Source organism: Impatiens glandulifera, chromosome 7 (genome assembly GCF_907164915.1).
Source record: "Impatiens glandulifera chromosome 7, dImpGla2.1, whole genome shotgun sequence".
NCBI lineage: Eukaryota > Viridiplantae > Streptophyta > Magnoliopsida > Ericales > Balsaminaceae > Impatiens > Impatiens glandulifera.
The window spans coordinates 28377448-28444501 of record NC_061868.1 but is presented as its reverse complement, the minus strand read 5'-3'; the positions used below and the strand labels follow the sequence as shown (position 1 = coordinate 28444501).

Genomic DNA, 67054 nt, shown 5'->3' with positions numbered 1-67054 from the left:
ACGGAGTTCGGCCAAAATGTTGCCTACGTCTCCGAGCACTAAGGCTATCAATTAATAAGGAAGAAGAGATACAAATATTGGGTGCAATAAACCAAAGAGTGGAGAGTTTCTTTTATACACTAAGAAACTTCCCCAACTCCCATCATCTTTCGATGTGGGATTTATGCTAATTGTGAATATAGTTTCTTTTATATACTAAGAAACTTCTTTCACTCCCATCACCTTCCAATGTAGGATTCTATTTGTGCCAAAAACAACAAATCTCCACCTTGGCACAATATCCAAATACTAATCTGCAATATTAAAAAATAAACCTTCAGTGCTTCCAATTGGCGCTCTTCAGCGCCGACTCAAACGCGGAAGGTGTTTACCAAATCTAAACAATTAGATTTGCTTTTCCCCATGTCTTTCATCTCGAACTCTCTACCCAATTGAGCCTTCAATTTATCAACTTCATATTGGCTCTTTGATGCTATCAACATATCATCAACGTATAAGAGTAGATAAATGTAAGACTCATCTTGCAATTTGCGCAAATACACACATGAACTGAATTTGCTTCTTGTGTACTTGTGCTCCATCATAAACTTGTCAAGTCGCTTGTACCATTGTCTCGACGATTGCTTCAACCTGTACAATGATCTGTTCAACTTGCAAACCCAATTTTCTTTATCAGCAACTTTGAATCCATCTGGTTGATAAATGTAGATTTCCTCATTCAAATGACCGTGTATGCCTGCGGTCTTCACATCTGGTTGAGCTAGCTCCAAATTCATCTGCGCTACCAAGGCCAACAAAATTTCAATGGAAGAGTGTTTAACAATAGGAGAAAGTACCTCATTATAATCACCTCCTTCCTTTTGAGCGTAGTTTTTAGCTACCAATTTTACCTTGTAACGAACGTCAAATTTTTCGGAAAATCCTTCTTTCTTAGCAAAGATCCAATTACCACCAATAGCCTTCTTCCCTTTTCGTAGATGCGTCAACTTGCATGTCTCGTTCTTCTGAATAGATTGCATCTCATCTTCCATAACACCTCTTCTTTTTCCATTTTCAGTACTTCGACTAACATCTGAAAAAGTGGATGGAACATCATCTACGACTAGAAGTGCATAGGCCGCCATGTCAACAAACCGACTTGGTTTTTGAGTAACTCGTCTTGGCTTGTTTACAGCAATTGATTCACATTGTTCTGAAGGTTCTTGAGTTATAACCTCTTCCTCATTTAACTCTTCGTCTGTCGTCGGAGAGTCACTTATAGTTGGACTTATCTTTATCTGCTCAAACTCCACCTGTTGTAGAGTACAATCAATCTTGTCTGGTGTTACCTTATTTAACATTAAATAATCCTCAAAAGTAACATCTCTACTAATAATGGTTTTCTTTGCATCCAAACACCAGAGGCGATATTCTTTAACTCCAATAGTAAATCCCATAAAAAGAGTCTTCTTTCCTCGTGGATCCAAATTTGATTCAACTCCATGATAATATACAGTAGAACCAAAAATATGCAAAGAATCATAATCAGTTGCAGGTTTTTCAGACCATACCTCTAATGGAGTCTTGCCACCAAGTGCAGATGATGGTAGGCGATTTACCAAATGTTGAGTGTATGACACAACTTCTGCCCAAAATTTCCTGTCTAACCCAGCATTAGACAACATACATCGAACTTTCTCCACCAATGTCCTGTTCATACGTTCCGATACTCCATTCTGATGTGGTATTTTTCTGACTGTGAGGTGTCGAAATATGCCACACTCTTGGCATAACTTCTGGAATGGATCATTCTTGTATTCTCCACCGTTATCAGTCTGGAGAATTTTGATCTTTCTTCCTGTCTCGTCTTCAACTTGAGTTTTCCATTTAAGAAAAATCTCAAACACTTCACCTTTATTCTTCATAGTAAACACTCATACTCTTCTGGAAAAATCATCAATAAAAGTAACAAAATAATGTCTACCTCCAAGAGAAGGAGTCTTGGCAAGTCCCCAGACATCTGAGTGCACATAATCCAAAATACCCTTGGTGTTATGGATAGCAGTATCAAATTTTACTCGCCTTTGTTTTTCCAGAATACAATGTTCACAAAAATCTAACTTACAAATTTTTGTACCTTTCAATAATCCTTGCTTGACAAGAGTTTGCAATGATTTCTCAGCAGCATGCCCCAATCGCATATGCCATAACTTTGTTGCCTCTAACTCCTTACTGCTCCCGGAAGTTGATACATCTGTTGTCCCATTAATTGTACTACCTTGATAATAATACAAATTATTACTTTTCCTGATAGCTTTCAACATCACTAGCGCTCCAGAGATTACCTTAAGAATTCCATTTTCCAATTTCACCTGTAGGCCTTTTGACTCCAAGGCCCCCAAAGAAATGAGATTCTTTTTCATATTCGGTATGTACCGAACCTCTCTGATAATTCTGGTGGATCCGTCCTCATTTCTCAGCTTGATTGAACCTATCCCCTTTATTTTACATGTATTAGCATCTCTCATGTAAACAACTCCACCATTCAGCTCCTTAAAGTCAAAAAACTACTTTCGAACTAGTGTCATATGATAAGTGCAGGCTGAGTCCAATATCCACGCATCAGGATGTGATGTTGTGCGTGACATCGATAAAGAGTATTCTAAATCTGCATCACCTTTGTTTTCTGCAACATTCGCATCTTCAGAATCTTTCTCTTTCTTCTTCAACTTTGGGAAGTTAATCTTCCAATGTCCTTTCTCACGACAAAAAACACATTCATCTTTGGCAACTCTACTTTCAGATCTTCTTCCTTTCCCTTTTGATTTGCTTTGCTGACGGCCCTTGACCATCAATGCTTCATCTTCTGTACTTACTTTGCTTTTCCTTTTATCCTGCTTTCTCAATTCATGACTATATAAAGCATAATTTACAGCATCAAGAGAAACATTTCCCTTTCCATGAAATAACGTTGTTTCTAAGTGTTCAAATTCATCAGGAAGGGATGATAGCAACATCAACGCAAGATCTTTATCCTCAAACTTAACGTCAATGTTTAACAGATCTGCTACTAATTCATTAAACTTAGTAATATGTTCATTCATAGAAGTACCTGATTGGTAATCAAACCGAAACAATAGCTTCTTCATAAGGAGCTTATTCTGACCACTCTTCTTCAGAAATTTATCCTCCAATGCTTGCCACAGTTTCTGTGTAGAAGTTTCATTCTTCATAGCATACTTCTGCTCTCTGGACATGCACGATCGAATTGTTCCGCACGCCAACCGATTCATGATACTCCACTCTTTTTCTTCTATACCATCTGGCTTTCCGACCTCAACAGCAACATCTAGACCCTACTGAAAAAGACAATCTAGAACCTCACCTTGCCACATGCCGAAATGCCCAGTTTCATCAAAGATTTCCACCGCAAACTTCAAATTCGACATCGGTGTCCTCATCCAGGATAACGAAGGAGTTGACGCCCCTTTTGAAGACTCCACCATGTCAAGGACGAACCTTCGGCTTTGATACCACTTGTTGGGAAAAAACCCTAACAGAAACACAAAAGAAGAAAACAAACTGAAAGAACACTAACAAAATTTGATAACGGAGTTCGGCCAAAATGTTGTCTACGTCTTTGAGCACTAAGGCTATCAATTAATAAGGAAGAAGAGATACAAATATTGGGTGCAATAAACCAAACTGGGGAGAGTTTCTTTTATACACTAAGAAACTTCCCCAACTCCCATTCTCTTTTGATGTGGGATTTATGCTAATTGTGAATATAGTTTCTTTTATATACTAAGAAACTTCTTTCACTCCCATCACCTTCCGATGTGGGATTCTAATTATGCCAAAAACAACAGTTTGCAAATTAAAAAATTCATTTGTGGACTTAAAGAAGCGTCTCGTAAGTGATAGCATGAATTTCACAAAATAACAATTCACTCTTTTGATTTTAAGGTGAATTTAATTGATTATTTATGTATCACAAGTTTAGTGGGATTAAACGTCTATTTATGGTTTTATATGTAGGTGGCATTTTGTTTGTCACAAACTTTTCTTGACATTAAGTAGTCAATTTTATGAGATATTTGAAAAGAACTAAGAATTAAATGTTCATTTATAGGAGGTCAGATAGTCTTGAGATCGTTAGGTATTCTAACTCCGATCTTAAGGGATGCCAAAATAGTATGAAATCCACTTCAGGTTATATTTCTCGCTAGCGGGTTTTTTCGTTTCTTGAAAAAGTGTCAGACAAACACTTACAACGTCATCCACTATTGCGGCGGAATTTGTGACATGTTACTAGGCATAAAATTATGTGATATTGAAATCAAGTTTCTTTTTTGTGAAAGAAATGATACAAAGTTGATAGATTTATATAAAATATTTAGGTACAAACTATGTGGTTATAAACCCATTGACAATGAGTTTATCATCTAATGTATTTTATGAGAATATTGCTCGTATGAGTGTCGCAGAAATCGACGATCTCTAACTTTAGTGGGAGTTTATAATTTGGTTGTCTTTTAGTTTAGTTATTTTATAGATATTTATGAAGTTTTTATTCTGATAAAATATTAAGTATTATTCAGTTCATTACATTTTGTATAATTATTTTTAAAATATGATCTCACTAAAGTCAAGTATGACCAGTTGAAAATTGATATTAAAAGATCACCGTATATGGAATTTTCATTCCTCACGTTCATGATATGATTTGTCAATTAATTGTATTGATTTATGTAATCAATATTGGGTCTAGTTGTGCTTAATACAATGACGAACTCTTTGGTCATATATTGAAACGATTAATTAATAAAATTGTTTATACAACATATGATTGAGATGACATAAAACTTCATGCGCATTATAGTTGATAAATTTATTTTTATACATACGTGATCCAGTGGGAGATTGTTGGAATTTATAGGGTCACTAATATAATAAATAATTTTGTAAATGTCATATTTAATATAAGTCCAAATAATTTAATCTAATGTGAAATTAAGTTTATGGTTTATGGGTGTATTTGTCATGAATATAAAGTGATGATACAAAATTGACATTTCTTATTAGGAGGTCGGATAGTCTTGAAATAATTTGGTATTCTGAATTCGATCTTACGGGATGCCAAAAAAGTATGAAATTCACTTTAGGTTATATTTTTGTTGTTAGTTTTGTCGTTTCTTGAAGAAGTGTTAGACAAACACTTACAACGTCATCACTATTGCTGCAGAATTTGTGACATGTTACTAGGCATCAAATTAGGTGATATTGAAATCAAGTTTCTTGTTGTGAAAGAAATGATACAAATTTAATAGATTTCTATAAAATATTTATGTACAAACTCTGTGGTTATAAACCCCTTGACAATGAATTTATCATAAATGTCTTTCAAGAGAATATTACTCGTATGAGTGTTGTAGAGATCGACGATCTCTAACTTCAGTGAGAGTTTATAATTTGATTGTCTTTCAGTTTAGTTATTTTATAGATATTTATGAAGTTTTTATTTTGATAAAAAAAAATGAAGTATTATTTAGTTAATTACACTTTGTATAATTATGTTCAAAATATGATCTCACTAAGTCAGGTAGGACATGTTAAAAATTGACATTAAAAAATCAATGTGCATGAAATTTACATTACTCACATTCATGATATGATTTGTCAATTAATTGTATTGATTTATGTGATCACTATTGGATATAGTTGTGCTTAAATACAACGATCTTTGGTCCTATATTGATATGATTAATTGATAAAATTATTTATACAACATATGATTGAGATGACATAAAACTTCGGGCGCATTATGGTTAATACATTTATTTTGTATATAATGACTTAGTGGGAAATTGTTAAAATTTATAGGGTTACTAGTATAATAAATAACTGTGCAAATGTCATATTTAATATAAGTCAAAATGTGATCTAATGTAAAATTAAATTTATGTTATAGAGTGTATTTGTCATGAATATAAAGTAAGGATACCCAAGTGACATTTTTAATTTTATGAAGGGAATAAATTAAAAATAACCAAACTATAATAACTAACGTAATGTTGGTTATTTGTTAACATATTCTAATAAATATTAATAAATCGTTAAGTCTTAAAATTGATTCAATCATTTACTATTTTAAAATAAAAAAATATGTTAGAAGGAGGTTAAATACAAAGTCTGCAAACACACTTAACCATAATTTATGGTTTGACGAGCTCAAACCCAGAACTTTGAGAGGTCGAAGATATTTACCTATTATTGCCTATTATTGCCTAGAAGAGAATAAGAAAATCTGATCATTTAAGTATAAAACAATCATACATTTCTTAGGTTTGTTTGGATTTGGATTAATTGTATAACATGAGCTAATTTAAATAATCATATTTAGCTGGATTGTTATGAAAAATTGAGTTATTGGTGAATTTTTTTTAAAGTTATTTAATATTTAATGAAAATATATTTATTTTAAAAAATAAATAATATTTTGATATTTTAGTTTATAAATTAATTAATTTAATGAATAAAAAGCTAAAGGAATATAATAGTTATTTAATAAACGATTATTTAAATAATTCTTATAGAAAAAGATCCTAAAACACATTTTCTTAGATGTAGATAATGAAAGGGTGCATGAAAATGTTATAGTTTAAATGAATTGTAGTGATAAGATCAATGTTGAACATTAGTATTGGTTAAAGAAACGACAATGTACATATATCGATACTCTTGGATAAGATATCGATGGTCGAACTTAGGGATTTTAAATCGGGCTTAGATTGGGAATGAGAATAAGGTGAAGAAGAGAAGGTTATCTGATTAGGTTTGAAATCAAGATAAAAAAGTGCGAAACACAAATCAATAATATATTCTTTTTTGTTAAGACATTCAACGACTTTTCACATCCCACATCATTACAATAAAAAAAATATTATTTATTTATTTTACCCACACTTACATCAACATCAATCTTCTAATTAAAAAAAATATTTATGTCTTGAATTTTCATCTTCATTTTTTAATAACAAAATATTATTTTCATCTTCAACCTTACTTTTTAAGCTTTTTTTTCTTCAATCTTTATTCTTTCAAACTTTTTTTCCAACTCTAATAATAATAAAAATAAATAATGTTTTTATTTGTATTTTTAAAATTTTAAAATAAAAACAACCCAAAAGTAAACAAAGGGAGTCATTTAAATTTCATCAATTTTTTTAAATTTCCATATTAACCTAAATTGCTAAATTAATTTAAAGTGATAAAAGAGTAGAAAAAAAAGATGATCAATTTCATGTAAAGACTCTTGCTTGCGGAAACATCCGGTCAAGAAATCTATTCTATTTGTCAGTGGAACAGCTGTGAGCTTCTTTTCAGCAAAATCAAGCTAATTTATCATGCTTGCTTCTAAAAGTCGTATCTTTCTCTCTATAAGCATACGTACATATATGAAATTGTGAGTTGCGAGAGAGATCGATGATGAGAGAAATTGAAGAAAACAGAATGACCCAAAATCAGCATAACCCACATCACACCAAGTCCCTTCCTAAGAGGATAATCCTTGTACGCCATGGTCTGAGCCAAGGAAATCAGAACGGAGCAGCTTATACGACTACGCCGGACAACAAAATCCAATTAACCCAGGAAGGAATAGAACAGGCGAGAGTCGCCGGCGCTGAGATACGCAAGGTGGTTTCGAACGATGGGCAGTCCAAGAACTGGAAGATCTATTCCTACGTTTCCCCTTACTCTCGGACCCGCTCCACGTTGCTCGAGATCGGGCGTTCCTTCCCTAGAAAGAGAGTCATTGGGGTGAGAGAAGAATGTCGCCTGAGGGAGCAGGATTTTGGAAATTTTCAGGTGGAAGAAAGGATGAAGGTGATTAAGGAGACTAGAGAGCGATTTGGAAGGTTTTTTTACAGATTTCCTGAAGGAGAATCTGCTGCTGACGTCTATGATCGTGTTTCAAGTAAGTCTTTTCTTTCTTTCTAGCTTCTTCAAGATGAAGTGTTTGTGTTTGTTCATGGTAGATGGTTGTCACATCTTATATACTTGGGTAGGAGATCAATTCTTCAAACAACCTTTGTAGCTGTAGTCAGTTAGTTCTTCACATATGCAAGAGTTATGGCTCTTGAATTCATGACTTACTTTTTGCTTTTCCGAGTTACATCAGTTTTGAACATGTCAAGTTGTTGACAATACCTATTCAATGGATGAAATAATTGCATTGTTAACTTGGACCATTTCAGATTGTTGGTTCCATGTACTTTGTAACTTAGTGATTGTGTGATGCAGCAACCAGAATGGTTCTGTATTATGATAGGAAGTTGAGTGAGTCTTACTAATTGTTTGATAATCTGAAATGCAGATTTTCTTGAATCTCTATGGAGAGACATATACATGCGCAGACTTCCCCACGAACCAACTGATGAGATAAATCTCATTATTGTGTCTCACGGGCTCACTTCACGCGTGTTCCTCATGAAATGGTTCAAATGGACGGTTGAGCAATTCGAGCAACTTAACAATTTGGGGAATTGTGAGTATAGGGTGATGCAACTAGGCAAAGGAGGGGAGTACAGCTTGGCAGTCCATCACTCGGAGGAAGAAATGCTTGAATGGGGACTTTCTCCAGAAATGATAGCAGACCAGAAATGGCGCGCAGAAGTGAAAAAGGGGGCATGGAATGAGAATTGTAGCTGGTACCTTGATGCTTTCTTTGACAAGTTTGCAGACTCGAGCTCGGATGATGATGCTGATCGTGATGATGACCGAGATGATGATGATGGTGATGATGACCGAGATGATGATGATGATGGTGTTGATGAAAGATTGTGATAAGTGTATTTCTAGAATCAATGTCCTCTGGCTGATATTTAACAGAGGTACATCCTCATCAGGTTGGCGTGTTTACATGTAACACAACATTCTCTTGTGTTTTGTTTTTAGTATTTTCTCTAAATGTAACTTGAAACACTTGTGAAATGTGTTCCCAATTCAGTTGTTGTGTAAACTATGATCAATTTGGTGACATTTGTTGTTCATTTGGTATGGTATAAATCTCCAATTTTTTGCACTCTGACCAAATTATCAAAACCTGACAGGAATTTATACATAGGTTTGTTCAACCGGGTTAAGTCCGATTTTACTTCTTATTTTACAAGTCGATCTTCCGTGAACCCATAACTCAATTTTTTAATTAAATGATTTTTTTTTCAAATCTTTGTTTGCGCTGTCTTTTTATGGTATTTTCTATCTTTTTTTTCTATGTTATAATATATTATATTATTAATATTATTATAACAATAATATAATATATTATAATAATATTTAGATTTTAAAAGTCTCTATTTTAAATTAATAGTTATATAAATTAATTCTTTTAAAAAATAATTTTATATAAATTATAATTTTAAATTTTAAAAATAACTAATATATATATATATATATATATATATATATATATTATTAAATATTATTTATAATATATTTAATATTTATAAAATAACTAATATAAATTATAAAATATAAATATATAATTAAACCGCTAAAATAATAATTCAACCAAAATCTTTCTATGTAATCCATCAAATTATGATGATGGAGCCATTGTTTGTTAGACTGCAATACACACTGCCGTATCAAGTAAGAGTTTATTTTTAAAAAATATTATTATTATTATTATATATATATATATATATATATATATAAAATAATAATAATAAGCAAATGACAGTAAAAAGATAATATACTCATTCCCTTTAGAATAATCATTAGAATTCCATCTAACTCAAGTAACAGACAATGAAGTCTCAAAATAATTGTCCAATCCATAACTAATTATGCAAAATTTAGTCACCTTGATGATAAAATCATTCAACATAACTGTTACTCAGCAACAATGATAGAAAACCCAAGTTAATAAAAGTCTATTATTATTATTTTAGAATTTCCATCCATCCAGCAGAAGCTCTACCTGATGAGGAGTTGTTGAATAATAAAATACAGTAACAAGCAACTACAGTTTAATGCGACCGCAGAGACGCCAATATGCTCCCTTCTGAAAAAGAGACTTCTCAAAGACCCATATGTCTCGTACATTCACCTATAAAACAAATTAAAAGTCGTCAAACTATTTCTTGTCAATAAAACTATGCACCCTCTTATGACTATTATTCAAATGATGGTAAGGTAAAAAAGTTTACTAAGAAGAAGTATTACCTCTTTGGTCTTGTCTCCTGCCACAGCAACACCCTTTAGATTATATGCCTCAAACTTCTGCATAACATATACATTATGCAATATATAAGTTTTAGAAATCCAAGTCATATTCCATCATCACAAGTCACAACTATCACTAATTAACCATTCTACTTGTGTTCACCCTTCAACTTTGAAAATTTTGTCAACTGAGGATTTCTTTATACAAAAAACCAGTATTTTTCCGTAATGTTTTAGAAAATGTTAAATCGTCAACTCCATCCTTCATAACTACTACTTTGAACCCCAGACTTATCTAAATATGATTAAGAGTGCTCTCAAACTACAACTATTTTTTTTCCAACAATGTTAAACGTGTATTATCAAAGCAATGTTTATCTCAAAGTTAAAACTACTACTAGTTAAGGTCTCAGACTTGCAAAATTGATTTAGTTAGATTGTTTTTTACAAGTTTAGCAAGTAATCTTTTTACTTCCAATTATCAAAAAAACTCAATTAAGGGTCTGTCTTCAGAGTTCAGAACTAAGCTATCTCAAACTTGTATAAAAAAATTATAATTAAAGGCATGTGTTTCAATTTAACCTATTTTGAGTGTTGAACTTGTCTTAGAAGACAAGTGTCAACCTAACATCAGACATTTCTATAATATGAATTAAGACTATGTATGATGTACATAATCAATGTAAATTAGTTAAAGGCTGTCCTTGATTTGTATTACAATATAAACTTAGTAATACTGTATGAATTTAGGCATATTTAAAATATTTTATATGGATATCTTTAACCAGAAGTAAAACAAGGTATAGAATTAGACACTTGACTTTGACACAAATTCATGATCTAAAATAGTATTAAATCTAGGTATAGACTCCAAGTTTATGTTTGAGTGTAAAATCAAGGACCAAAATAGGAATTTGGCCAAACCAGTATATAAATAAGAAAAAGAATGGTATTATTTTTTCTGAAACAAAATGGATCAAATTAAATATTTTTGCAATTTCAATATCATAAGTAAGACTGATCAAAGTAGATGCCAAGAGGGCCAAGACTAATCTAACTGTGGTCACATTAGCTTTGCTGATTTTCCAAACTCAAATATCAGAAATAGAAAGAAGAAGTCCACCTCAATCATGAGATGAATTACATGTATATGGAAATTTCTAATACATTACCTGCTTACTCTGAAACTCAAGAGTCAGCTGTATAAACACCTTGTTGTGGTCATTTCTATCAACACCAATCTGAAAAGGAGCATATGAACACTCAATTATCAGATAAAAACAGTCAACCACATTTTAAAGATGGAGTTAGTGATTGTAACAATAGTACAACCATAAATTTGTTTGGGCAGCCTAAAAATTAGCATTAGTTTACTTGTAATTTGGGAACGCACTTCGTGATCACTCCTTTTTATGCTATAAAATTGACATTTTAAAATAATTATCATTATCAATAGTGTCATTGGCTCCAAACAATATAGGAAAGAAAACCTCAAGTCATATAAAAGTAACAATCTTCTTGTCCTTCTAACAGAGTCCTACTCTTCCTATTCAACTTTGGCTAATCCACTTATATTTGTACTAGCATTTGAGCACACAAATGCATATGCCAAATACTGAAGAAAAATGTCTTAAATAAACAATGAATTCGGCTTGCATTACGATTTAAACGGGAAATTCGGGTGGCATCAAGGACAGAAGTAATAAGAGTGGACAATTTCATCCAATATGACAAGCTGAGGCAATTAGGTTTGAAAAAAAAATGATACAGTGGAGGGATAGGATGGGTAACCTATCCTAAGGAACCGCCGCTGAGCTGGACAATAAAGAGGCGGTTAATAGGGCTCTTAGTAGCTGTTAGCTGATAAAATAAGCCTCCAGAAGTTAGTAGAAGGCATGCAAGATTAAAAGGAATTCTGTATTCCTATATTCTCTTTATTCTTAGTTCATCACTAAGAATTATATATTCTCTTCTCATCTAGGTCTCATCCCACAGTATCCTCTCCTCTCTCTATCATAGCCCTAGCTCATCCCCTACTTCCAGGTACACATTGGAAGAATGATGGGTTTATTAGTTACTAGCCCATAGTATGTTTTAGTCATAATATTCAATTATTTCGTTATATAAAAATGTTTTAAAATTGTGAAAAATGGTACAATATGAAAATAAAAAAGTGACTCCTGCTACTATTTTAGAAACAAAAGCTTCACTCCATTTATTAGTATACAGATAAAAACACACACCATCCGAGCTCTTAGTGTACGGATTTTAACAGATGTTTCTATTAGTTCCCAGTGAACCTTGCTCCATATAGTCTCACGTTGCTTTATTTCATTCTTAAGAGCCTGTTTCAAGAGAAATAAGGGAAGAGATATAAGATCAATTCATATATATTACACATCATAAAGGAAGTTAAGCGTCAAAAAAAGAAAAAAAATTAAACATCAGAAAGGGAGAAAGAAGCCTACGGAATACATGTTCTCAGTTACTGCCTTTCTCAAGGATGTTTTATCGCCTTCTGCAATATGAGTATTTATCTGCAGTGGAGGAAAGGATTAACTTATGTTGATAAATGCATTCATCATGTTTTCAAGATCTATTCTAGATCCACACCTAGATGAGAAATATGATAGAAATGATGTTTATAAATGAAGCCAATTGTTTTCCTCTTTTTATTGCATAATTATACATATATATCAGTACATATTGCCCCAATATGTATGGAAATTAGTTTTGCATTACATACTATAGTCAAGAAAGATCAGCATTCACCTCTTTGTATAATTGCACTGCTTCTGCATAGAATTTCTGCTTTGAGTAGCCAGTTTTCCGTAATTTAGCAATAGCATAAGCACTTTTCAGCTGCAAATGAGCAAACTAAAACATAACCATAGGATAATGAAGAGGCTAATGTTTGCCAAGCTGCAAACAAGGTGCAACACATGAATCTGCAGGCAATCACATCTCTATTTGACTTCACATGCTCTCTAGTTATTCTGTGACATTTTGTTTTTGTAATTTTCTTAACCACATTGTCAAACAGTACAGAGCCAGTCCAAAGATCTGATCTGATCAGATTGCCAGAACTCTTCATATCATTGTTTGACTGTACAGTAAACACATGCTGAATAATGAAAAGAATTAACATCCAGAGGCATGTTATTCATTTTTTTTAAAACTAGTTTAATTTCACAAGAAGCTAGAATGGCATAAACATCTGTCATTTGAGTTGCACAATATAGCTGCAGGACATGGTTATAATTTTAATTAATTATTCTTTCAATTACATGAATTTAACATGAGTTAAATACAATGAGCAAATAGTTTCTCAATATTGTCCAAACAAAGAGCCCAGGATACCCCCTTCACTCAGTAACAAAATTTGGGAAACCTGTTTAAAGAGTAAATGGATCATCAGTTTAACATTTTACCTCCAACATAATATCTTCTTTTGTTCTTTTCCAACCACCCCTCGTGAACCATCTGTTACATGAAAACCCATAGATTACCACTATCATTGTTTCATTCATTATCAAGGTGCAGTAACACAGTTCGATATAACTTCAAACAAACAATTTCAGGACGGAGCAAGACATTAACCATATAATTATCAACATAAGACATGTGTCTGCATAGTAAGGCTAAAACAAAAGTAGATAAATCCTTGAGAAAAACAGTCCAAAGTTTAGAGAAAAAAAAACAAAATAATAGGCATATGCCATCATAAATCAATTTATACCTCATTTTGACTTACAGCAAAGGGGTGTACTATTTCTACCATTGGTTTCTTAGGGATATGGAAATAGAACTCATTCTAAATCTTGAATCGTGCATGATATGCATTACAAAGGATGGAACTTCCTGTGCTGGCCCTTGAGAAATTTAGGGACATATTGCTACATTACACATCATGGACATGTACATCTGGTACCAGAACATCATTTGTTATCATTCCCAAACTGTGTTTGAATTGATTGTGATGAAATTACAACTTTCATTATTATATTTTAATAAGACAGCAAGATTTTTGTTTCCATGTTCGATTCACCATCTGCAATTGGGTCAACTTCAACAAATGACTCAAAAGATTGCATGTTGATTATTAGGATGGTTATAAGCCTCCATAGCACTCAATTAGGTCTTAAATAGGCACATAAAGAATTAATTAGGAAAGTCTAATTAGGCACATTGCAAGTGCCTCTTTGAGTGCAAACTAACCTCCGGAAAAAGGAAACCGGCTCCCGGGGTGCATAAGCCTCGTATATAAGTCCTGGACTTGACGTTGCAAGTTGGAATGATCCCTGAATGTACGAAATTCAGTGTGTAAGAGACACCTAAATAACAAACCCTAGGCTATCTAGCTAATAATATTCTTCATCTAATGGGCTTAGGTCAGGCCCATCTAAACCTAGTATGTGACATAACCTCCATAAAATCATAAACTCATTCTCTTCCATATCATCTAGAATCGGTCATTTAGACATGTATCAAGACATTGAGAGTTCTATTCCATGTAAAACTAAGAACATTTTTGTTTTGTTAGAGCCTTATACAATTATATTGGTGTTAGATTTTTCCAAAGGTGCTTTCACTTGTTGAGTAGATTTTACATTTTAATGTCCCCCCTTCCAACAACAGTGATTTAGTCATTTACTAACATTAGTAAACACATCATACCATTTGTCGCGCTTGACTAGGGGATTTTGCTTGTGTTGCTAGGAATCTAATGTTGCTCAAACCCTGAAAGGAAGACAACATAAGGTGCTTGTGGTGAAAGCTAGACAACATTAAATAATGTTAAGAAACACCAAGTTGGCATTAACAACATAATGCAATTACCGCCATACAGCTTTGAGAATTTGTGGTTTTAGATGCCCAAGACTGATTGTCATTGCATTTTCTTAGACAAGAAGAAATGCTTCGGTGATATATTTGGAAAACTGCATCAAGAAAAAAACCCATCATTTTCATGTAGATGCTTCATTCATCACGAAGCTGCGTAACCAGTCTGTTGCAACTAAAACATGATAGGGGAGTGAATAAACAATTATTGTACCTTCTTTGTTCCATGAAGAGTCATTCTGTCCATGCATCAGGAAAGAAGAAGATTTACATAATTTATTGTCTGGGTACAAAAGAGTTGGACAGTTTCAGTAATTTAGACAATTATAAACAAAAAACTATCCTACCATCAGTGTTGATTTATTCTTTTGAAAAAGGTTAATTTTTATATTAAAGAAGTACGCAAGATGCCTAGGTTACACAAGAAAAAATAAAATGAGGAATAAATTACTGAAAGGACACAAATAGAAGAGGCCATAAACGCTAATTAGCTCCAAAACTTGACAATATTTGGCACCAGCTCAAAAATCAGTTCATTGCAACAAATATTTTCATTTTACCTCTTAGTAGTTAGGGTTTGTAAAGTTGTGAGCTAATATGATTCTTATTCAAATGAATTAGGATTGATTTTCTAACATCTCATGATCTTTATCCATTTGAAACATTCCCAAATCATTCAGCTCTTAGAAGCAGAAATATGTTCTTTCTCTAGATGACAAACAATCTTCTCCTTAGGATTTGAAAATGTAAACTTTGTTAGATAATCATAGATGGGATCTGGACTCTAGACTAGGGTGCAAACTCAATTGACCAATCGTGCTGCCTCCTGGTGGCAATATAAGAGTGCATATTCTGACACCTATATATGATCTCATTTCCATTAAACTGGAATAAACAAATACGTGTACAAAATAAAGGCTTATTAGAACATACTCCCTACTACACAGTCTACTGGTGATTAACTATCTGAAGAACATCGGGTTTAAGTCTAACTATTATAAAAAACGAGCCAGTTGACAAACAAGAACATTTATACATTAGGCATTGGTGGGGTAACTTACCAGTGATTGAAGCATAGGAGTAGTTTTTCACACTTCGAATCCTGAAAGGAGGAAAAATCGAAGTAAATATGCCGTAAAACATCCACAATCATACTCACATATTGAAAAATAATTTGAAGATTTAACTCACAAATAAGAAAATTCTCCAACTTCTGCTGTTCGACATAGACTACGAATATACAGCAATCGCCGGGAAGACATTGCTTGATTGATTGATTTGATTGATGCCTTGATTTAGAGTCGGAGAAAGGAAGTGTGGCCGAAAGATATAATAAGAACAACCTCGGGGTCAGTTGTTAGCAACTCTCAAACCGTGCGGCTTTTTCTTCTTTCTTTTTTTTGGCAATGGATGAATGTAATAACCTAATTTGTTTGTTTATGTTGTTTGAATGGTTAAAATTAGGATGAAAAGGGCTCATAATACATTTATCATCTTCCCATTCATAATTATCATTCTACCATATTCACTCTGAAAAAACAAATTATTTGATAAAATTATATTAATTAAATTTTTTAATATTATATATATTAAAATTTTATATTATTATAAATAAATAAACTTAAAAATACTGGTCGGTGTTCTTAGGAGCTATGGAAGAAAAAGTAGAAGTATTCTTGCATTCATATTGGTCATAGTTTGAGATTTCTTCTCCTATTTGTTTTGCTTGGAAAATCATAGTCATTCTTAATGACATTTAAAGTTATATTGGTATTTTAATTTTTATAAAATTTTATGACTTAATGTTGAATAATCATATTGTTTTGTTTGTATTTTTTTCCTATGTTTTTGTATTTTTTTTTTGTTAGTGTGTGAAATTTATTTGACACAATGGTTAAAAAAAAGTATTGGTGGGCTAACATTAAAATAGTATGATTGAATTTTCATTAAAAAATAATTTGATTTAAAATTATGTTATAATCAATCACAGTCCTACAAAATAATAATAATACAATTAATTGCATTGTGCGGTTGCTAGGGTACTTCATGAATGTATCAACTTCCATTTGTTACTTCTTTTTCATAATATATTCTTTATTTAAGTTTATTTTATATTTTTAATATATTAAAATAATGTGATACAAAAATTATAATTAGTATTTAAAATTATGAGAAAATAAAGAAATTTAAAAAATGTTTCTTTTTTAACTTATTTTAAATAAAGATAAATGAAATTTAGATATTCGAGATCTTATTTTTTTAATAAAATTATTTTATCAAAATGGTGTAGTAAATTTGAAATAGAATCGAATAGTCTTTAGGTATCGATAATCAAATGTAAGTATGATAATGATTGGTCTAGTTGGTAAATATCTAATTTTCCAGCGAGGTGTGGGATTTGAAGTATAATTTATTCTATGTGAAAAATATTTCGTGAGTAGATTAGAGTCATTGTGAAGGATGATTATTCGATTAAATTTTGGGACAACATTTGATGTAGTGTCAAAAGTCTAGTTACGACGTAACATAAGTTTTCTTTCATTGTTATGTGTATAAATGACATAGTTAAGGACATGTTTGATCTTCGGTCTAGAGCTTTCGCTAGCCGAACGCAAACAAATGTCATCGTATGAATAAAACGTTATGCGTTGACAAAATATTGATAGTTTTTATGTGGAGCATTGCTACAAGTTGTTTGGTAAGACGATTCCATGTGATTTTTGTTGGGAAAAAATTTGGGAGTCAAAAAATTCACTAAGATCTCGTTCTTTGGATGAAGCGTCATTTATGGTGGAATTCTAACTGATGATATATGAATGAAAAATGTTGTATTATGGTTAGTCGTATGTGTCACAAAGATATTGAATTAACAACTCACTTACTCTTGCATTGTCGAGGGGTGACTAGTATTTGAAGTCTTTTGTGGAGTATTACTATGATTAATTGGGTGATAACCGAGTCTTTGGGTAGTTGTTGTAAAATTTGGATTGATGCGACTGATATGACAAACCTACATATTTGGGTTAACATTTCAAGTATTTTTTGGTGTATTATCTGATTGGAAAAAATCGTCAAACTTTTAATGATCGTAGTCGTCTGATGCGTATAATTCATAATACTATTATTATGATTTTTTCTAAAACTAGTTCAGGAAAGTCAGTAGAGTTTGTCGGGGAGTTAATCGTTCTTCTCGAAAATTTATAAGTTCGATAATGAAAAATGATTAAGGGAAAGAATTTTGAGAGGAATGACGTAGCAGAATCTAATTGTCTGAAAAAATAACAAATTTTCTCTCTCTTCAATTTTTATCAATTTTTTAACTAGTGATATGGTGACATGTCATTCCCTCCCTCATTCACTCTCCATAATTAAGTACCGTTTTTTCTTATTTTTTCTTTTAATGTCATGTTTTGTTTTTCATTTTTAATATACAATTATTTTAAACATAATAAAATAACTAAAACTAAAATAAAAATAAAGGGATTTAATTATTTACTAGTATGAATTCCATGCATTTGTACTAATAAGAATATATATAATATTATTTATCTATAAATATTTTAGATAAAATTAATATTATTCAATTCTAATTAATTTAAAATTAATATTAATTTGTAAAAATTAAGTTTAATATTAAATATTAACATATATTTTATCCCATCGACATCCACTTCACCCCTCAATTGACCATTATCTTGTGACTCACATTTTTGTATATGCATTTTTATCCCGTCGGCAAACTATCCACCAATCTTAGTCGACATCAATTGATGACACACTTTTTATATCTCATCAAACTTCAACCACTAACCTTTAATTGACCATCATTTTGTGACTCACACTTTTTCATATGTCTCTTTATCCCCTCGACAAATCATCCATGAATCCGATGCATTTGTACTAATAAGAATATATATAATATTATTTATCTATAAATATTTTAGATAAAATTAATATTATTCAATTCTAATTAATTTAAAATTAATATTAATTTGTAAAAATTAAGTTTAATCTTAAATATTAACATATATTTTATCCTATCGACATCCACTTAACCCCTCAATTGACCATTATCTCGTGACTCACATTTTTGTATATGCATTTTTTATCCCGTGTCGGCAAACTATCCACCAATCTTAGTCGACCTCAATTGATGACACACTTTTTATATCTCATCAAACTTCAACCACTAACCTCCAATTGACCATTATTTTGTGACTCACACTTTTTCATATGTCTCTTTATCCCCTCGACAAATCATTCACTGACCATAATATTGTGACTCACACTTTTTCATGTCTCTATCGACAAACCACTCACTAATCTTAGTCAACCTCTCTTTTACTCACACAAACCTCTTATCCAACGTCAAACCAACCACTAACCATCACCCAACATTCATCACGTGACCTCACACTTTCAAATGCTCGTCAAACCAACCATTAATTTCAACATCACACTCGATAAACCACCCACCACCCGACCTCCATCTCGTGACCTAACACTTTCAAATGCTCGTCAAACCAATCACTAATTACGTCCGTACTCACACTCGACAAACCACCCACCACTGACCTCTATCTCGTGATTTCACACTTTCAAATGCTCGTCATACCAACCACTAATTTCGACCTCACACTCAACAAACCACCCATCACCCGACCTTCATCTCGTGACCTCACACTTTCAAATGCTCATCAAACCAACCATTAATTCTAACATCACACTCGATAAACCACCCACCACCCGACCTCCATCTCGTGACCTAACATTTTCAAATGCTCGTCAAACCAACCACTAATTCTGTCCGGTCCTCACACTCGACAAACCACCCATTACTGACCTCCATCTCGTGACTTCACACTTTCAAATGCTCGTCATACCAACCACTAATTTTGACCTCACACTCAACAAACAACTCTCATCACCCGACCTCTGTTTGTTAAATCAACCACTATTTTTGACCTCACACTCGACAAACCACCCACCACTGACCTCCATCTCGTGACTTCACACTTTCAAATGCTCGTCATACCAACCACTAATTTTGACCTCACACTCAACAAACAACCCCCATCACCCGACATCTGTTTGTTAAATCAACCACTAATTTTGACCTCACACTTTCATATGCCGACCTCCATCTCGTGACTTCACACTTTCAAATGCTCGTCATACCAACCACTAATTTTGACCTCACACTCAACAAACAACCCCCATCACCCGACATCTGTTTGTTAAATCAACCACTAATTTTGACCTCACACTTTCATATGCCTATCATTTGTTTAAAAGTTGCACCACCATATATTTTAGTCAAGAATACATTGTTAAAGATATAAATTTGCATGTTTAAGGGATTCGAATCCTAGTCTTAAGCATGAAATGTAAATACTTAAACCACTACACCACTTATGATTGTTGTAATAATTTTATTATTTTGTCTATGTATATATATTTTGTATTTAATATTTATTACCAATTAGTTAGTTTTTATATTAACATAAAAATTATTTATACTCATAAAGAAAATAATATATATATATATATATATATATATGAGAGAAAAAAATGTACGATAAAAGATAAATGTATTTATATAAATTTAATGATAAAAAATAATATAACATATATATAAGGTAACAAATAAATATAAAATTATGAAGATAGATTCATTTATAATTTTTTTTTTGTTTATATATATATATATAAATACAATAAATATAAAAATTATGAAGGTAAGTGCATTTATATAAAAAAATTGTTTATATCTTGAGTTAATATTAATATAAATAATTTTTTTAAATGATATGTATTAAGGATATATATATATATATATATATATATTAATGGAAACAAAATTTAATCAAAAAAGAGAGAGTATTAGAGATGAGAGAATATTTGATGAAGTGGATTATGTACATGGTGTTAGTTGAATTTAAACATTATTATTATTATATATATATATATATATTTAAATATAAAGAATAAATAAATATATTTGTGAAATTATATATCTAATTTGTTTATTAGTGTTCGGACAAAATTTGAGTGAGCAGGAATACAAATACAATCCCGAATAGAATCTGATTGAGTCTGAGCGGGAATACAAATACTATCCCCGCCCGATCAATCAATTATTTGTATCGTATTCATCGGTTTGGTTTAGGGTTATTTGAGTTACTCAATTCAGGTTCTTAAAATTTTTATTTTTTAAAACAAATTAAAAAATTAAATATTAAAATTCAAATTCGGTCGAATATTCGGTTCAGACCAAATATTAAACACATACACAATTATACTCTTTTATTACAAAAATTAAGCTTGCACTCTTTTTTTTAACTTTCACTAAAAGCAAATTTTAAAAGATAAAATCTTATAGATTTAAAATATATAACTATTTAATTATATTTAATAAAATATATAATAAAAATGAATTCGATTTTCAATTGAAAAAAAAAATATTCTAATTAAAATAGTTTAAAATCGATACACACATATTATATATTGTCTCCACCCAAAAAAAACTCCACTTCAATTTAAATTTGAAGCCGCGGGACGGACTGTAATTGTAATGATCGGTTAAAATGTTTCTCTCTTCTTATCTTCAGGGACCGATTTGTAAATTTTACCTTACCTGGAAGCTACACTTGTGGTTGAGACTTCCAGAGACCGCCGTCGTTACTTGATACATCTCCGTCAATCTTCTCCAATCGATTCTACCGCTGGACAAGGAATCAGGTATTAGATATCTACCAATGCAAATATTCATATCGTCATAGATGCTGTTTCTTATGTAATTGAGGTTTAAATGCACCACTCTCCATGATTGTGTATGTTCTATATGTTAATTGGATTAAACAATTGAAACTTTCCATGATTGCTTTTAAATATTGCCTTTAATCTTGTGGTCATGAGTTCTTGTGATTTGCAATGAGCTTTTAGTCTCTTATTAAATAAGACAGTTAAACTATTTAGTTCATATTTGAACTTAGATTGTTAGTTTTAGAAATTAGAATTTAGGGATTAGGTTAAATGTCAATATGGGCTTGCTAAATTGCTAATTCTAAGAAAATAAGGATCATAACCACATTCAAATTTCATTTTTTCTAACAGTAACTGTAATTTCAAATGATGTTAGAATTATGGAACATTGATATACCAACCTAGTAGTTATGGCATGATTTGTCATTGTTTATGATTTGATGTAAAGTGGATCAATTTTTTATGTTAGCTTGTAGACCCCTAATGCCCCTGTTTATGTCATTTTCTCTTGTTTGTTTCATATAACATCATTTCTTTGGTGGTGCAATGAGTGTCTTCACACAACACAAACTCTTCTGAACTCAGTTGGAGTCTCCAGTGCAACTCCTGAGGTTGTTGCAATAAATTGGATTCTCAAGGTATCTAATTACACTTTCTTTATTAAACTACTTGATTGTTGACTTTCTTGATTCTTTGCATAGTCATACTTTAAGTTGAACTAAAAGATTGCTTTTATAGAACATCACTTACAACTTAAATGAAGGACTATACAGTGATTGTTTTTTTGTACCCACTTACAATTCTTCCAAATTACAAGGCACATTAGAACCACCCACCAATTAGGATTAGTTGTTTGATCTTGAATGGTTTTAGTTTTTTTTTTATATAATTTCTCTATCTGTTACTTTATTTTGCTTCATATGCAAATGATTTTTTGATTCGGTATTGATATCTCAGCAGCTCAGTTCCCACCTCTTAACTCCTGTTCCAGTAGTCAATCACTATATTTGCTCAACCAGGTGGGTGGTCTAATCAAGCAATAAATTGTATTAGCCGATTTTCAAAATGGTAAAGAAAACTTATTTAAGTTTGTAGAAATTCTTCTTTGATCAACAATTTAATATTTGGTTTACCTCTAGTTTAATAGTAGTTGAATTAATCTTTTCACTTTGATGGATGAAAGGCTTTCTCGTAGGAGCTTGCTTGTTGATGGGGATGCAAAGACGTGTCAATTTTCCGTGCAGTGATTTCGAATCCATATTTTCCCGCTAGCCACTTACAACTGAGATAAATTGTTTCATCAATCCATGGCGTCGTCCTTAGCCATTTTCTCCTCCACACTCCACCACTTTCGCTCTTCCTCTTCTACCACTACTACTAGTACTCCAAGTCATAAGAATCCTCCTCATTCGAGAAGCAGTGAGTCCTCTTTAATCAACGATCTTATCCATAATTTCAACTCTCCTTACGAGCTCAGACAACTCCATGCTCATGTTATCAAGACCAACACTTGTCTCTCTTCTACCCTTTCCATTTCCAGGGTTGCCTCTGTTTGTGCTCTCACTCCTAGCTTCTCTTATGCACATAAAATCTTCCAACAAGAAGGGAAATCTGATTCAATTGTGGAGTGGAATTCATGCTTAAGGGCATTTGCGGAAAGCGATTGTCCAAGGGATGCCATTGCGCTGTTGTATCAACTGAGACATCACAATGTATTCCCTGACGCTTTCACTTGTTCTTTTGTTCTCAAGGCCTGCACCCAGCTCCTGGATCTTTCACACGGCAAGATCGTTCACGCGATTATCGAGAAATTGGGGCTTCGGTCTAACATCTTCTTGCAGAACACGCTTGTCCTTTTGTATGCTCTTTGTGGGGCAATGGATGACGCATCTCTTCTATTTGAGAAAATGCCCAAGAAAGATATTGTGACTTGGAATATAATGATAACTCAATTGGCTAAACAAAAAGATGTAGATCTGGCGTATGAAGTGTTTCTCAAGATGCCGGAGAGAAGTGTGAGATCATGGACTGCTATGATTGCGGGTTTTGTTCAATGTGGAAAGCCGAAGGATGCAATTAGTCTTTTTACAGAGATGGAAAAGGTAGGCATGGAACCAAATGAGGTGACACTAGTTGCAGTTCTTGCTGCATGTGCGGACTTGGGTGCTCTGGACCTTGGGATGAGGATTCACGAACAATCCGATCGCAATGGTTATAGGAAAAATGTTAAAATATGCAACACCTTAATCGATATGTACATTAAATGTGGATGCTTGGAGGCTGCCATGAGAGTTTTTGATGGTATGGATCAACAACAACGAACTGTTGTGTCATGGTCAGCTATGATCCATGGGCTTGCAATGCACGGACAGGCAGAGAAATCTCTAAATCTCTTTTCTACCATGACTCAATTGAGGAGAATCAAGCCGAACAGTGTCACCTTTATCGGTTTGCTCCATGCTTGTAGCCACATGGGGTTGATAAATGAAGGCCGGAAATTCTTTGCCTCCATGACTAATGACTACGGAATAACTCCACGTATTGAACACTACGGTTGTATGGTGGATTTGTTTAGTCGTGGGGGACTTCTGCAAGAAGCTCACGAGTTCATCAAGAATATGCCCATAAAGCCGAACTCAGTTATTTGGGGAGCCTTACTTGGTGGATGTAAACTGCACAAGAATGTTGAATTGGCAGAGGAAGTAATTAAGCATCTAAGTGAACTTGATCCATCAAATGATGGTTATTATGTAGTTTTGTCAAACATATATGCAGATTTAAAGAGGTGGGGAGATGTAGCTAGAATGAGGAAGATGATGAGGGATGTAGGGGTGAAGAAGACACCTGGATGGAGTTCAATTAGCGTTAATGGTGTTGTACATGAGTTTTCAGCTGGGGGAGATGAGGGGCATCCAGAATCAGAGAAGATATTTGAAATGTGGGAAGAAATGTTGAAAATAATGAAGCTAAAAGGGTATGTACCCAACACATCAGTGGTTCTCTTGGACATGGAAGAGAATGAAAAGGTGAAAGTTGTGTGTCGTCACAGTGAGAAGTTAGCTTTGGTGTTCGGGCTGATGAAGACACCAAATGGAGGAGACCCGATTCGGATAATGAAGAACATTCGTGTGTGTGAAGATTGCCACAATGCTTTCAAGATCATATCTGAGATTGTTGACAGAGAGATAATATTGGGTGATAGGAACAGGTTCCATTGTTTCAGACAAGGCTTGTGTTCCTGCCATGACTATTGGTAGTAAACAAATGGAGGGATAGAAGAAATATAACCAAACTTTATTTGGAGAAAGTTACCGTAATGTTTATTTATAAACAATGTCTTGCGTGAAGGGATGGATACCCTATTGATTAGGAAAAAACCTCCAACGGATTATTAGTAGAGAGTTTTACCGGCATTCTTGTGTTAAATTCTTAACTTGAGATATAAAATTTGCCTTCTTATATTAATGTTTTTTTTTAGAACGCTGGGTTCCGCTACTCCTATGAAGTGCGACTAATCCCCGCGGGTTAAGTACATAGCCCGCAAACATACTTAACCAATTAACCAGGCGCAGAATTTGCCGCCTGACGGGCTCAAACTCAGGACCTCATGGAGGCTTGGGGGATATCCACCTCTTGTTGCCACTAGGCTAGAAGAGGGGATCATATTAATGTTTATAGAACCCTATGAATTAAAAGGGATCATGACATTGGACCCACGGGTCGGGTACTCGAAGAAACCAAACTGATTAATTTGATTTTTGGTTTTGGATAATTTTGGTCGGAAACAAATCGATTTCGGATACCTGAACCCGATTTATAGTTTTCTTGTAAACTAAAATATGTCTATTGTTCTTTCAATCATAATATGAAAAGAGAGACTAATGGAAAAAAAAATCCAACCCATGTATTATAGGACCATGTATTATAGGAGCTTGTTTGGTTTGAGTTTTTATAAAACCCTTGAGGGAGAAAAAAATAATAATTGGTAATAATTTTGAGATGATTATTTTTGATAAAAAGATTTAAAAAGTATTGATATATATATAAATAAAATAAAAAAATAATAATTTAAAATAGAGAATTTTTTTTTAATATTTTGATTAATGATTTGAGTGATGTAATGAATAAAAATGATGAGATGATATTTGATTTTGTATAAATTTTTCTCATATCTAACCAGTCCTACCATTTTTTTTTCATAGTACCTAACCTTTTATTCTTATTCTCAAAATATTTATCTTTAGTCTCTAATTTATTAATTAACTTATTAATTACATATTATTTAATTATTTAATTTTAAAAATATAAAATATATTATATTATATGAATATTAAAATAATATATAATATAAATATTAAAATGATACATATTTTATTTTTACTTATTTTATAAATATAAAATATATAATTAAAATTAAATATATAAAATCATTAATATATTTATTTATTCCTTATATTTTATAAAATAATAAGTTTATATCTTTATAATAATATAAATTTTCAATATATTACGATATATATTATATTAAATAATTTTTTTATTTTTTTTAAATATTTTATAAACGGTAATCTGCGGAAATTTTTAAAACCGAATAAAACATAAATAGTATTAAAATAATTCCTTAAATAAAAACGTGTAAAAATAATAATGTATTTTCCAACCTAAATGCCAATTCAACTCAAAAGTTCTCATCAATATCTTATTGGTAATGTTTGAAAATCACAAATTTTTAATTAATATTTTTTAGAATTTTTTTTTCTTTTTCAGACATCTCATTATAAGGAAATATTACCTATATATATTTTTTCGGGTATATTTCAATATATAATATATTTCAATATAATATATTTAAATATAATATATATTATATATTAAAATATATAATATATATTATATTATATATTTGAATGTATATATATATTATATTTAAATATCTTAAAAAGTGAGATTACAAAGGAAATCAGTTTATAAATAGAAAATTTCAGTTCTTCATTCATTGATTTTGTCTAACCATCATGGAGCAACTCTACGCTACAAACAGTTTTCCTTTCAAAAGTTACTACGTCTGTTTCCCTAATCCCGATCTTAACGAGGGAAACAGAATAGTCTTGCCGGAGTCTGCCCTCTCTAGTTTGATCGAGCGCAACGTTACTTTTCCTTACTTTTTCCGTATTAACAAATACCACAATTCTGACCACGACAGCGACGCCAACTACATAATTTCTTCTCCGAACACCAACTCCGACCACCACCGCCGTAACCGCCTTACCTTAGTCGACTATGAAAGTGACTACGCTGATGACGACGACAGTAGTTACGAAGAAGACGATGATAATGAAAGCGGTGAAGAAGAAGATGATAATAATAAAAGCTGCGAAAAAGATGATGATAATGAAAGAGGCGAAGAAGATGAAGATGATGATGATAATGAAAGCGGCGAAGAAGAAGATGATGAATTAAACAAGTCGTCGTCGTCACATTGTGGGGTAATTGATTTCACTTCGGAGGAAGGTATAGCGATGTTGCCTGAATGGATGATGTTGAATCTGGGTATTGAGAAAGGTGATGAAGTTGTTCTTCGTAGCGTAAATCTGGAAAAAGGGAAGTATGTTAAATTGAACCCTTTGAATGAAAATTTTCTAAAGCTTCATAACCCTAAGGTGATTCTGGAAAAGACACTCAGACAATTCGCTTGTTTGACTGCTGGTGATATAATACCAATAGTGTATAACGATGTAAAGTACGATATTGAAGTCGTGGAAACTAATCCGTCCATCGGTATAAGCGTTATCGATACCGACTGTGAGGTTGAATTCTCCCTGAATGAACCAGAACTAAAACCAGAATCTAGACCGGTAATAGCGGATTGTAGAAAGAAGAAGATGGAGGAGGATGTGAATATTTTTACACCATTCTCTGGGAAGGCGAGGAGGTTGGACGACGGTGGTGTAAAGGATGTTGAATCGGAAGGAGATGGCTTTGGGAAGAGATATATGGCGAATGTTGTGATTAGTTTACCTGCTGCCGTGGTGGTAAAGCAATCGGAAGTTAAGGAGCCGAAAGAGAAGAAGAAGTTTGTAGCTTTTAGTGGGAAGAAATACACATTGAGTTAGCTTTATTGTTCATCTATACTCTCTTTTACAAGTTTTGCACTAATTCTTGATTCCCGGATTAAAAGATTGTTGATTTTATTTTTTTTAGGTTTTATATATATTTTTTTTTGATAAAAATTAATATAAATATTAATTGTTGTTTAGAATAAATGTGATTAGTGTCGAAGATCCAATTATCATAATTTTTTTAGGTAAATATTTTAAATTTTTAAATAACAAGGGTTAAAAAGTAAAATAAGTTAGATAAAAGGAGAATTTTTACCAAATTTTTTGAGTTATAGTTTCTGGTTTGGGTTGTTTTTTACAAATAATATTAAGAGAGTAACTCTTTATTTAAAAAATTAAACATAATTCTAAATGAAGAGGGATAGAGAGGAAATTTGGTGATGAAGAGGGATAGAGAGGAAATTTGGTGAAGAAATGACTTGGCATTTGCCATCACCTAGTTAGAAAATGTAAAATTGGGAGAAAAGAGAGAAATTATTTGATTTTTTCAGTGTTTTTTTTAGCGAATAAGATTTATAAGTCATTCCCTCACCAAATTTCTTGCCTAATCATTTCTCATTCTAAATTCAATAATAATATTCATATAAAAGTTTAATTCAATTAACAATATTATTCTAATTACCAAAATTAAATACCAAAAACTATATTCACCCACCACAAGCATATTATATTATATTATTAGATTTTTTTAACGGAGTATTATGAATTATTTTGAAAATAAATAATTAGATCAAATAAAAAAGGTTTAACAAAAATATTTAAGACAAATAAAATATAACTAATTTGTTAATCAACATGATTATAAAGAAATTTACCTAAATAATTTAATTACAAACAAGTTGAAATCATTGATATTCAAGAGATTAGCTAATTAGAGAAATTTATGGAGAAAATTTAACAACTTTTGTATTATAATTTTTTTTTATAATATATATTTAAAAATTTGAAGTAATAAACTATTTTGAAATTGAGAAATGATTAGGTGAGGGAATTTGGTGAGAAAATTTGGTGAGAAAATTTGGTGAGGGAATGACTTGGTAATTTTTCTCTTTTTTCTCTTTCCTCTCACTTTTACATTTTTCAACAATATGAAGGTGATGTCAAGTCATTCCCTTACCAAATTCCCTCTCTCTATCACTCCTATTTGAAATTATGATTTTTTTTTCTTCAATTTTTTAACAAAATTAATAATTTTAATATATATATATATTATTTAAAATTATTAAAATGAATGATAATGATAATTTTAAATAAAATATGTTTAATCAATGGTTTTATTTTTAATTTTTAATAAGATTCAAATTTTAATTTATATATAATATATTTTATTTAGAAATATTCATTAAATAAATACCCAATTCTGTTTATAATATATTATTATAAGAGAAATGATTGGGGAGGGAATTTGGTAAGGGAATAAAAAGGGAATAACGTGTCGACAATGTGATTGGTTGAAAAAATTAAATAATTTATCTCCTTCTCTCTTTCCTCCTATTTTATCCTTTTTCCAAGTGAGCCAAGTCATTCTCTCTCCCATTCCCGAACCTTTTCCGATCCTACCCACATTTTAAACAAAATTTTCCCAAACTACCCATCTTTTCATTCACATTCTCAAACTACCCACATTCCCTCCCTACAATATTAATTAACTCATTAATTAACTCACTCTCTCTCTCAACCCACTAATTAACTCATTATCTCTCTCAACCCACTAATTAACTCTCTCTCTCTCAACTATTAATTAATATCCCCACTTTTAAACTATTAATTGATTCATTTTATCTTAATCAAATAATTAAAATATATTATATAAATATTAAAATAAAATAACACATATATTTTATTTTTATTTAAATCTATAAATATAATATATATATATATATATAGTTCAAATTAAATACGGTAAATTAAATAATTTAAATAACTATTATAAATTAAAATAGAATAGAATACATAAACAACGAAACTTGAAACTTGAAATAAAATACATTACATCACAATAAAATACATAAGTATTATAGTAAAGGAAAAAAACTCGTCTAGCCGTATATACTTGTACAACTAGCTCAATTAGACGTATGAACTAATAAAAGTTTATTTAGGCGTATGTACTTTTAAAAATTGGTTCATCTAACCTCTGTTAGTAAACTCTGTTAATTTTTTTTTAATTTTTAATATTTATTATTTAAATATTCATTTTTCTCTCTCTTTCTTCTTTATTAATTAATTAATTTATTTATCTCTTTTACTATTTCTTTTTTTATTAATTAATTCATTTATCTATTTTTACTATTTTTTTTTTGTTAATTGAGTATTTTATTTTTATTTTTTCTACTATTTTATTTTTTTTATATAACATAATATTATGTATAAAATAGTTTATTTTTTACTATAATATTTAATTCTATTATAAATTATAAATCAAAGATTAAACATAAAACTATTAATTTCATTTTTGTTTATATTAAGAAAAAAAAAATCACAAACAAGTTGTTAAATCTTTTTCACAAAATTAGAAGACATGTTACAATTAAACAAACCCTTCTCAAAACATTATAGTAGAACAAAATTAAAAAAAAAAAAATTGTTAAATCATTTTCTTAAAAGTAGAAGGCAGAAGGCCTATTACAATAGAACAAACCCTTTACAAAACCTTCAAAAATAATTTCTCAAATACATCTAAAAGATCTCAAAGCCAAACAAGTTGCCAAATCTAAATTCTCGTACATTATCAAATAAAGTGCTGTCAAATCTCAATTATCTCACAATATCAACTAACACTCTTGTGTTGGTAAGGATTGCGATGTTTACCGTCAAATGTAGCAATCATTCGTATTCTTCGTCTTCTAGGCTATAAAATAGAGTACACATTTGTAAATTATAACAAAAGAATAATTAAACTCCCATGCCTTCAAAATGTGAGTATTGATATCTTCACACATATACGGATCATCATCGTCATCATCTTCATCTTCATCTTCGTCTTCGCCATCGTCATCATGACTGTCACTATCACTGACACCGTCACCGCCGTTAGACTTTGTCAAAACCCATGTCTCAAACCCTTCGCTAGCCTTATCCCAATCCAATATAGACAATTCCAATTGAAGCACTTCTGATTCACATCATAACTGTAAAGGCGATTCATCATGTTCTATCATTTTTAACCTTAATTTTCTATCATAATTATCAACAAAACAATTATTAATATTTTAACATAAACACAAACAAGTCATAAACATGAGTGAAGTTTTAGGATTAAAGTTTTAGTAAGCACACAAAGAAAATGGTAGAGTTTGAACATAAACACTAAAGTGGGAGAATGATAACTAACCTTTGAAGTCGCAAATAGAGGATTGAACGAGCTTCTTTGGTTGAACAAACTTTTTTGGTTGAGTAAAACTTCTTTGAATCAAGAAAACTGATTGAGAAAGAAGATGAAAGGAGGGAAAAGTACATACGCCTAAATAAACTTTTATTAGTTCATACGTCTAATTGAGCTAGTTGTACAAGTATATACGGCTAGACGAGCTTTTTTCCTTTATTATAATACTTATGTATTTTATTGTGATGTAATGTATTTTATTTCAAGTTTCAAGTTTCGTTGTTTATGTATTCTATTCTATTTTAATTTATAATAGTTATTTAAAGTATTTAATTTAGTGTATTTAATTTGAAATATATATATATATATATATATATATATTATATTTATAGATTTAAATAAAAATAAAATATATGTGTTATTTTATTTTAATATTTATATAATATATTTTAATTATTTGATTGAGACAGAATGAATTAATTAATAGTTTAAAAGTGAGGATAATAATTAATAATTGAGAGATAGTTAATTAATGGGGTGAGAGAGATAATTAATGGGTTAAGACTTAAGAGAGAGAGTTAATTAGTGGGTTAAGAGAGAAAGTGAGTTAATTAATGGGTTAATTAATATTGTAGAGAGAGAATGTGGGTAGTTTGAGAAAATTTGTTTGAAATGTGGGTAGAACCAGAAAGGGTTCCCCATTCCCTCCCTCAAATTCTCTCTATATCACTTCTCTTATTATAATTATTAATGATTTTTGCTGTAATATTATATTTTTTTAAAATATTGATTCTTTTAATCTATTAAAATAAGTTCATACTATTAAAAATTATTATATATTTTAATAATATATTATAAGTAAAATTATATATTACCTTAAAATATTTAATCTTTTTAAAGATTTCAAATCCTTATTTGAAAATATTTTATGTTAAATTATTATTTTTTTATATTTAAATAAATAAAAAATGAGTCAACAAACTAAATTTAGCAAAGATATGGTATTACCATTATATCGTGGCCTCATTTTATAAGATTAATTAAATAAATATTTTAAATTAAAAGTTTCACTTAAAAATGATTAATTTTATGAAACTAAAAATTATCACCTATTTACTTAATATTTAAAAGTTGTCTAATTTATTCCTAGTGAGTAATTAAGTGAGAACTAGAGAAGGAGTTATGGGTCGTTCTTCTACTCTTTTTTATTTTTCATTGCCTACCGAGTTGGTAATGAAATAAAAAGATGTGTCAGAGCTGATTTATTACGAAATTAAATATAACACAGTTATTTAAAATAATAAACAATATACATGTTCATTGTAATCGCAAAACCTTTCTCATATAATTCAAAATTTTGGACAAAAATTTGACGATATAAGATGACGGAGGTTACAGAGCTAATTTATTACAAAATTAAATAGAACACAGTGAAAATAATAAACGATTTACATTTTCTTTTTTGTAATCACAAAAACTTTCTTATAAAATTCAAAATTTTTGATAAAAGTTTGACAATATGGGAAGATGTTAATTTTATTTACAGAATTGGAATGAAGTGTCAAATTTATTTATAAAATTGTAAAATTATGTTTTCTTTTATATATAAAGTTGTCAAGAGGTGTCAAAAATATTTAAGATAACGGAAATCATCTAACGGAGTTAGATTTGTCCGTTAGATTTTGTATACACGTGGCAATCACGTATAATCCACCTATTATATATATATATATTTTAAACTATTTTTCTTTTTCATTTCAAGACTTCTTTTTACGGACCTAACCTCCATCCTCACTTCACGGCAGCCGACCTCTTCACCAGCAACCGCCGTCACCGTCAAATACTGCAAATTACACATACCATTTGACTTGGAAAAATATGCAGATGATCAACGCTGCCATCTTATCCATCTTACTCATCATACGTTTCGCCCATCCCCAAAAACCACAAATCATCATTCAAGACGCCACTGATCACCATCGCCTCCAAAATCCCAAACGAGAATTTGGGTATCTATTACGACAATCTACGCAAAATACTCACTTCCTAGAGGAGTATATCAGGGTCATTAGCCATAAGGAGACTAATGTTTAGTGTTTATTTTTTAACGACACCAACTTACCAATTGCTCTGTACAATGTACTTTTTTTCAAACAAGATTAGTTAAACGAGATTATTAATTTTTCGTCCATTGGAAATCGGGGCGTTAAATACCTATAAATACCATATTTATGTACTCTGTTCTGCTACGACGACAACTGCTGGTGAAGAGGGCGACAACTGCTGGTGACGAGGGAGGCGACGACGATTGCTGGTGAAGAGCGCTGATGGTGAAGTGAGGATGGGTTAGGTCTGTAAAAAAAAGACAAATGGGTTTGTTGAAATGAAAAAGAAAAATAATTATAAAAAAATATATAAAATAGGTGGATGATACTTGGATGCCACTGCTATTTCCGTCATCTTAAATATTTTTGACACATTTTGACAACTTTATATAAAAAAATAAAATTTTATAACTTTATAAATAAATTTGACACTTCGCTCCAACTTTGTAAATAAAATTGACATTCTTCTCTATAGAGTATAGGTGAAGGTTGCTGAGTTAATTTGTTACCAAATTAAATAAAATACACGTTCATTCAAATAATAAACAATTTACATGTACGTTGTAATGATGTAATCCCATAAACTTTCTCAAAGAATTCAAAATTTTTTTAAAAAAAAATTGATAATATAATTTTGATAAAAATATAAAATTTGAAATGAATTCATGGTTAGACTCTATTGTGTTCGGCTATAAGTATTAATATTATTGTTTAAAATATATAAAATATTAAATTTATCTTAATTTAATCAAATATAAACATTTGATTCAATATTTTTTTTATTAATTATAAATAAAAAATTTATTTATACAACATAAATAATATAATATAATATAAAATTTTTAAAATATTATATTATTAACAGGGTATCGAATACAAACACGTTTAGTTAAATATAACATTTTACTTAATAATATATATTATAACATGATTCAATTTTTAATAACAATTTATTTTAATATTTTATATTTAACTTTTTTAAATAAAATTGTTATTTTAATTTTAAGTTTTTATATTTAATATTTTAATTAATTTATTATAATTTAGTTATTAATATATAATATTTAAAATTAATTATATAAAAATGATTATATTTTTATTAGTTATTTTAATTATTATTAAAATTTTATTTTATCAATTTTATTTTAAATAATTGAAATAATATTTTTTAAATAATTGAAATAATTTCTTTTAATAAAAAAAATATATTATTTTAATTTAAAAAAACATGTAATATAATTATAAAATAAAAAATATATATAATTACAAACCAGATCTTCTGCTACCGATTCACATGTTCCCCTAGTGTGAACCAATTAAAATGCAGTAGCATTATTATATTAATAAATTACATCTGGGTTGAAAGGAAGGGAGAGAAAATCTGAATCCGGATTTTATTTCGGGTTCACCCCAAACGGCATTAACGGAATTTTTAGATAACGTATGGAGCGAAGCTCCCTTCCCTCAGGTTCCATGTCAAAAGGAATGGAGATATATTGTTTCGAGCGTAACTCACTTCGCTCAAGGCGACATATAAAACAGAATGAAGAGAAGCGGTACGGAGCGAAGCATACTTCGCCCAGGCGCCCCGTTGAACGGAATGAAGAGATGATTTTTGAGAGAAGCCTACTTCGCTTCAATTATTTTTAATACCCTGACGTTCATGTAAAACCTCCAACACACCCATGTAAAGACCGTTAACTATCATGTAAAAATATTTATTCATGTATGTGAAATACAAAAATTAACAAAAATAAAAAATTTTATATTAAAAATAATTTTTTTTATGAAAAGACGCTTTTCAGTGAAGCATACTTCGCTTCAATTAGTTTATATTTCTAGAGAATCGAGCGAAGCATCCTTCGCCCGGGCGACATGTGAAACATAATGAATTGACGCTTTTAGAGCGAAGCTTACTTCGCCCGGGCGTCATGTAAAACGGAATGAATAGAAGCTTTTCGAGCGAAGCATTCTTCGCCCGGGCTCCATGTAAAACATAATGAATAAATGCTTTTCGAGAGAAGACTCCTTCGCCCAGTCGCCATGTGAAATGGAATGAATAGACGTTTTTCGAGCGAAGACTCCTTCGCCCAGGTGCCATGTAAAAAAGAATGAATAGACGCTTTTCGAGCGAAGCGTACTTCGCCCAGGTGCCATGTAAAACAGAATGATTGTGAAGCTAACTTCGTTTATGAATTTAATAACTCAACCTTGTGAAGCAAGCTTCGTTAATGTTATAATTTTTGTGAAGTTAGAATCGTTTTATGTAGGAATAAAACATATTTTTCCTGCTATAAATCTCACTCTTCATTTTTATAAATGTTCACATTCTCTCTCTCTCTCTTTGAGCGATCATCTTTCTTTGAACTTTGAATCCCTAGAGTTTTCTTCTATTTTACAAGAATTTCTTGTGAAAATGTCACAACAAAACGAAGGAAACAACATGCTAGTGGATACTTCCGACTCCCGAGAGATCGTTTTGGCGGTTTGTAAGAGCATAAACGAAATCGCCCTCAATCCTGTATCCAACGACAACGCCGACGATAAACTGGAGAAGTAGGTTATTCATATTGTGTTTATAGTTTTTTGATTAATATTACACCCGTTCATTCAATTTCTTTTGTAAAATACTGATTTATGTTCTCTGACTAAAAATAATGCGTTCGAGGTTTTACATGAATATATATGTAAGGAAGAGGAAGAGAAATACAAAGACGAAGAAGAATACGAAGTCATCGACTGATGAATCAGTTTCTACTGTTGTTGTCGAAGCTACTGATATTTCTACAGCTACACCTGTCGATGAAGATTTACCACCACCTCCCCCAAAAACTAAAACCATCAAAAAAGGAAAGAAACATTTCTAACAAGATCATCCCCTCATGGCCTTTTTAAAATAATTCCTAAATTGAGCGTAGAACAAAAGGAAGCTGTGAAGGAAATCGGGTTTGGTTTTCTTCTTACATTGGGTGTCTCCAATTGCCCTGGTAATTTTTTGAAACACGTAGTCAGATATTTCAACCTGGAGAAGAGTTCTCTGGTATTGGCCAACGGTGATGATATCCTTATCGATGAAGACCTAGTCCAGTCCGTGCTGAACCTCTTGAGAGGGCCAATGAACGTAGTTGAGTCCGCTGGAGCGGACAAGAATAATGACCCTGAGTTTTTTAATTTCTTGAGGGATTGGAATGTCAGATGGAGCATGGAAGAATCAACCTCAGCTCCTAAAGCACTTTTTATGATACCTAAGATATTAAGTAACACAAGTGTAGACAACGATTTCAAAATCGACTTTGTTGTCTCAAGTTTTTTATGTCCAGTTTAAAATTCACGAGTCAGGTAAACATTTATTCAAACCTATTATATATCTATATGTATTTGTGAATACTTACACATGTATTTTATTAATTCAGGTTCAAAATTCTCAAATCCTTAATGGATGTTGATAACATAAAGAATCTGAACCGGTGCATCTTCACACTACAACGATTGGTTGAAAGTGTAAGAAGTTGACAAGAAAAAGATAAAAAAGATAAAAATTCATATTTTGATGGACCTCTAACCTTTTATTGGTAAATAATTACTCTCTTGTATATGATTTATAAATATAAAATATTCATTAACATGTTTCCCATTCCTTTACTTCAGATTTGCTACCTAGATGTTATTTTTGTCAATGGTGTACGTCATCCTTATGAAAGGTCTTTTCCAATCATCTCTTGCTGGGATGACACCACATTGTTAGAGATTACCACGTTAGAAGCTCGCACATGTGGTTTTGGGCTGGGTAGGGCAAGGGCACGCCTAACAGATAAAGAATCTGATATTTCAATTAATTTATTGAAATTACCTGAAGACGATGAGCATGTATGTTGAAAGAAGAAATTGAATCACATTTGTCTATACTTTCTTGTTTTTGATACTAATAAGGTATGTTTTTTATAATCTACAGATGTTAACATTCAAAGTCTTGTAAACTTTTAAAGATACAACACAACAACTCAATTACCTATCAGGCGAGTTGGAGAAACGCAACATCGATCCCAATCCTATTTTTGAGGTCGGTTTCCTAAACCTAACAGAGTCTGAAGTTCATGAAACACTTGAAAGTCAATAATGATGAGGGTTGTGTAAGTAGGGAATATCCTCCAAAGGAGGCACTTGGGGACACTTTAGAGAGTGCGAGATTGAAAATGAATAGTCCCCTAGTTGAATACCCCTGTGAGGATGCAGCTAAGAACAATGAAGATAGTCCATCACCCTCTATTGAATATAATGATAAGGGTGAACAGAATGATGAGGGTGAGGAAACCAAAGCTCGCGAAACTTTTAAAGCTTATGAATCTTCTGAAGATGAAGATGAAAATGAGGGGGGACGCGTCAACATTAGAGACTATCCGAAGAGGAAGATCACAAAAATTCCGTTGTACCTTCAATTTCCTTACATGAAAGTCGTTGCGAAGGAGTTGGACCAAAAAATAACCAACAAGGAACAAAGATTGATCGATTTTGTATTTTGTGAAGACCTTGATGAAAAGTAAGTGAAGCATGCTTTTATAAATTTGAAATATTAAAGTAGTTATGTTCTAAATGAATCTATTTTCTAGAGAGGTATTATACCAAGGGTCTCCCGGTAATATAACCCGTAAAGTATTGCAAACAATGAAAGATAAACAAGAATTTGCGAGCGAAGTGGTGGAAGTTTGGGTCATACATTTGCATTTCAAATTTAGTAGGTTAGCAAGGTGAAAAACGAATAATTTGTTTTTCAACAATATCATATGTAAGTGTTTTGCTTAGTTTTGTGCTATGTATTGATCAATGTTCATGACTTTGATACTTTAGAGTTTATTTGCAGATTAATATGCGATTTGATTATAGATCATTTTCCTGTTGCCTTCAAGAAGACATGAAGAACTTCAAAATAACATAAGAACACATAAAAACGCTGACTTGGTATGTGCATAACCATTCTAAGTAACGAATTTCGTTTATGCTTATATGCAATGATATCAAATAATTCATGTTTGTATTCTTTTTACAGATATTCCTACCGGTCCTCCCTGTCGAGCATTACTTTCTTGTATGTGCCAATATTATGTCCAAAATTGAAGTAATAGACAACGTCGGACGTCTGCGTGATGTTAAAATTCTGGAGAAGTATACCATTTTGACTAGACACATTAATAATTTTGGGAGCTTTCTTGGAAGAACTAGGCCTAGTACAACTAGCTATAAAAATTAAAAAAATGAAGAAAATGGCTCCAAAGTTGAAGTGGGAAGATAGTACAAACAAAATCGACTGTGGTATATATTTAATGAGACGTATGGAAACATATAAAGGAGATATGAAGAAGTGGGATATTGACATCACTAACGACAATGTAAGTGTTAAACATATGTTAATCTATGACAATTTTTTATATATTTTCTTATACTTTCTCTTATTGTTTTGAAGGTCAAAGAAGTTTTGAGTACACTGAGGATCAAATATTTATACAGAGTTCTTATGTCAAACCACAATGTCAATAAGATTAACTTAAAGAAGTCAATTAGATTAAGATTTTAGAGTTGTATGTATAAATAAATTTTAATTAGTGTACTTTCACTTTATGCACTTATAATTTATTTATGTTTATAATAGAAAACTTTCAATGATTATATTTCACATTCTGCTCTTCTTATACCCATATTTTTAGTCGTTACTACCGGACAAAGGTATTGAAAAACATCTCTTCATGAATGTGAAAATATTTATTCCTTCATGAAGCGATTTTAACTTCATAGAAATTATAACATTAACAAAGCTAGATTCACAATGTTGAGTTTATAATTTGATAAACGAAACTAGCTTTGTAATTAGATTAATTAGATGTTAGTTTAGTATGATTAAGAAGTTATAGATAAAATTGTAATTAAATAAAAGTCCGAGGATTTGATTGTAATTGTTAATTTACTTATAATCCTAATTCCAGTTAATAGAAAATCAGTTTTTTCCCAAATTGCTTTCTCTCTCATCTTGCTCTCAATCTCTTCTCTCTCAAACCTCAAATCCGCACATGGTATCAGAGCCTATTGCTAACAAGAAATCTTAGAGAAACTAAAAATGGTTAGATCAAGCAGTGTAAGGATAGAAGAAGCTGAACTGGATACATAAAAAATGGCTCCAGCGAAGAAAAAATACAATGTTGATCCGTTGAATCTTCACGGTGCTGACAATCCAAACCCTGTTCTAAGCGCCATAACTCTCACCAGAGTAAACTACTTTTCCTGGACAAAGAGTATCAAACTATCGCTTCAAGCCAAAGTGAAACTCGGTTTTCTTGATGGAAACTGTGTAAAACCAGAAGACGATGATGGAGCAACTCAATGGATGGTCGTAGACGCCATGGTTCGTTCCTGGATCTTAAACACTATCTCAAAAGAAATTCGAGCGAATTTTGAAGGAACGATTACAACACAAGATCTATGGCAAGAAGTCAAAGCTCACTATGAAGGAAACAACGAACCAACACTCTATGGACTAGCAATAGACATTTCTACTATTAATCAAGGTAACCTAACTGCTGAAGAATACTATTAAAAAATTAGGTTATACTGGGAAGAAATTGCTGGTATTAATTCGCTTCCGAAATGTGAATGTGATGGCTCAAACATAGCAAATTGCCTTGGCTGCAGGGCAATTAAGAAATTTCATCTCATAGATGAGAATGCTAAACTGTTACAGTTCCTATTAGGTTTAAATGAATCTTACGAAAATGTTAAAGATCAGATCCTAAATTATGATCCATTTCCACCAGTTCATAAGGCCTTTACAATGGTTCTAAACATTGAAAAGAAGAGGGAACTTAACATTCTCTATCATAACTCTCATGCTGCAATGAATGTCATTGAGACAAATGAATCAAGTGAGAAAGTATGCAGTATGATTAATTCAAAACAAGCAGCAATGGACAAGAACAAACTCCTCTGCAAACACTGCAATATGAAAGGTCACTTGAAAGAAGGTTGTTTCAAACTTGTTGGATATCCAGATTGGTGGATCAAGCCAAAAGACAAAAGGAGAAATACACAACAGACACATGCTCATGCCCAATCAGTAGTTCATTGACCTATGGGGACCATACAAAGAAGTATGTATCATAAATACACCCTATATGTTAACTATAGTAGATGATTATTCAAAATCAACATGGACATACATGTTGTTTGATAAGACAACAGTCTATGACAAAATTAAAACCTTCCTCAATTATGTGTAAACACAATTTGAGAGAAGTGTAAAAATTATTAGATCCGATAATGGATCTGAATTTGTAAATAAATCATGTTCTAATATGTTTCATGACTTAGGAATCATACACCAAAGAACATGTAGTTATACACCACAATATAATGGCATAGTTGAAAGGAAACACAAACATTTGGCAGAAGTAGCAAGAGCCTTAATGTTTTACTCAAACACACCTAGAAAATATTGGTCATTCTCATTATTAACAGCAACATATTTGATAAATAGGTTGCCTTCAAAAACTTTAGATTGGAAATCTCCATTTGAAATGCTATACAAAACTAAACCTAATTACATAAACTTAAGAGTCTTTGGCACCTTATGTTATGCTTCAAACTTATCTCCACATAAAACTAAATTTGACCCAAGAGCAAGAAAATGTATATTTGTGGGATATCCACAAAACCAAAAAGGATACACTTTGATAGAACTCAAAACAGAAGAAATGTTCGTTTCAAGGGATGTTAAATTCTATGAAAACATTTTCCCCTTTAAAGATGACATAATTAAAAATAAGGATGATGAAATAAACATTAATCCTCAAAATGGAAATGAATATGATGATGAACAAATTCATCATGAAACAGATGAAGAAGACTTCATCCCCAATACAATAGAAACACAACATGAAACTCAAAATGCTCAAGAATCTGAAATAAACACAAACAGTCAAGAAATCATACCTCAAACAAGAAAAAGTGGGAGAAACACATGCACACCAAGATGGATGAATGATTATGTGGGAAATAGTTCAACTAAACCTATAGTCATTAATAAACATACACCACTCACATACCCATTTCAAACCAAAACAAAAGACAATGAATATATTAACTTCCTTTCAAATATCAGTACACATAAAGAACCAAATAATTATAAAGAAGCATGTCTTCATCCTGAATGGAATGAGGCGATGAAAAAGGAGCTAGAAGCCCTAAAAATTAATAATACATGGATTCTAACAGAATTGCCAAAAGGAAAAAAGGCACTAGGATGTAAATGGATATACAAAACCAAAATACATCCAAATGGATCAATAGAAAAATATAAAGACAGATTAGTGGCGAAAGGATATCATCAAATTGATGGAGTTGATTTCAATGAAAGCTACGCATCTGTAGCAAAAATAGTGTCCATACGAATTTTAATAGCCATAGCAAGTTACAAAAATTGGAAACTTGATCATATAGACATAAATAATTCCTTCTTACATGGAAACCTAGAAGAAGATGTTTATATGACACCTCCCTTAGGTTATGAAAAGGCAAAATCAAATCAAGTATGTAAACTGAAAAAAAAAATATGGATTAAAACAATCTAGAAGACAATGGAATATTGAAATCTCAAAAACTCTTATTGAAGAAGATTACAAACAATCTGCAAATGATCATTGTCTGTTTATAAAAACAAATGGGAACAAAATCACTACACTACTAGTATATGTAGATGATATACTAATAGCTGGAAACGACGAAATAGAAATAGAAAACACCATACAAATATTAAATGCAAAATTCTCAATAAAAGACCTAGGAAATGCTAAATATTTCTTAGGCATTGAGATAGCAATGAATTCAAAAGTAATATACCTTAATCAAAGAAAATATGTTCTAGACATTGTACACAATATGGGACTTATGAACTGCAAAACATCAAACACTCCAACGCAGAAAGGTTTCAAAACAGGACCTAAAGAAGAAGATGAACTAATTGACCCTGAACCCTATAGAAGACTAATTGGAAAACTATTATACCTTAATATAACTAGACCAGATATAACATTCTGTGTACAACAACTTTCGCAATATATGCTAAAACCAACAAAATCACACATGGAAGCAGCAATACAAATAGTCAAATACTTAAAAGGAAATCCTTCATTAAAAATTTTCTATAAGTCAAATCAAGAAATACGAGTTGAAGCATACTCAGATGCAGATTGGGCATCATGCACGATAAGTCGTAAATCTGTAACTGGATTTTGTGTTTTTTTAGGAAATTCACCAATTTCTTGGAAAACAAAGAAACAGAGCACTGTTTCAAGATCGTCTACAGAAGTCTAGCAAATACAGTATGTGAGTTACAATGGATAACTTATATATTAAAAGACTTCAACATAAAATTAAATTTACCAATTCAACTTTGGTGTGACAATCAAAGTGCTATTCATATAACAAAAAATCCAATATTTTATGAAAGGACTAAACATTTAGATATTGATTGTCACATAGTTCGAAATCAATACAAAAGTGGTTTCATCATTCTAGACTACATTTCAACAAAAAAATAGGTCGCAGATATTTTCACGAAAGCAGTCGAAGGAAGTCATTTAGCCGAGCTAAAGACAAGACTAAATCTGCAAGATTTTCATCTTGAGGAGGGGATGTAAGAAGATTAATTAGATGTTAGTTTAGTATGATTAAGAAGTTATAGATAAAATTGTAATTAAATAAAAGTCCGAGGACTTGATTGTAATTGTTAATTTACTTATAACCCTAATTCCAGTTAATAGAAAATCAGTTTTTTCCCAAATTGCTTTCTCTCTCATCTTTCTCTCAATCTCTTCTCTCTCAAACCTCAATTCCGCACAAGCTTCACAAGTTCTGTTTTTAAATTCATAAACGAAACTAGATTCACAAATTATGAAGCGATTTTAACTTCATAGAAATTATAACATTAACGAAGCTAGCTTCACAAGGTTGAGTTTTTAATTTCATAAACGAAGCTAGCTTCACAAATTAAGTTTTTAAATTCATAAACGAAGCTAACTTCACAAGTACTGATTTTAACTTCACAAGTCCTTTCATGTAACGCCCCTACCAGAGTAATGTAAAGATGTTAATACATGAATGAAAAATCATTTATTACTTCATCAACATGCGTTACAATTTGATTCATTTCGCCTCTTCAACTCTCTAAAGTAGCTAGTGTCATCATCATTTAGTCTCTCTTTCTGTTTTGACTCTCTCCCTCCTAAGTCTCTACCGACAAACAAGTTCTTTGACTACCTCATTCATTCTCCTCATACATTTAGTGTAATACTGATCTCAAGAGGAGAGAAAGAAGAAGTTTCTAGCTTCTAGTGGGAAGAAATACACATTGAGTTAGCTTTATTGTTCATCTATAATTAATGAGATGATCTCATATACTCTCTTTTACAAGTTTTTGCACTAATTCTTTATTTCCGGATTAAAAGATTGTTGATTTTATTTTTTTTAGGTTTTATATATATTTTTTTGATAAAAATTAATATTAATATTAACTGTTGTTTAGAATAAATGTGATTAGTGTAGAAGATCCAAATATCATCCTTTTTTGAGGTAAATATATTAAATTTCTTAACAACAAGGGTTAAGTAAAATAAGTTATATAAAAGGAGAGTTTTTATCAAATATTTTGAGTTATAGTTTTCAGTTACCGATTTGGATTGTTTTCGTGTTGTGGTTACAAATAATATTAGGAGTAACTCTTTATTTAAAAATATTAAACATAATTCTAAATTCAATAATAATATTCATATAAAAGATTAATTCGATTAACAATATTATTCTAATTACCAAAATTAAATTCCAAAAACTATATTCACCCACCACACGCATATGATATTATATTATTAGAAACAGAGTATTATGAATTATTTTGAAAATAAATAATTAGATCAAATGAAAAAGGTTTAACAAAAATATTTAAGGCAAATAAAATATAACTAAACTGTTGATCAACATGATTATGAAGAAATTTACCTAAAAAAGGTTTAACAAAAATATTTAAGACAAATAAAATATAACTAAACTGTTGATCAACATGATTATGAAGAAATTTACCTAAATAATTTAATTACAAACAAGTTGAAATCATTGATATTCAAAAGATTAGCTAACTAGAGAAATTTATGGAGAAAATTTAACAACTTTGGATTATAATTTCTTTTTATAATATGTATTTAAAATTTTGAAGTAATAAATTATTTTAAAATTATGATTTTTTTTTCTTCAATTTTTTAACAAAATTAATAATTTTAATTTTTATATATATTATTTAAAATTATTAAAATTAATGATAATGATAATTTTAAATAAAATATGTTTAATCAATGGTTTTATTTTTAATGTTTTAATAAGATTCAAAATTTTAATTTATATATAATATATTTTATTTAGAAATATTCATTAAATAAATACCCAATTCTGTTTATAATATATTATTAAAACTATTAATGATTTTTGCTGTAATATTATAAAAAATATTAAATATTGATTTTTTTAATCTATTAGAATAAGTTCATACTAATAAAAATTATTATATATTTTAATAATATTTTTTAAGTAAAATTATATATTACATTAAAATTATTAATCTTTCTAAAGATTTCAAATCATTATTTTAAAATATTTTATGTTAAGTTATTATTATTTTTTATATTTAAATAAATAAAAAATGTGTCAACGAATTAAATTTAGCAATGATATGGTATTACCATCATATTGTGGCCAAACTAAGCATTTTCATTTTAAAATATTAAATAAATAAATAATTTAAATTAAAAGTCTCACTTAAAAATGATTAATCTTATGAAACTAAAATTTATCATCTATTTACTTAAATATTTAAAAGTTTTCTAATTTATTCTAGTGAGTAAATCAGTGAGATCACTAAAGAATGAGGCCCGAGTAATTAGTAGTGAGTCGATCATCAACTTTTTTTATTTCTCAGTGTCAAGCGAGTTGGTAACGAAGTAAAAAGACATGGGAGAAACAAATTTATTACAAAATTAAATATAACAGTCACTTAAAATAATAAATAATGTACATGTTCATTGTAATCACAAAATCTTTATTTTTATAATATAAGACGTGGGCAGAGGCTACTAAGCTAATTTATTACAAAATTAAATAAAACACAGTCATTTAAAATAATAAACAATTTACATGTTCATTGTAATCACAAAAACTCCCATAAAATTCAATTTTTTTCACAAAAGTTTGACTATATAAGAAGTGGGCGGAGGCTGTGGAGCCAATTTATTATAAAAATAAATACAACACAGTCATTTTGACAAAAATATTAGATTTCAAATGAAATCATGGCGATTAAGGAGTAAAAGAGTTAAATGATTTAATTTTTTACTAATTATAAATAAAAAAATATTTATCCAACATAAATAATATAAAAAAAATCTTTAAAATATTATATATAGATATAGATATAGATATAGATATAGATATAGATATAGATATAGATATATATAGACTTAATCTCAATTATGCCTGAAAAAGAATGAATTAAAGTTAGGGAATAAAATAGAAGTCCAAATAAAAGGTAATTATTAATTTTTAAATATTTTTATTAAAAAATATTTATTTTGTCAATATATATAAATATATATATATATATTTAGAATTATATATATATATATATATATATATATATATATATATATATATATATATATATATATATATATATATATATATTTAGAATTATCGAGAGGCCTCAATATGCAAATAACAAGATATATTGAATTAACATGTAATCATGGGGTTGGTTGAGTGGGATGGGTTACCTTTTCGAGAATTCTCTTGTTGAGTTCTTCTAAAAATAAACCAATACATGCATTTTGTTTTAAAAAATCTTACAAAATCGTTTAAAACCAAAACCAAAACTCAAACACCCATTGATGCGCTAACACATTCTTACATATTCATAAGATAATTGTAAAACATCCACACTCAACCATGAACCATTAATACGTTTATTAGAAATTTGAGTCAATTTGTGCGATTTCAATTGAAGAATAATAGAGATATTTTTTAATAGGTAAAATGCTTATAAACCAGCTTTAGAATGTATCAACATCAACCAAATACACATTACACAACATCACGAGCATTATAAATTTCAGCAAATTAGAATACTGGATTACAAGTAGAATGGTTACTCACTAGTAGATCTAATCGCTTCAAAACAGCCTAGGATTCTTTTAGAATCATTGTCTAAGTATTAAGCATGGCCTAAGTACACTTACTCGAAAACCGCTTAAGAACTCACAAGAAACCATGGCTGATTTCCATTCCTTGATCCCTCCTTCTCTTTAAACTCCCCTCTCTAGTTATATCCCTCTAGCTCAATAGTTAAGGGAAATCTTCTCATTCTGCGCTTGTGAATCTGTAAATCATCATTCCCCTTTTACTTCTGAGCTTCGCAAGGTAAATTAGAGAACTCTTGTTCATGATGAGGCTCAAGGTTGTTGTTGGTAGATTCTCCACCGATTCCTTGTTAGGTAGCTTCAAACCGTTTTGGAAATGGTGGCCTATGACCATTTTTGGATTTTCTGAAAATCTCTTCTAACGACTCAGAAAAAGAAACTAGAGAATGGGTTATTGGGTATATTGTAGATAAAGAAGGGGTGTATCTATATCTATATATATATAATTATGTTTAATTTTTAAAGTGTTCGGATTTCCGGGTCGAGATGTATAGTTAATTTGGATATATATGTGATTTTAAATGGATACTTGGGTCGGATTGTGGGTTAACCCGCCAAAAAACTTATAACGGTTAAACATAAAATTAAAAATGCTATATGTATGTTTCGAACTCACAGCATAACAAAACAAGTACAAATCTTTAACCAACTAAATTAACAAGACTTTATATTTTAAATTCAACACAAAATTTGATGAACGCGAAAATATATATATATATATATATATATATATATATATATATAATATGATGCTTAATTTTTAAAGTGTCATAATTGCCGGGTCGTTAGCTATGATTAATTTGAATATATATGTGAGAATAAATGGATATTTGGGTCGGATTGTGGGTTGACCCGCCAAAAAACTTAAAACGGTTAAAAATAAAATTAAAAATGCTATATTTATGTATCAAACTCACAGCCTAACAAAATAAGAAACCCTTTAACTAACTAGGTTAATAAGAATTTATATTTTAAATTAAACACCAAATTTGTTGAACGCGAGATATTTTAACAATATAAGTTTAACTTTTTAACTAACTATCTATATATACATAATGATGTTTAATTATCAAATATCCGGATTGCCGAGTATAAGTTTTACTTTTTAATTAACTATTATATATATATAATGATGCTTAATTTTCAAAATGTATAGATTTTCTGGTCGAGATTTGTGGTTAATTTGAATATATATGTAAAAATAAATTAAAAATACTATCAAATTTTCACCGTAATTTTTTTTCTCGGTTTTTATATCATTACTCATGCAAATGCACGGGATACATAATTTCTCTAATTAAGTGAACTTTCAACCTTACCCTTTTACGCCTCACTCATTTAACTTTGTTAATTAATTAAATGTCTATTTTCCATCTCCTCCGTATTTTTTTTATTCTTTCAAAATAAATAAACCTCAAATTTATTTAATTTGTCCTCGGATTGTGGGTTGACCCGCTCAAAAACTTAAACCGGTTAAAAATAAAATTAAAATGTTATATGTATGTTTCAAATTCGCAATCTAACAAAACAAGTACAACTTTTTAACCAACTAGTCTAATAAGACTTTATATTTTAAATTAAACACCAAAGTTGATAAATGCATGACGTTTTAACAATATAAGTTTAACTTTTTAACTAACTAATAAATATATATATATATATATATATATATATATATATATAATTAATGATGCTTAATTTTCAAAATGTATGGATTACTGAATCGAGATTTATGGCCATGGTTAATTTAGATATATATGTGAGAGTAAATTAAAAATATTATTACATTTTCACCGTAATTTTTTTTTCGGTTTTTATATCATTACTCGTGCAAATGCACGGGATACATAATTTCTCTAATTAAGTGAACTTTTAACCTTACCCTTTTATGCCTCACTCATTTAAATTTGTTAATTAATTAAATGTCTATTTTCCATCTCCTCGTATGTTTTTTTATTCTTGCAAAATAAATAAACCTCAAATTTATTTATTTGGTTTGATTTATTTAATTTGTCTAATTATTTATTTGTTTTATTTTATTTAAATAGTTCGAAATTTAATTATTTTAAAATTCGATTGATACGACACCGTTTTCTGAATTAATTATTTGTTTTAATCTTGTGCAATGAGCTCGTATAAGAATTTTTAGAAAATGATTTTTTGTTGGCTCAGAATGATATAAAATTATAAATTGAAGGGTAAAAAATGAGTGTCTACAGAATGACTTTCTTAAATAAAATTTGAATACAATACTTGAGTTTAAGAAAACGCGAAATGCACTCATTTAAATCTCACAATTTATAATTTTCTAACTTATTTTTATTTATAAAATCAATGTAAATGGACAAATTTTTTGAACCTCACGGGAGAATTGTGTTTCTTGGTTGTCAATATCCATCAAATATCATTTACATACCAACTTTTGGTCATCCAACTCGATGTTTCATTGGTACACCTTAGAATCCATTAGCTTTTTACACAGTTATGATTAACTTTTCATGTAAGCTAAAAGTACATGACAATCAAACTAACAATGTAGATTTTTACCTAGTTTGAGTTAGCTCTTCCACATAAGCTAAAAGTACTTGACAATTTAGGATTTTACCCGACTATGGTTAGTTTTTCACGTAAGCTAAAAGTAACTAACAATCAAGTTAACTTTTGACTCGGCTATAGCTGGATTTCTACATAAGCTAAAAGTATTTGACAATCTAATTGATAATGTAAACCCGACTAAGGCTAGCTTTCCACGTAATATAAAAGTACCTAAAAATCTATATTTTGACCCGACTAAGGTTAGCTTTTACTTAAGCTATAAAAGTTGTATATATGTAGAAAGACAAACTTGACGAATCTCAAAGAGACTTGTGTTTCTTGGCGCCTTTGGTACATCATTATGGCTTCCATTCGAGAGTCGTGCTATGCTGAATTTTTTCAACATAGGCTTATGACGACGTGTCATGTTCAATAATGACACTTATCTCATTTTAAAGTCGTTTAACGTCATGCTTTTACTAAGTCGAGTTCCTATCGACGTAGACTTTTAGGCAACATGTCTTGTTCAAAGATGAGACTCATCACACATTAAATAGTTTAACGTCTTTCTCTTGCTACGTTGATCTCTCCTCAACACGATTCTTGGATGATGTGTCTTATTCAAGGATGAGACTCATCTCACTTTGAAATTGTTAAACGTCTTGTTCTTGTTAAATTGAGTTCTTCTCGACGTAGACTTTTTCAACTATCTATTACATAATCACTCGTGCAAGAATTATAATGTGGGGGAGAATGCGTTACATAATTACAAAGGGAAATAAAGTTTGTTAGAGAGTTTTTCTGTTACAATCTCCTCTATTACTAGACCACCCTCCTTTCGATTCCTAGTTCTAGTGATACAAATGATCTTTTTAGCAACATAAGGGTCGTCTACGTCGTTGTCAGTATCATCTGAATCTATGTGGATCAAGTCGAAGGAGGTTGCCCATTTAGAGGGTTCACCATGAGGATTCGCCTCGTTCAAATCGAGTTTTCCTTTCCAAGTCTCCAAGTATTCGAGATATCCCTTCAAGCTCGCTCCTCCACTTCTCGACTCCTTTTCCAATATGTGTAATGAAAAAGGTTAATTTGGTCAAGGCAATCTACAAATATCTCAAAACCAAGAAAACTATTTTAGGTTAAGAGATTAATGAAGGGTTTAAGAAAGCTAAAACACAACACATTATGTCCTCGTACGAATTTCCCGTTCAATGTGGGAGGTATCTTAATGTGAGCCTTTCAAATCTTACATTTTTATGGAATATTCACCTTATATACTTTGATAGCGCAAATCACTCATGTCATACTTCTCTCAGGTCACATGTATATGATTGACAATACATGTACCATGAAGACCTAAGCCCATTTTAGGAAAATATCGCATCTTAAGCATCATGTTCTAAATCGAATAACCAAAGTAAGAGAAACTTGGAGTACCTAAAGGATTTGATTCAAACGTCAAACTTATTTCAAAATCATTCAATTTGACGTCTTGATTGGAAATGTTGGAGGTTCCAACACCACTCGCAAAATACACCTCCCCATCAACCGTAATCATAAAACCATTGGACTTAAATATGAGTTTATGATGCAATGTGGAAATCACTACCTTTGCCTTGTGTAGCCACGACCTTTCGAGAATTACATTGTATGACAGATGCATTTCGATAACGCAAAAGTCAATCTCAAAGGGCACGTCCGACACCTTGATCATTGTCTTAAAATTCCCATGAATTTCTTACTCGTGATGTCGAAGCCACGTACACACAAATCTGAAAGGACAATTGATTCTCTCTTAGTGTCAATCTTCTCAAATGTCCTCGAAGGGCATATATTCAATCTTGAGCCATTATTAATGAGGGCCATCAGAACTATCTTGCCCTCCATTTTCACTATAATGTATAGCGTTTTTGCATGACCTACTCCGAAACTTGAAAAATATGCATCATCAAACTCAATTTTTTATTCTTTCATGGCACCATTAATCATGCCCACTAGCTATTCGGGAGTTGTATGGATAGATATATCAACTTTTGTTAATTCTGTCAACATCATCTTTTTGTGCTCAATGGAGTACATGAGCAACTCCCAAATTTATATATTAACCTAGTTTTTTTTAGTGTCTCAATAGATTGTTGCTTGCATTAGTCGTTATCAGATCATCAATATTCTTCTCGACTAAGTTCTCAAAAGGGGTCAACTGCCCAAAAAGAATAGTCTTCATGAAGCTAAGTTGGAAATATATTCCTCTTCTAGTCACATTGACCTCTTCTCCAACTTTTTCTTTTTTCCGACCTCCTTTATTCAGACGTTGATCTCTCAGAATTGTGTACCTCTAATTATGCTTTTTCTTTTCCTCAGCGTTCTCTCTTTCAACCACCTAAAATTTGTCATCAACCTTCTGTTCAAGTTGTACCAGTCTTCTTGCAATCTCTTCCCATAAATCAACATCTTCCTCGATCACATATTGTGTGTGGACTTCTTCCCAAAAATCTGTTATTACTCATGTCAATTCCTCATTTTGAATTAGGCATAAGAAGTAATCGTTGTTAATCGTTTCCTCACTAATTTCCAATAAGTGCACTTTGTGGTTATGTAAAGAGTTAGTCCTTGACTTTGGTTTGGGAACTACCTTCTGGTCAATGAGATCTTGGATTTTGTCTTTCAACACGTAATAGAAATCGGTCCCGTGACCCTTCGTCTGATGGAAAGCATGTCACCATTCTATCCATCTATTTGATACTACATTCTCTAGTATCAGTGTTAGTGGTTGGATCAAGTTCTTATCTTTCTACACTTCAAAAGCCTTGGAAATTGACATGCATATATCATCATAGTTCCATTGTGATCTCATAGAAGGAGTCACTATCTTTGAGGTATGAATTGATTTGGCCTTAACTTGTTGATTGTCAGCTCTACCGACGTTCGTTATTAGCACGTCACACGTATCTCATGCATCCGCCACAAAATGAACTTCTGCCTTTGGTTTTCAATGGCCTCACCTTTCATTACGGTTAGGGATCATGTACCCTTTTTTTCCGCCTTCTTGATTATTGCGTTGTCAAAATGAACTCCAACGCACATAATCTCCGCCAGCCCTAAATAATCCTTGACATACATTGGTTTGCTATTGGTCATCTTGGAAGATGGATGTTGCTAGGAGAGTTTCACAGTTTCACACATGTAAACTGACTAACTAAGGCTAAAAGACATAACACTGGTTTGTATAACAAACGAATGGAGAGGGGTATGATCCGCTGGGCGTTCTAAGCACTTTTGGGATGAGGTAGTTCACATAGCCTGCCTGCTATTTGGTTAATAGGTGTCACTTCTATTGAGTTTCAGACTCCAAATTCAGTATTGTTGGATTCTCCTACTGTTAAGGAATTAAACCACATGCTCCACCGCTTGTACATGTTCTCAAATTGTATTTACCATTCAAATTGTCAACTATCATTTCCATATGTTCTACTTCAATCGTCAAATGGTCTATTTGACCTGCAATATATTTTGATTGTCATAATAGGATTTGAATGTCTGGTTTTTGGCCAAGCTTCATCTATCATTTTTTTCTTAATTCTTGCAAAAATATATAAATCAAGATTAATATTGAAAAACATTATTTTTTATTTTATTTATTTGACTTGATTTATTAATATTTATATCTTTTATATTTTATTTAAATAATTTGAAATTTAATTATTTTAAATTTACCTTTCAATTAGTTATTTTTTTTTAATTATGTGCAATTAGTTTGTATATGTATATAAATTTAGTAAATAATTTCATTAGTTAGAAATTTATTTAAAATTATAAATTATAGGGCAAGAAAATGAGTGTTTACATATTTATTTAAATTATTAATATTAAGTGTGTTTAATATATTGAATCACTCAATTTATATATTTTATTTGCTTTATATTATTCAGCTTATTTGTTAAATACTAAACTACATCTAATTTTAAATATTCTCGATCATTTATTATTTAAAAACCACTTTTGTACCGAAATTATATTATAAGGTGAACCAAAGTGGTCCATAATATGAAGTAACCAATTACGTCATGGAAGAGATATACAAATATTTATAGTTTATTCCTTCTTTTATTTTATTGTAACGTGTCTATTCATACATCCCAAAACGGAAAGATTTAGTTTGGTGTTGTTTTTTATTTAATTGAAATTCAATTGAATTATATAAAATTCATTAAATTAGCTCATATGAAAAAATATTACATAATATGCTATTATTAGAGTTTGTTAATGTTGGGTTATTAAGGATTTTATTAATTTAAAAAAATATATTAATTAAAAAGTATGTTATTTAGGTTTTTATTGGTTTTTTAAATATTTTATAAAAAAAATAATATTTGAATTTTTAATTAATTTATTATTATAATGTCTTAAAATTTAAATTTTATAAAAATTAAATAAAAATATTTTAGTAGTAAAAATTAAATGATTAGATAATTAATTGAAAAAAAAATTAATATAACATGATAAATTCCTTTAAGAAAAAACCAAACAACCCAATATCAAATTAGGTTTTAGAGTCATGTATATTTACTAAAATCTTAATTTTCAAAATAAAATTATTATATATATTGTATAATGTTTTATAAATTTTTGTCCCATCCAGGTTCGATTATGTGAATATAAATAAACAGGTTTGCTCACACAAAACTATAATAATCATAATTTTAATAAAATTAAAATATATACATAAATTAAATATATAATTATAAATTATATAAACAAATTCACAGTATATAAAAAATATTAATATATTTAAGAAAAAATATATTAATTAATTTATAATATACATTTATTAACCAATTAATTAACTAATAATATTAGATTTTTGAAAGATTTGCAACACTTAAAAAATGGTTATGATTGCCTCACACTGGATTATAGCTAATGTGTTAATATATGTATAATCTGTTTATTATATTAATTAATATATTCTTATATTATAATATAAATATGAATATAAATTAATAATTTATTATTTCAAATTTTAATAAAAATATGTTTTGCCAATAATAATTACATAAAGGAGATGATAAAATAACATATTTTATATTTAATTATTTTTTATAATTTCCTTTCATGTACATAAGAAATAGAATAATTTAAATTATATTGTATATTATAATATACCTAAAATCATGATTAATTTATACAATATCATATGTTTAACACTACTTTTAGAATTAGGAAGATATATTATTAACATTTTTTAATATAATATTATTACTACATTTAAATAATTAATTTTTTATAATTTATAAGTTAATTATTTATTATTAAAAATAAAAGACCATATATATATATATATATATTTAAAAATTAAAAAATTAAAAAATTTATTTTAATTTAATCTTAAAATTAATTACATAATTATTTAAGTTATATTATTGTAATATGCTATTTAATCATAACTAAATATCTATTTGTCCAAAATATCTTTTTAGATAAAGAAAATAAGTGTTTAGTAAATTAAAATTACACTATATTTTTTAATTTATTTATACTTTATATTATTTGATAATATATATATATATTAATTTTATAAGATATTTCAAATTTCTTAATGATTATATATTAGTAAGAAAACAAAAAGAGCCGTGGGTTTTGATTAGATTAATATTAAAAGTGAGAACTACTATACAAGTTTTATTTTGCTTGTGCAATTCAACTTAATAAATGCGTTTTTTTTGTAAAAATAATATTAAAAAATTAAAAAACTCAACATCAAATCTATCCACATGCCCGCACATTAGCAACGCGTTTGAAGTTTGAACATGTTTTGTCCATTAATATGTTTGACTATCCGACTAGTTTGACTGTAAGACAATAATTGATGAAATTAAGGCTTTATCTCATGGAGGTATTATTTAAATTAAATTCTTAATCTTATCTTCAATTTAATATTTTTGTTTAAAGAAATTATCATAAATCACCATTCTTATTCTTAATATCTTTAGTATTTTAGGCATAAATTTTACCACTTGATTAACCTATCTTAAACCTTAGTATTTTAGGCATAGATTTTACCACTTGATTAACCTATCTTAGTGCATTATTAAATACAAATAATTCTATTTATTTTATTTTCATTAAATTATATATTTATAACCGTATATCAAACCAATTATATATATATATATATATAAATACCACTTTAATTTTCTTTTAAAATTTAGACATAATAAATCTAGAAAAGAATTTATAATAAACTAGAAGATTTGCACATAATAATATAAATTTATATGAATAAGATATTAGAATAAAAAATAAAACACCTTAATTTCATATTTTATTCACTTGGATAAACAACTCATTTTCTCACTTTTTTTTTCTTTCAATGAACCTCTCATGTAATGACTTTACACTTTGATGAATCAAATATTTGATTCATATTTTTTCATTGTTACCGGCCTATTATTCATCGACAAAGCACACATCCCAATCATAATTGGTTAAATGATTGTACTTGTTTTGTTAGGTTGAAAGTTCGAAACATATTTATGCATGAATTTTATTTCTAACCGTTTTAAATTTATGGACTGATTAACCCACCATTCGACCAAAGTATTCATTACTCTCACATATATATATCCAAATTAACCATATCTATCGATCCGACAATCCGGACACTTTGAAATTAAACATCATTATATATATATATAAAATTTACAAAAAAAAAATAACGATAAACAACGAGAATTTGATGTCATAAATAATGTTAATATGATCATTAATAATTACTACTTAAAAAAAAAAAAAAAAATTACCCTACATGAAAAAAGGTTTTAGCCCTATAAATAGAAACCCATTTAAGGGTAGGTATTCTTATATTGTGTCTCATTCTTTCTAAACACAATAAAAAATGAAAATCCCAACTCCACTTGTTCTCATCCTTCTCTTCTGTCTCCAATCTGCTCCGGCAATCTCCGGCGCCGCCGTTCGCTGCAACCCACAGGACAAGAAAGTTCTTCTTCAGATCAAGAAAGACCTCGGAAATCCATACCACTTATCTTCATGGAATACCCAAATCCAAAAAGATTGTTGTGACTGGTATTCTCTAGACTGTGATCTCAAAACCAACCGTGTAATCGCCCTCACTATTTTCCAAAGCAATCTCTCCGGCCAAATCCCTCCCTCCGTTGGTGACCTTTCCTACCTCCAGCAAATCGTCTTCCACAAACTACCAAATCTCGTCGGTACCATTCCCCAAACCATTACCAAACTCACCCACCTTACACGGCTCGACGTCAGCTGGACCAATATCTCCGGTCCAATCCCCGATTTCATTAGCCAGCTTAACAATCTCAATACCCTCGATTTATCTTTTAATTATCTAACCGGTAACATCCCTTCTTCCTTATCGGAACTGACAAATCTAAACTATCTCAACCTCCATGGTAACAAACTCACAGGCTCCATCCCTGATTCCTTTGGGACATTCAAAGGAAATCCTGACTTATATCTAATTCTTTCCCACAATCAACTCACTGGGAATGTTCCTAAATCTCTTGCAGACTTGAAATTAACTAAACTTGATTTCTCTCGCAACAATCTCCAAGGTGACATTTCATTTTTCTTCGAACCTGACAAGGAGATTCAGATTGCTGATTTTTCTAGGAACATGTTCCAATTCGATCTCACTAAGGTTGTTTTTCCTAAGGCCTTAACTTCGCTAGACATTAATCACAACAATATCTACGGGAGCCTCCCCCAAGGGCTAACGTTCTTGAACCTTCAATTTCTAAATGTAAGCTACAATCGTCTCTGCGGTCAGATTCCGGTAGGAGGACAGTTGCAGAGCTTTGAAACGACAGTTTATTTCCATAACCGTTGCTTGTGTGGGGCTCCATTGCCGGCATGCAAGTAGATCGATTGGATTTGTATTAAAAAAAGATGAAGAAAGATTGAATCTTGTTGTTGGTCTGTTCATCTCATGGGAAACCATTTTAAAGATTGTTTGTTTATTTAATCTAAGAGCAGTAGATTTGCTTTGAAAAACTGACTCTTGCAGATATTTCGCCCATCCAAGTTGCTACACTTCATTAATCTCAAGAAATAAAGCATTAGTTTAGAGACTTTAAGATAACAGGTTTTATTGATATAATCATGTTTTATTTTATTTCATTATTTATTAATTTATTAAAAAGAATAGTATAACATTATAATTTAATGTTTAAATTTAATTAGAATGTATTAAAATATATATTTCATTTTATGAGAAAATATCATTATAATAGAGAATAACAAGTTAGAATTAATGTAAAATTTCAATGATTTTATTTGTTTACATAGAATAAATATATGAATAGTGGCTATATGTTAGTCATTATCTATCTTTCAAACTCTCAAACTAAATGAATAAACTACAGTATATTGCTTAATTAGGCTCACAATTAATAATATTTTTTGAAATAAATATGTTCATATATGTCTAACTCATAAATGAGTACTATTACATTGTAGCAATAAGTCTCCTTCTAAAGACATAGTTCTTAATTAACATGTCTTTAGTAAAAAAAACAAAACTTGTTTACTATCAACTCAATATTAATGTGTTTAATAAATATTTTATTTTAAAATTATTTGAGAGAAATTGTTTCAATGGTATAAAAACATACTAATGATAGTAAATAATATGTTAGCCACAAAGTAAAAAAATAAATATTGTTTTTAATATATATATATATATTAGTCCAGGATATTCTCTTTAAAAAAAGTTATTACATGAATTTCAAATACCATTTTGAAAATATTTATTTTAATTCATATATGAATTAAGGATACTCTATATTGGTGTTTCATGTAAAATTTTTCCCTATTTATCACCCCATCTTTGTCTAAGCAAGATTAATCATACCGCTTTCTTCTAAATATATATAATGGCTATGACACATTTACATATGGGAGAAGTGACAATCCTACATCTATTTCCATAGTACTTATATGATGTAGCCTTACATTGGTATCACCATAAGAAGGTAGCGTACCTGTAAACTATCGATAAACTCACATCAACCTTTATAGAACGGTTCAACATGCATATCAGTTTAGAACGACCTGAGAAGAAGCTCAAGAACATGAAGCAAGGTGAGAATGAGAAATTTCCGGTTTTCATCGAAAGATGGAAAACTGTTGCTAAAGAAATCGATTCTTTACCTAACGAATAAAGACAAATTGATATGATTTTGGATAATGTTAATGACCGATATTCTATTGGATTTGCCGTCAAAACCTTCCAAAACATGAAGAAACTCCTCAAGACTAGTAATAACCTTGATGAAGAATTTGAAAAGAAAAGGAATGAGGGTAAAACCGTGAAGGCATATACCACTCCTCTATGACCTCAAAAAAGGATAAAACCAAAGTTTATCAGGTCACAACTGTCTGGAAAGCTCCAGCCTCTCTTAAGCCAAGTCCAATCAAACCTGTATCGGTTAAAACATATGTCCCGATGGCATCTAAACCTTCAATATTAAAGGCCATAAGACCTCCCAGAACTTTTGATGATTTGGGTGTGACCATGAGTCAAACACTTTCTCTCCTCTAACAAAAAAATCTAATCAAACCCTTAACTCCAAAAGAAGGTAAAGAGTTCCTCAAAAAATTTGATAATTCATGGTGTGTATACCATTAAATGAAATGTCACTCTACTGATAATTGTATTGCCCTTAAGCATCGATGCCAAAACCTGATTGATCAAAACATCATTCCTAAACTCGAGATCGTGAAAAATCCGTTACCCGATCACCAGGTAAATATGATCTCTGTGGATAAACCTATTGATAATATTGAAGTTAATATTTTTAATACATGGCCTAAAAAGGAGGATCGAATAATTCCACCTCCGCCGATATTGTCTTGGAATTGGTGGATCCCTTATAATCCCAACATGAATTCTCCAAGAATAAATGTACATGAAGTCTTAACAACCCAAAGCAGATCTAAGTTTTAACCTAATCTATGATAACAAACCCTACCAATACGACTAATCTTCTTGGACCATCTAATGGCCTAAGAAAGGAAAATGAGCCTAGAGCTCAAAACCCGGGAGTTAGTCTTCTTACACAACTAAATAAGATAAATGTCAATATTTCCATATGGAAAATCCTGATGTATTCTATAAAACACAGACACACCGTGTTAAATGAGATAACCATGGAAAGTATACCATCTAACACAACCACTGAAGAATTGGTTGTAATTATTTCAGCAACTTCATAAGTCAACATGATAGGATTTGAGGTTAAAAATTTATCTGTTCCTGACGAAACTCATGCTAAGGCACTCTATATTTCTGTGAAGATGACCGATAAAGTTATTCCCATGACTTTAATCGACAATGGTTCAACACTAAACATATGTCCATGGAGGAGTCTCCAAGAAATAAGAATCTCCGCTGATAAAATCATTCCATCAGACCTGTGTCTGAGGCTTTGACAATTCTCGTTGGGAAATTATGGGTAGCTTTAGAACAATGATTTACGTTTCCAATATACCATTTAAGGTAGAATTCTGCGTAATAAATATGCAACTATCATACAACCTAATCTTGGGAAGACATTGGTTGAATTAGGCGAAGGCTCTAGCCTCCATCTTGCATAAAAAAATACGATTTATGGCTAACGGTAAACTCATCACCATAGAAGGTGAGAAATATGTCACGACCATCGTTGGTTCAACTCATTCCAGTAACCCATGGGTGGAGTTAAGTGGATTTGATGTTTGTCCTATATTTAGGCAAAGTCAGGATTCGTCTCACATTCCTGACTTTACATCATACAATGTCATGTCCATGCGTCTCATGCAGTAAATGAGATATTTTCCAAGAATGGGTCTAGGACCAAACGCTGCTGGCACACCTTATTTTCCTTGGTCCTATTATGACTCAAATAATTTCGATATTGGATATTCTCTGACAGGTTGTGAATATTCTAGAAAGGTAAAATATTTAAGCAATATTGATATGATCGACTTCAACAATAAAAGGGGGGTTGAATATTGTTGAGCTAATTATCACTTTCAAATGGATTTTAATCATGTTAGAGATGAATATCTGTTTCTATTCTTCACAAATTATCACAAACTCTTGAACGAATTTAAGTGCGGAAATGCTTGCTAAATTTGAAGCGGCAGATGCATGACGGGAAGATGTATGAATGAAATAGCCAAAAGTTTTATGGATGTTCAGAGATAAAACTCATACGTCACCCTTTCTTCTGTTTCTAGAATGATTTTTACTAGAAGACTTTGATTCGTATAACAACTACATAAACCCGATCAGAATACAGAATTTAACAACTGTTTGTTTCTGAACTCCTAGCTATCACTCTATTGAATAGACAACCTCTATTCAACTTACAATACTAAAAATACACTCAGGTAAAACAATAAACAATAGCTCAGCCTAACTGAGTGAATTACAGAATGATCTTAGAAAGAGAGTAAACATAGAACTTAGCAATTCGTAATTCGTGCATTTTCGAGTGCAAAAGAGAGCAAGGAATCGAGAGATTTGCCGTTGTACTCTACTGCTCTTTTATATTGAAGCGTAGTAACAGTCAAATATGAGTCTTGTATATGTGTCAGCTTTCCAATGGATGTACGCTAGGTGTACGGAATCGTACGCAATAATATATTCATTGGATCGTGGCGAACCGAATTGTACTACGGAATATTCGGTAGAACGTGGTGTACTAAAAGATATAATACGTTCTAGTGGAATAATAGAGTACGTGGTAGTTATACAGTTTTGGCATGTTAAGCTGACACGACAGCCTTCTAATAACGAACACTACTGCTCGCTATGCTGATGAGCAGAGCAGATAGACGGACGCTTCTTCAGACGACTACTCAAACAAGGCGTCTGCTCGTGCTTCTTTAGACTTCTGTTGAAGACGTCTGCTCGCGCTTCTTCAGACTGATGTTGAAGCAAGGCGTCTTCTCGCGCTTCTTTAGATTGTTTTTGAAGTAAGGCGTCTGCTCGTGCACTTCTTCAGACCAGGACATCAATTGATGTGAGACGTCTGCTCGCGCACTTCTTCAGACCAGGATGTCTGTTGAAGTGAGATGTCTGCTCGCGCACTTCTTCAGACCAGGGCGTTTGTTGAAGTGAGACGACTGATCGCGCACTTTCTTCAGACCAGGGCGTCTTTTGAAGTGAGACGTCTACTCGCGCACTTCTTCAGACCAGGGCGTCCGTTTTAGTGAGATGTCTACTTGCGCTTCTTGAGCTGTACCTGCGCATAGACAATGACACAACTTAGTTTTGTTCACGAACACATCATTAAAATTATGCCGTATTGATTTAAACTTATTCACTTAGGTTTATTTTAATCAATTAAAACATTTTTCCTTAATTAATTATTTCTCTTTTAATTAATTTTCTGTTTTCTTTATTTAACTTAATCTAACAAATATATACATATCCCTCCAACCATAAATGGAAAGTTTGTGTGATAAGGGGAAGCCACACTATGTTTTGATTTCCCTAAGCCGTTTTTAATCAAGTTTTGTAAATAAGTTTTCCAGGTTTCAAAATCTTTTTAGATTGTTCTTATAATCCTAATTAATCTATTAATATGATAAGGAAAATGACCGCTTATTGGAATGAAACCTTTAAAGAGCTCGTCAGAAACAATCCCTCTATAACAGAAGAAGTTTTGGATGATGAAAGTTCTTGTGAGATCAATTTCGTAAACCTACCAACAGTTAATAAAGCTCATGTAATCAACCTGAGAGTTGATGGAAACAACACCCCCTTTTTTACTATAAAAAGTGTATGATGTTGTAATAAGTAAAGAATTTTGTAACGACGATCCTGATAGGATGTCCTCTTCTTTTTGTAATAAAGTGTGCAATAAAATACCAGTATATTGTTTCGAATACATTTCCGATGATGATGTTTCCTTTCAGTTTGATATTAATTTCGAAATGAAAAACTTTTTGGAACGTGAGGACGAAATCATTTCCACTGCTGAAACAATAATCGAAGTAAACCTCAATATAATAGACGATCCTCAAATTGTATTGATTGGGTAAAGTCTGAATGATGAAGAACTTCAAGAAAAGATAGAATTGTTAAAAGCTAACAAAGACGTGTTCGCCTGGTCTTACAAGGATATGGTCAACGTAGATCCTGGCTTTGTTCGACATCATATTCCCCTTTATCTAGAGACTAAACACGTCAAACAAAAGTTAAGACGAATGAAAACTGAGGTTGTAGTCAAAATAAAATAAGAAGTTGAAAATTGTTGGAAGCAATATTCATTGAAATAGTGGACTACCCCACATGGATATCCAATGTTGTTCATGTCTTAAAGAAAGACGGAAGGATGCGCGTGTCTGTAGACTACCGCGATCTAAACAAAGCCAACCTTAAGAATAGTTTTCCTTTACCTCATATCGACATTGTTGATCATGCCACTGACAATTTGTTATTGTCTTTCTTGAATGGCTTTTCAGGATATAACCAGATCCTAATCACTAAAGAAGACAAAGAAAAACCCGGCTTTATAATAGAGGTAGGCACGTTCTGTTTCAGGGTCATGCTCTCCGGTCTTAAAAATGTCGAGACTACTTACCAAAGAGCAGTAATTATGATTTTGCACGACATGATCCACAAAGAAGTGGAAGACTATATAGACGACATGATCGTGAAGTCTAAAGATTGGTAGGGGCATATTCCCAACATGAACAAATTCTTGCAAAGAATTAGAAAGTATCTACTTAGATTAAACCCAAAGAAGTGTGCATTCGAAGTCACCGCTGGTAAGATGCTAGGCTTTCTTATTACCCAACGAGAAATAGAAATCGACCCATCCAAAATCGAGGAAATTACGGACATGCCTACCCCTCAAAATGAAAGAGAAGTTCGGGGCTTTCTCGGCAAAATTCAATTCATTAGTTGGTTCATTAGCAAACTGGCCATCATCTGCGATCCCCTCTTCAAGTTATTGAAAAAGGATAAGAAATTTCAGTGGGATGAAACTTGTCAACAAGCATTTGAAAAAATCGAGGCCTATCTAAAGTCGCCACCGATACTTATCCCACCAAGGTTTATTGTTCCCTTAATTCTCTACCTCATAGTGACACATTCAGCTATGGACAACCTATTGGCTCAAGAAAACGAGAATAAGTTTGAGATCACCATTTATTATCTTAGAAAGAGAATGACCGGATGCGAATTAAACTATCCGGAACCTGAAAAAGTATGTTGGGCACTTGCATGGGTCACCAAAAGATTAAGACATTATATGCCAGCCCACCATATCAAACTAGTATCCAAGTTGGATCCATTCCATTATTTATTTCAGCGAACGTTGCTATCGTCCAGACTCGTTAAATGGATGATGATTCTATAAATCTGTTAAAAAAAAGTATTGTCGCAGACTTCATGGAAGATCAACCCATCACGACCAAGCCTTCCTATGAACTTGACTTTCCGGATGACAACATAATTACTCTCACTTCAGACACTTGGAAATTAATATTTGACGGAGCTTCATCCAAGCATGGCTATGAAATTTGAATTCTCTTGATAGATCCTAAGGGGACATAAAATCCATCTCTACTAAGTTAGAATATTCTATGACCAACAATGAGGCAAAATATGAGGCATGCCTATCAGGTCTAAAATTGCATATGAATGAGGAGCTACTAAACTAGACGTACTTGGTGACTCTAACCTGGTTATATCCCAGGCCAAGGGAACATGGAAAGTATGAGGGGAAAATCTTAAACTCTATCATACCTGCCTGCTCTAGTTTATCGACAAGTTTGATCGCATGTCTTTTGTTTATGCACCGACCAATTTCGAAACCGGATTGGTAGCCTCCATTCAAGTTCCCACCAAACCATTGTTCGACATTCTTCAAAACTACATCGAGTATGGAGAACATTCGTCCCATTTACGAGCTCAGGAACAAAGAGCCCTACGCCAGTATTCCACTAATTATACTTGGATAGCTAACAAGCTATATGGACGATCTATTGATGGTCAAAACATACTCTGTGTCGATGGTCCCAAAGCACGACGGATCATAGAGGAAGTTCACATAGGAGTTTGTGGTCCACATATGAATGAATTATCTCTTGCCAAGAAAATACCCTGTCTCGGATATTATTGGAAAAATATGGAACATGAATGTGTCAGATATGTAAGAATATGTCACCAATGTCAGATCTATGCTGACCTAAAATATACCCCCGCATATTTGCTTTATAGTATGATATCACCATGGCCCTTTTTTATATGGGGAATTAATGTCATTGGGAAAATTTATCCCCATGCATCAAATGGACATGAGTTCATACTCGTAGTTATCGACTATTTCTCTAAATGGGTCGAGGCAGCGTCTTACAAGATTCTTAAATCTAATTAAGTTGCAAAGTTCATCCGCATCCATATCATCGCTAGATACGGGGTGCCTCATGCCATTATTTCAGATAATGGAAAATACTTTCAGGGAAATGTTTTATCCTTTCTCAAAGAGTTCAAAATTGAGCACCACAAATCATTTCCCTATCGACCTCAAACTAACGGCGCGGTTAAAACAGTTAATGTAAATGTGATTAGGATCATAAAAAAGATGACCATCACATACAAGGATTGTCATGAGAAGTTACTATTTGCCTTGTGGGGATATCGTACAACTGCTCGTACATTGACAAACGAAACTCCCTATTCTCTAGTATACGATATGGATGTCTTATAACCTATCGAGATTGAAATCCCTACATTGAGAGTTCTTTTGGAATCTCAACTCATTGAAGAAGACTGAGTAAAATATCGATATGATTAGTTGACGTTGATGGAAGACCACATATTTAATTCGTTATGCAAAACCCATGTTTACCAAAAACGAATGGCCAATACTTTTAATAGAAAGGTAAAGCCCAGAAACCTAAAAGAAGGTGACTTGGTGCTCAAACGAACCCGAGAACTATTAGACCTTAGGGATGAGTTCCGAGCATGATGGGAAGGACCCTTCCTAATTAAGAAAATCCTCCTTAGAGGTGCAGTCTTCCTATATACAGTTGTAGGTGAAGATTTTATTGCTCCAAGCAATTTAGACCCACTAAAACGATATTATGTGTAATATCAACACGTGCAAAGAATGACTCACAATCCAGTCTTACTAGGATTATGATGGCTCTGATCCAACCCTACTAGGATTAAAACAAATTTAGTCCCTAGCCTCAAACAGACTAATCGATCGCTAGAATTTTATAACTACATTATAAAATAAGAACTATATGAGACCTGATTCTTTCAAATGAGTAAAAGAAAAAATGTATAAAGGACAAAAGGATACGTAGGCAACCTATATATAGGTCCGGTCTCAATAAATAAATAAAAAATATATAAAAGGACAATTCCTAGTTCTGTCTCACATAAAGTCTAAAGACAATAGGAGCCTTAGTTCTTTCCATCAACCGGTGATGTATGGGCAAAAGCAAGGAATAGCTTTGTTAATCAAATAGTGATAAATCTTCCAAATATGACCCGAGTGTCCAGAAAACTCTAATCGATGAATATTCTTAATAAGATCATTTTTGTGCTATGCGATTGAAGGCTTTTGAAAAAAACATTATAATAAATCCCAAAAGTCAAGCCAAAGCCGCAATTTTAGAAAAGACGTCTCATTCCACTTTGTACAAAAGAAAAAAAGAGAGCTAGACTAAAGGCTTAAAAAATATATATATATATATATATATATGTATAATAAACGCTCCCGTGTAGGTTGAGGTGAAATCATCATTTATGCTCACTCAGGCAGTTGTCCCGATGACTATCACAAGAGCAAAACATATCAATTCCTCAGATATACCCCGAGAACCAAAAATCTATATGTATAATAAACGCTCTTGCATAGGTTGAGGTGTTATCACTGTTTATGCTCACTTGGGCGGTTGTCCCGATAACTATTGCAAGAGCAAAACGTATCAATTCTCCCATATATACCCCGGAAGCCCAAAAAAAAGAAGAAAAAAAGAAAATTTTCTGAAGCCAGAAAGTTGAAACTCTTTTTGTAATTTTACCAGGAATAATCGAACTTTTGAAGGATTGCAGCCCACGGCAAAAACAACCAAAAATATAGCTGAATGAGATTTCATGTCTTAGTCACTTACCTTGCGAGTTAAGAGTTTGGATAATCGTGTGCACAAAATTGAATTTATCATCTATATCTTAACATATGAGAAAAAGGAATATGGGTTATTAAAGCGAGATGATCTCTATCGATTGCAACAATGCTCGTAGCTTAATCCCGAACACATTTCGAATCTAAGTTTCCGTGATTCATGGATAAAATCAAGATTTCTTCTATTTTTAAACATTATTTGAAACATAATTGAGAATAGTTCATCCCTAATAGCTTTTATCAAAGCTCACCACGCCATAGACAAATAAGGCACCATAAAACATGACAAGATAACATGCATCCCTTCATTGTGATGAAAGATGACAAAAAATCGGTCGATATTTCATCATGTAGTGAAGGTCACTTCGTAAACCAAAAGGTAAAAAGATTATGTTGAAATATTCCCTAAACGATAAAAGTTCCTTGAAAGTCTATGGTTTTAGTCTAGTTGCGAATGACATTTTGTGACGTTAAAATAAAAGTGCCCCTTAACATAATCGGTCGATGTTTCACCCAATTATGAAGGACACTTTGTCAAACCAAAAGAGATAACCTATGAATCAGAGAATCTCCTCTCATAAATATTTCCCCGTTGAATTATGATTTTTTAGCCAGCTGTGAATGTCACTTTGTATAAGATCTCTCTAAAGCCCTATCTATTGATAGGCACAATAGGTCATTGTTATGATTCATAAAGCCTTAT

The 67054-nt window shown here is 31.1% G+C and overlaps 6 protein-coding genes across 14 annotated transcripts; 5 read left to right on the top strand and 1 right to left on the bottom strand.

The window, feature by feature from the left end:
• The first annotated feature begins 7294 nt into the window (after positions 1-7294).
• LOC124945270 (phosphoglycerate mutase-like protein AT74H) lies at positions 7295-9067 on the top strand. Its single transcript, XM_047485670.1, has 2 exons — positions 7295-7957; positions 8357-9067. The coding sequence occupies exons 1-2, from the start codon at positions 7465-7467 to the stop codon at positions 8824-8826; spliced, it is 963 nt and encodes a 320-aa protein (XP_047341626.1). The 5' UTR covers positions 7295-7464; the 3' UTR covers positions 8827-9067.
• Positions 9068-9800: 733 nt separating this feature from the next.
• LOC124945352 lies at positions 9801-16423 on the bottom strand. Its single transcript, XM_047485773.1, has 13 exons — positions 16243-16423; positions 16113-16153; positions 15266-15334; positions 15049-15149; positions 14887-14949; positions 14428-14510; positions 13641-13692; positions 12982-13071; positions 12678-12746; positions 12453-12554; positions 11382-11450; positions 10210-10266; positions 9801-10093 (listed from the first exon to the last, which is right to left on the bottom strand). Exons 1-13 carry the CDS (start codon positions 16311-16313, stop codon positions 10007-10009), a joined length of 954 nt encoding a protein of 317 aa, XP_047341729.1. The 5' UTR covers positions 16314-16423; the 3' UTR covers positions 9801-10006.
• Positions 16424-21810: 5387 nt separating this feature from the next.
• LOC124945415 (pentatricopeptide repeat-containing protein At3g62890-like) lies at positions 21811-25279 on the top strand. Of its 9 annotated transcripts, none has more exons than XM_047485852.1 (3): positions 21811-22454; positions 22777-22835; positions 23012-25279. In XM_047485852.1, exon 3 carries the CDS (start codon positions 23124-23126, stop codon positions 25071-25073), a length of 1950 nt encoding a protein of 649 aa, XP_047341808.1. In that variant the 5' UTR covers positions 21811-22454; positions 22777-22835; positions 23012-23123; the 3' UTR covers positions 25074-25279. The 9 variants fall into 9 exon arrangements, with proteins under 9 accessions (XP_047341808.1, XP_047341807.1, XP_047341804.1 ...); XM_047485851.1 differs by having other exon boundaries at positions 23000-25279; XM_047485848.1 differs by having other exon boundaries at positions 22777-22884; positions 23000-25279.
• A 1552-nt stretch (positions 25280-26831) lies between these two features.
• On the top strand, positions 26832-27929 carry LOC124909678 (ubiquitin recognition factor in ER-associated degradation protein 1-like). The gene is made up of 2 exons (XM_047450335.1): positions 26832-27216; positions 27334-27929. Exons 1-2 carry the CDS (start codon positions 26832-26834, stop codon positions 27927-27929), a joined length of 981 nt encoding a protein of 326 aa, XP_047306291.1.
• An 11596-nt stretch (positions 27930-39525) lies between these two features.
• On the top strand, positions 39526-40476 carry LOC124909677. Its single transcript, XM_047450334.1, has 2 exons — positions 39526-39919; positions 39971-40476. Exons 1-2 carry the CDS (start codon positions 39526-39528, stop codon positions 40474-40476), a joined length of 900 nt encoding a protein of 299 aa, XP_047306290.1.
• Positions 40477-56054: 15578 nt separating this feature from the next.
• Positions 56055-57160, top strand: LOC124946085 (polygalacturonase inhibitor-like). Its single transcript, XM_047486649.1, has one exon. It carries the CDS (start codon positions 56073-56075, stop codon positions 57075-57077), a length of 1005 nt encoding a protein of 334 aa, XP_047342605.1. The 5' UTR covers positions 56055-56072; the 3' UTR covers positions 57078-57160.
• The last annotated feature ends 9894 nt before the right edge of the window (positions 57161-67054 follow it).

Coding starts and splice junctions, on each gene's coding strand:
- LOC124945270 (XM_047485670.1), top strand. CDS start 7,465: ATGATGAGAGAAATTGAAGAAAACAGAATGACCCAAAATCAGCATAAC. Junction 7,958..8,356: donor CGTCTATGATCGTGTTTCAA/GTAAGTCTTTTC, acceptor TCTGAAATGCAG/ATTTTCTTGAATCTCTATGG.
- LOC124945352 (XM_047485773.1), bottom strand. CDS start 16,313: ATGTCTTCCCGGCGATTGCTGTATATTCGTAGTCTATGTCGAACAGCA. Junction 14,511..14,886: donor CTAGTCAAGCGCGACAAATG/GTATGATGTGTT, acceptor TCGTACATTCAG/GGATCATTCCAACTTGCAAC. Junction 11,451..12,452: donor GTACACTAAGAGCTCGGATG/GTGTGTGTTTTT, acceptor GCTCCTTTTCAG/ATTGGTGTTGATAGAAATGA.
- LOC124945415 (XM_047485850.1), top strand. CDS start 23,124: ATGGCGTCGTCCTTAGCCATTTTCTCCTCCACACTCCACCACTTTCGC.
- LOC124909678 (XM_047450335.1), top strand. CDS start 26,832: ATGGAGCAACTCTACGCTACAAACAGTTTTCCTTTCAAAAGTTACTAC. Junction 27,217..27,333: donor AGATGATGATAATGAAAGAG/GCGAAGAAGATG, acceptor AGGAAGGTATAG/CGATGTTGCCTGAATGGATG.
- LOC124909677 (XM_047450334.1), top strand. CDS start 39,526: ATGGCTCCAGCGAAGAAAAAATACAATGTTGATCCGTTGAATCTTCAC. Junction 39,920..39,970: donor CATTTCTACTATTAATCAAG/GTAACCTAACTG, acceptor TATACTGGGAAG/AAATTGCTGGTATTAATTCG.
- LOC124946085 (XM_047486649.1), top strand. CDS start 56,073: ATGAAAATCCCAACTCCACTTGTTCTCATCCTTCTCTTCTGTCTCCAA.